The 72,089-nt window shown below is 35.9% G+C and overlaps 1 protein-coding gene across 1 annotated transcript; it reads left to right on the top strand.

Annotated features, from left to right (window-relative positions):
* Positions 1–31,649: 31,649 nt before the first annotated feature.
* LOC131855994 (uncharacterized) lies at positions 31,650–63,015 on the top strand. The gene is made up of 3 exons (XM_059207045.1): positions 31,650–31,794; positions 54,183–54,666; positions 62,652–63,015. The coding sequence occupies exons 1-3, from the start codon at positions 31,650–31,652 to the stop codon at positions 63,013–63,015; spliced, it is 993 nt and encodes a 330-aa protein (XP_059063028.1).
* Positions 63,016–72,089: the final 9,074 nt, after the last annotated feature.

The following is a 72,089-nucleotide window of genomic DNA, read 5'->3' as shown; positions in this document are numbered from 1 at the left end:
TGAATGTTGTTAGTTGGTTCTTCGAGTAGATCTCCTTCTGAAGTTGTTAGCTGATAAGCACCTGATCCATAAACTGATATGATGACATAGTGACCTAACTAGTTAGGTTCAAATTTTCCTTTCTTTTCTCGATCTTGTTGATTTCTAGGATTTTCCTTGAGGACTACGTCACCAACTTTGAAATTTCTAGGAATGACCTTGTGATTGTAGCTTCTGCACATGCGTTGCTGATATGCTTTGAGATGAGTATAAGCATGCTGACGTCTTTCATCTAGAAGCTCAAGCTCTTGTAGTTGGTTGACTCGATACTCTTCATCTGGGATTAAGCCTTTTAGAGAGACACTGAGTGCTTTGAAATTAAGGCTTACAAATAAAATTGTGCTTAATTTGAATTACAGATTTTTCCCAATCGCAAACAGAATTACGTGGTTATGTTTTTTAACCGTTGAAATTACAAAAGCTAAGCTCAATTAATCCTTTGCACAACTTAATAATGTTAAACAATAACATAAAGAAGAAATTGAAAATCAATCGAATAAAAGAGAATTAGTAGATAGAAGAGAGATCACGAGCTTGATAACGGAGTTCACTCAATATGAGCTACGTCTCTGGGTCCGCTTCTCAATGTAGGATCGCTTTATTGATGACGACAAACATAAACCACCTTATTACATCATCCAAGCTTCAAACTTGCATCATCTCTCACATTCTCCACACGCACCTAAAGACACTCACATACTCTTCTTCACAGGCTAGGCTTCAATTGCCTCTTAACCCAATTGCACTGGAGAGTATTACAATTTAAAAAATGTTTTTGTGCTTACAAAAATCAAGAAGACTCTTGTTCTCCAATTTCTTTTCAAGAGAAATTCTAAATTCTTCTCACAATGAAAAATTGATTGCCTTTACAAGACAAACACTCCCAGTTATATACAATTTCATATGCTAAAATGGGGTTAAAACAATAATATTTTACAAATATTCCATACACCCTAATTCGAGCCTTATAATCTTTTAATAATGGCTTAAAATATTATAACATGGGCTCTCCTTAATTTCAGGTTTGTATGGTTTAATTATTGTTTTGATCTTGTGTAAATGAAGGGGCTCGGGCCCTGCCTCCACGGACTGCCTTTGTTTCCAAACAAAATTTGTTTTAAGGCTATGTGGAAGCACCAAGTGTGAGGCATGAATAGTAAGTGGGGGGTTGGTGGTTTGAACTGCCACCTCCTTAATATAGGCTTCATTACTTTCAATAGAAACTTAGCCCCTATCATGTCCAAGGAATCCACTTGCTCTTAGCGATGCAGAGAAAAAGTAGAGAGGGGGAGGTCAAGTCTTCTAGATCCTCCTGGATCATTCCTCCCAATTGAGAAGCTTTTGGACCACCAAAAGGTCTACTTTTACATAGAATTTACGTGAGGGCATTGTTGCCTTACTTGCCCAGTATCATTTGTCCACCCTACTGGAATTCCGAACATCTGACTCATCACAAATAAGATGAAAAATGAGATAACTTTGCTAATACAATCAACTGTAATTTCACCAATATTCATTGTCGCATCCACCATCCACATAGAACTAACTAGCAGAATAGCAAACAAGACTGAATAAAATGATGCCAAAGAAAAGGTATCAACGTGCTGGATCTCTTGAACAGGAACATCATTAGAAAATGAATCATTCAAACCTTCTTTAGCCACCTTCGATTGAAGGCTTAAATGTGCTTGCAACTGATCCTCACACTGTGCTTTCTATGACACCTTATCATGATCAAATAATATTTCATCTTCATGCTTAGTATCACTAGTTGTTACAGACATAAGGGTTAATGTATTCCTTGCATTTACAATCATGTTCAAATGCCCTATGTTTACAATAGATCTATCATTCTTCATGCAATGAGCTTTCACAATGAATTCAATTCTATCTTTAAACAAATGACACCTGTTATGTTCCCTGTAGAAAATGGCCTTTCTATCATACAAATAAGGACTGCCTAGAACCATCCTACAGATGTCAAGCAAAATTACATCTAACTCTACCTCATCTACAAACTTGGATGTGATTGCAAATTGGAGTTTACATTGTTTTGATACATGTAACCGAGCATTATCATGCACCCAACCCAATGGATATGGTTTAGGATGAGGTGTTGTTATTAATCCCAATTTCTTAACAACTTGTTCAGAGATTAAGTTCACTTGTGATCCACTATCTATGAGTGTATCAATTTTAGTTTGTTTTGCAATAGCCCTTATATGAAACAATTCATTCCTTTTACTTTCAACAAAGACCTCATTACACTTCATAGAGGAAGTATGGGAACTAGAATTAGCAACAGGAACAATACCTTTTATACCCACAACTGTTATCTTGGATTCATCACCAGATTCTGAACCAAGGTCTTGCATGACTACTGTGGTCTTTTGCTTACCCTTTTTATTCTTGAATCACTTGGGTTTCTGATCAGGATGCAATTTCTAACATTTTGCATCTTCATGCCCTTCACTTTTATAGTGTGAGCAATAAGGCTTCTCCTCCTCTTTCTTCACAAAAACTGTTCGTTGCATTTTCTCCTTTCCTTTCTTGCTCCCTTTGTGTAAACTGGATTCCATGAAAAGACTATCATGGCTATTCCTTGAGCCTGTATGAAGATGAATGGCTTGCACACTAACTTCATCAAGGTTAGTTGGATTAAACATAAGTATTGTATGTCTCAAATTCTCTTGCAATCCACCTATATACTTTAACAAAGTTTCTTGTGTGTATAAAGGAACGCCCAAAATTAAAGCTCTTTTCCTAAACTCTTGAGTATATTCCTGCACACTTTGTCCTTTCTCTTGCCTTAATGATGGCCAATTCATTACTACTTTTTGCATGTGACCTAATGGATAAAATTGTTTCTTAAGTGTAGCTGTAAACTCAAACTAAGAAGAAATTATTTTACCATATCGGCTAAGATCTTCCTGAGTTCTGCTCTCCCACCAGATTAAGGCTGTGCCTCCCAGGCAAAGAGTGGCTAACTGGATCTTTGAAGCACCATCAGTAAACTTCTGAATCCTGCAATAAACTTCAACTTGTTTTGTCCAATTATCAAGTTTTTCTGCATCCACTTCTCCATTATAGGTTGGTAATTCAAATTTAACATCAAGCTTTACCAAAGGTGAATTAGACTCAGACTGTACAGGTTGTTTTTTCTTGGGGGAAGAAGTAGAAGAAGAAGATGAAGAGGATGAAGAAGAAGATGATGAAGAAGATGGGGATGGAGGTTCAGGAGGGTCACTACCACCTCCTACTCCTTTTTCTTTGACATCTCTCGAAGGGGATTCACCTTCCTTCTTCTTCTTTTTGTCTTTTCTTTCCTTTTTCTTCTGCCTATCCTTGTACAACTCTTCCACCATCATCTTCATGTCTAGGAATGCTTTACGATATTGTTCTTCATTCTCAAAGACTTCAGGATTAACATGTTTTCCTTCTTCTGATTGTGCCATGGTTGATCTTCGAGTAACTCACCTCGATCCGATCTCCGGATTAAATTCTTCAAGTGCACCTTCTCCTTGCTTTAATTTCAACTTGGTTAACATCCACCACTTGCAATTTTTTCTGTTAAACTGCTCTAATACCACTTGATCTGAAATTAAGGCTTACAAATAAAATTGTGCTTAGTTTGAATTACAGATTTTTCCCAATCGCAAACAGAATTACGTGGTTATGTTTTTTAACCATTGAAATTACAAAAGCTAAGCTCAATTAATCCTTTGCACAACTTAATAATGTTAAACAATAACATAAAGAAGAAATTGAAAATCAATCGAATAAAAGAGAATTAGTAGATAGAAGAGAGATCACGAGCTTGATAACGGAGTTCACTCAATATGAGCTATGTCTTCGGGTCCGCTTCTCAATGTAGGACCTCTTTATTGATGATGCCAAGCATAAACCACCTTATTACATCATCCAAGCTTCAAACTTGCAACATCTCTCACAGTCTCCACACGCACCTAAAGACACTCGCATACTCTTCTTCACAGGCTAGGCTTCAATTGCCTCTTAACCCAATTGCACTGGAGAGTATTACAATTTAACAAATATTTTTGTGCTTACAAAAATTAGGAAGACTCTTGTTCTCCAATTTCTTTTCAAGAGAAATTCTAAATTCTTCTCACAATGAAAAATTGATTGCCTTTACAAGACAAACACTCCCAATTATATACAATTTCATATGCTAAAATGGGGTTAAAACAATAATATTTTACAAATATTCCATACACCCTAATTCGAGCCTTATAATCTTTTAATAATGGCTTAAAATATTATAACATGGGCTCTCCTTAATTTCGGGTTTGTATGGTTTAATTATTGTTTTGATCTTGTGTAAATGAAGGGGCTCGGGCCCTGCCTCCACGGACTGCCTTTGTTTCCAAACAAAATTTGTTTTAAGGCTATGCGGAAGCACCAAGTGTGAGGCATGAATAGTAAGTGGGGGGTTGGTGGTTTGAATTGCCACCTCCTTAATATAGGCTTCATTACTTTCAATAGAAACTTAGCCCCTATCATGTCCAAGGAATCTGCTTGCTCTTAGCGATGCAGAGAAAAAGTAGAGAGGGGGAGGTCAAGTCTTCTAGATCCTCCCGGATCATTGAGAGATGGAATTTCTACCTCTAGAGGTAAAATAGCTTCTGATCCATAGACTAATGAGAAAGGTGTTGCTCCTGTAGGTGTATGGATGCTAGTTCTGTATGCCCAAAGTGCTAGATTGAGTTGGACATGCCAATCTTTGCCTACATCATTCACTATTTTCTTTAGGATTTTCAGTATTGTCTTGTTGGATGCTTCTGCTTAACCATTCCCCTGGGGGTAGTAAGGTGTAGAGAATAGAAGTTGGATTTTGAATTTTTCACATAGTTCTCGAACATCTTGGTTTTTGAACGGTCGTCCATTATCGGTGATGATGGAGCTTGGAATACCATATCTACAGATCAGATAATTTAGGATAAAAGAGGCAATTTGTTTTCCAGTCACTGTGGTCATAGAGATTGCTTGTATCCATTTGGTAAAGTATTCTGTTGCGGTTATAATGAACTTGTGTCCATTTGAAGAGGAAGGATGAATTTTGCCAACCAAGTCTAGTCCCCATTGACAAAAGGGCCAGGATGTTGTAAATGGCTACAATTCTCGTGCTGGTGCATGTATCAGATTGCCATGGATCTGACATTTAGGACACTTCTTAGCAAAGTGATAAGAGTCTTTTTCCATTGTCGGCTAGTAATATTCCATTCTCAGTAGCTTTTTAGCAAGAGTAGTACCACTTGAATGTGTGCCACAGATACCTTTGTGAAGCTCGTGTAAAGCAGAGTCAGATTCATTACGATCAAGGCAATGAAGAAGAGTACCATCTAAACCTCGATGGTACAAAGCATCAACAGTGAGGTTATAATGGGTAGCTTGCCGGATAAAGTTACGTTTTTGGTTTTAGGATAATTGAATAGGTAAGATATCGTTCTTGAGATAGTCATATATTGGTCCATACAAAGAAGAATCTGAACCAGTTAAGGCATAGATAACATGGGATTTAGAATGGTCATAGGCGAGGGAGAACAATTGCTCTATGAGAAACTCGTAATGACTCTTTTGGTCTGGAATTTGTAGTAGTGAAGCGATGGTAGCCATTGCATCGACTGCTCTATTATTCAACCTTGGTATTTGCTCGAAGGTGATGTGCACAAAGTACTGTTTGAAGTCATCTACCATTCTTTTGTAGGGTAGCAACTTGTCATCTTTCGTCTGATAGTCATCATTAATTTGATTGATAACTAGTTGTGAATCTCCACAAACTTTGAGTTCTATGATTTTCCATTCCACAGCCATCCTGATGCCTATAACCAATGCCTCATATTCAGCCACATTATTTGTGCATGGAAACATAAGCCTGTATGATCTTGGTATAGTGTGTCCTTCAGGAGTGATGAATAGAATGCCAACACTTGAACCATGTTGTGTGTAGGATCCATCAAAGTAGAGGGTCCATTGTTTGGTAGAAATAGCAAGAACGTCCATGTCTGGAAATTCAATCTCCATAGTTTGCTTTCCTGGTAGCGGTGCTTCAGCCAGTTGATCTACAATTGCTTGTCCTTTGATAGCTCTTCATTCTGTGTAGTGGATATCAAATTCACTGAGAATCATGACCCATTTAGCCAATCGACCTATAAGAGCTGCCTTGTTGAGTAGATATTTGAGAGGATCAATTTTTGCCACTAGCTTTAAGTGTATGTGCTAGCATATAATGTCGGAACTTTTGAGAAGCGAAGACTACTATTAGACAAGCCTTCTCAATGAAATTATAGTTGATTTCATAGTCATTCAATGTCCTGCTGATGTAATATATAGCTCGTTCTTTTCCTTGTTGATCTTCTTGTGCCAATAGTGCCCCCAATAATACATCTGTTGTTGAAATGTATGTGGGAAAACCGAGTCGATAGAACTAAAAATGTGAAAAATAGAGCTCTAGGGAGACTTTTCCACACATCCACAGGACTTCTTGGTGCAAGTTATGCAGTCATGAAGAATGACTCAACTTCCCAAGCATGGTTCCATGGTTGTCTATCTCACAAGGTCCCTCAAACCAATATTTTTGCTCTCAGATCAGTGAGCAAAATGGTTTAGGAATGACAAATGCAAGAACGAGGGATGCTTTGATAGATTTTAGAATGAACTATATCCTAAGCTATGTATGATCTTACAAATGCAATAAACTAGATTATAAGATGACAAGATTAGTAACAAGATTATCCTAACATGATATACTAGTGTATGATTAAGCTAAATGATAAGGAAAATACTCTAAACATGCATATTTAGATTAATTCCTATCTAAAAGAGAGGCTAAATGATGAGCATAAATGATATATGAAAGCTTGGATGTATTTGAGCATAAGTATGATACCAAAGACTTGGATATGAAAATGGAGGAATGAGAGCTCTATTTATAGCAAAAATAGGGCAATGGATGGTCAGGATTGAAAGAGATAATCAAGGGTTGAGTTTGAAAGTTGCTCAATCCATGTTTGCAATTGGCACCAATGAAATGGTGACAAATGTCAACATAAGACTGGTTGAGAGAAGGGGTTGGAGACATTAAATGCCTGAGAAGACCTCATGGTTACCTTAGGGGGTAAGGATTAGGATTAGATTAGGGTTGGCCATTGGATAAAGCTTTTATCCAAAGGATAAACTCTTGTGCAAAAGATTAAGGGATAACCATGGTCAAAGCAATGAATGTTTGATGAGACCCTTGGGTTACATGGAGGTTGAGTTGAGGGAAGTTCTTTAATCATGCTAGAGGGTTGAGTTAACCATTAATGGTCTGGGAGACTTGGAAAATTAAGTGGTTGAAGCCTAGAAGGGGGTTAGAAATAGGTTTTAGGAGGCAAGTGGGGGATGTAGGATTTTGCAAGTGGATGGAGGGATAATAGGATTTAATTGAAATAAAATGAATTTAATTCAATTTGGTTGTAATTGGGGAAATTAAATAAATTAGATTTATTCAATTTAGGATAACTATTTAATTAAATTTGAATTTAATTAAAAGTGGATAGAAAGGATTTAATTGAATAAAATGATTTATTCATTAAATGGTAAAAAGAGGCCTACTGAATTTAATTTAAATAAATTGAGTAATTTACTTAATTAAATAGAGGAATGTGGATTATTCAATTAAATTGGATTTAATTAAATAGAGAAATGAACATAAAATATTTGAGATTTGTGATCAACGGTAAGGCCAAAATTCTAATTGCACAATTAAGGACTAGATCTCACCATTTGAGATGTGAATCTGGTAGATGGAAGGTTCCTAAAGAAGAGTGGGAGGAAAGAGCATGCCTGTTCTGTAGCAAGAGGATAGTAGCAACAGAATGACATTTCATTATGGAGTGTACAACGTATGAAGACATTCGTAGCCAGTTTGGGAATGAATTAAAAGTAGATAGGCTGAACGAGCTTTTTGAAGAGTCAAGACTTCACAAAACACCAAAATTCTTAATCAAGATTCACAAGAGAAGATCCAGATTGGAAAAGAATCTGAAATTGGGATAAGTTGAACCTGTGGGTCCCTTAGGCCATTTGGTCTCATGGATGTCATTAAAAACCATTCATTCATTCATTTTTAAATTTCCTCCTCATTGCTTAGTCCACGTCAACACAGTAATTTATGAAGCAATGTCTCCTTTCTGTACAAAGAATTTCACAACAAATACTAACAATGGAATGCACATATAGTGATATTGATATGCTTTAGGATAAATTTCAAAGATGAATATTACTAACAAGTAGAGAACAACTAAGGATAAGGACAACTAGCAAGTCCTTTCGCCTAGTAGGTTTCACATGAACTCAATGACTTTCAAATTCATCGTCAAGCATTGAAAGATTAAATGAAACGCTGAGATTCATAAAGCATTATTAGGAAGGAGATATGAAAATTTGCATACAGGGAGTTACGTACGATTTGGCATGGGAATCCAAGGAAGGGTGAAGTGACTTTACAAGTAGAGAGAAGCTAAGGACATTAAAGATAGGGTGAAGCGTTTCATTCGCACATTTGAGTGCTTAAACGTAATTAATTTAGAAAGAAAAAGAGTTTACAATAATTACTTTAGATTATATTAACCTGGTATGCAATAGTTAAATAGCATGCATGTATGTTAAAGAGTACTTTTACTTCTCTCAATAACATGGGAGTTAGGGTTTTGGTCAGATTTTTAGATGTATGTTGAGGAGGCATTGGGTTAACACAAGGAGTAACCATTAGGCCAAAAAAAAATGTACAGAGCATATACATGAGCCCATAGTGAAGAAGTGAATAAGTATCTTTTGTAACACATTTTTGTAAAGAAGAAAACAAAAAAAAAACAAAATAGGTTGATTGTGTGTAAGTTGGTTCAAAAGAGGGAAACGATAATCGTGGATCGTAGTGGACCTGCCTTCTAATGTGAAGTACATGATAACACGAAATATAAAAAATTAGCTAGGGTGCAAATAATTCTTCATATCTAAAATCATTTTGATTCCTCTCGAGTTACTCCCCATCTTCTAGAAACTTCTTTATATACTCCTCATAAGCATGTTTATGGCAAAGACAAGGGAATTTCTCTCCTTTATAGATCAAACCCATCACTTGGCTAATTAACCCTTTCGACACTTCAATTTTCAAATCGCCTACTTGAGTTTAGCCATCTCTTTAACTATTCATAAATTGAGAAGAGATCTCATAATGATGAGAAAAAGTAACCTAAGATATTTACACCTAAGCCAAGAACCATGAGGTAGAGAAATTAATCCATGGTATGATTAGTAGGAAATATTTGTTAATATTCAAACATAATTTTCTTGATCTAAAGGAAAATATTGTAATCAAACTTCTAGTGTTCCCATTCTTTAAATTCCATGCCTAAATTAGCAAGAACATAAACTAATTTATTAACCTCTAAAAGTGTGATAAGTCTTACATTGGAACAACAAGGATAACAATAGTCTGTTGTCTTCAATCAATCATTTTTTTTTTCATGAGGGAGGAGAAGAAGACTTCAAAAGATTTACAATCAACTTATAGTTCACTTCAATAATTACTTTCTAAAAGCCTTGAACCATAGCTCTTTTAAACGTCCAACATGCCACCCACACCCAACTTTGATATTGATTGCAATCCCCACCCTTTTAGTATTGCATTTGATAATTATACTCTTCTCATCTTTTAATATACCCCTAGCTAAATTGCTTCTTCTATATTTCCTTTACTCCAATTCTAGTCTTTTCCATTTGATATGCTTTCTTAGGGATTTTTTTTGGGTTCGATTTTGTTCATAAGATGAGTGTCTTTTCTAGGTTGAGCTTGTATTTACTTTAAAGGAAAAGGGGGGCATAAAGGCCTCTTTCAACTTGGTAGAATCCTTTCCATGACAGTAAACCAATAACTATATTTGATGTTTTAGTTGTGAGAGGAAGCCCAAGATAGGTAGTAGGTAGGACATTCTTTTGACAATGAAAGAATATTACAATGTTATGTTGTAGGAACTTTCTATATTAAATATCTATAAGGAAGGCAAGGAGAAACAAAGAGTTTTTTGGAAGTGTCCATGAACGAGCTTACCCTAAGATAGTTTCATTGTGATTGAGAGAGGGTTTAGAGGTTAAAACATAGTAGAATGTGAAGGAGGGCAGACATAGGGTTGTTTTCCTTGGTGTTGTGGCTGCCACAACTATGAAAAAGAACGAGAAAAAGGGAATTTTTTGCAACTTTGGAAGCCCTAAATACTCATTTTCTTGGTATTGTTAATGGAGGAATGAGGCTAAAAGAAGAATCAAGAGGGAGTCATTCAAAGGATAGGACACTTCAAGAAGTTATTGCTGGAGAAACTGGAAATGCGGCCATGATTGAGGTAGAGTATGTTGCAAAGATTGTTGAAGAACCTTGAGATGAAAATGAAGAAATGAATAACTCACAAATGGAGGAGAAAAATGGCAAAAATACAGGTAAAACCCTAGAATTTATCCTCCTGAATGATGTTGTGGGTTCTATTGTCAGATGTCAACATAGATTAGTCATTTTGTTCTTCTTAAGAGGTGTCCCTGCTGAATATAATTTTTATAAGTGGGAAAAACTTAATTGGGAGAATAGGGGTTGGGAGATCGAATCTTTGAAGGGTCTAGGGAAAGGCTATGTATCTCGCAAGTTGAAAAATGCTACCCATGCTCAGGTTGTTCTCTAGGATGGAACATGGATAATATGTGGACAAATTTTCTACCTTCAAGCATGGAAATTGGACTTCCCCCCTAAAGGTCATTCTTGATCTCAATACCCTATGTGGGTAGAGCTCCCCTTTCTAAACCTAGCCTTTAGACCCTTTTTGAGAGAAATAGTTGCTCAATTGGGTAGGGTCATTCGGTACAAAAACTATTCTGATAAATTTTCTAGTTTAAGGGTACACCCAAGGCTGTGTGTTGAGATGGACCTAAACAATCAATTACCTGAAAACATTGAGCTTATTGGTCTTGGATTTGATTTTTTCAACCTCTAGTTTATCTTAACAAACCTAATGCATTCTTTTATGACTGACAAGAAGGTCGTTTGATAAGAGATTTCCTAGCCAAAAGGAATAAAACTAATCAGCCTCAAGTCTTTACTCAGCCCAGGCAACAAATTAACAATTAGCATTTAGTTGCATCTTCTTTCGATAACCCACACATGCCCAAAGCTTAAATAATATCATTGATCATAATAATGAAACTTCTAATAACATGTCCTATTCTTACACAGATGTTGTTATGGAGGGTGTGTGGAGAATAGTAAGGAAAAGAAAAGAAGCATCCGAGCCAATAGTAAAAAAGAGTACAGTTGCACAACAAAGGCTAAATCAGTCTTCATCTCATTCTAATCTAAAATCTATGGATAGCAATGTATCCTCGGTAGAACCTTCTGTGAGGTTAATATCTCTTGGTCCCCTTCTCCTAAGAATATGGATAAGGATTACCTTAAAAGGGCTCATCCAGCAAGACAAAGATCAAGATCTCCACATCCTAATAATGAGGATTTGGGTTTTGTTGATCAGTCTATTGTTGTTGCTAACCATTATGAAGCCTTGCCTCAGGAAGAGGATCCTTCCACTTCCTCTTTGCCATGAATTTTAGAATTTTGTCTTGGAATGTGGTGCAGGAGCACCCTTCCAAACTCTTTCTCTTTCTTTGTCTAGTTGGTGTTATGCTTCTTTAGAAGCCATTGAACAAAAAATAATGAGCCATATGCTCATAGGTCCTAGGTAGGGTCCTAGAGGAGATCTTAGGTGTCATAAGTCAAGATTGTGATTTTCTTGAAAATAGAGGGTATGTGTGTCCTGGAGGTGTTTAGGGGTCCTTCATATCATGGTGGTGTCCTTAGGTTGGCCCATTGTGGGTCTAGGAGTCATGAAGAGCAACATTGGGAAAGTTGCTCAAAAGTTGGATGACAACTTTTAAAAGTTGTCAAACAACTTTTCCACCATGATGTCAAAATCCTTAGGTTGGCATGGACAACCCTGAATGTGGCATGCCGATCGAGGTATGGGTAGTATAAAATGTTAAAAACCCTAAATTCATGGGTTGGATGTCAGACTTTGTACGGCCCTAGCAAAAAGATCAGACTGAGACTGTAAAACTGTTACTAGTCAGTTTGAATGAAGAAAACAAGCAAGTTAATGGATTGAGAGACATCCAAAACTCTATGGAATGTTTTCCATGGTGTAAATACTTTCATTTCAAGAAAATATTTTAGGTTTTTATTTGCAGATTGAGTGTGTTTGTAAATAGTTTGTAAATTGTCTTCTTACTGTCCAGTTTTGGACAATATTGTGAAAATGGCCGCATAACTCCATTCCCTATTGTGGAACCACCATTAAACCATGGGGAATGAGAGTGAAAACCTTGTACCATACTGAAAAACAAGAAGGTCCCTTAAAAATGTAGGAAGACCAAGCAAAGACCCACTCCTAGGCGAGACTGGACAGTGCCCGGTTAGGAGAGGTTAGATTGCAGAGGTCTTGGAGAGAAAGGTTGGATAGAGGAGAGTACATCCTTTTGGGGAGGTGTAGAGGAGTGTTAGAAGCATCATTGGTGTGAAGGAGGAGCCTCCACCAATCCAAAAAAGGTGGCTAAAACACAAAACCTTCGCTGTGACCCAGGCAGACCACAAAACCCTTAGAAACCCCAAAATTCGCCCTAGGCACTTTACGGCCACTTGGAGGCCCAAAACCTAGAAAATCCTTGAGCCCTTGCCAATTGAATGGCAGTCCATTTTGGGAATTAGGGTTTTTTGTGCATCGTTTGTGAGAGGGAGCCCTAGAAGACCGGTTAGGAGGCCTAATTGGTCCTAATCCTTGTAGCCCTATTTTGTAAGCAAAAACACAAAATAGTGAAATTAGTAGAAAGGATGAAGGTAGCAACTTCTTGGGGGCACATGGAGGGATGTAAAACATGGTTTGAGATCTGATTTAACCTTGCTAAGACCTTGAAAAGTGTGGAACAAGCCTTAACCCTTATTAGCCATAGTAAGGGGTTTTGGGTCTCATGAGTAGGTGAGACCTTAGCAGCAACATAGCAACCCTTTGGTGGGTGGATTGAGCAAGGTCAGGGTATTCCTCAAGCAAAGGGAGTCCTAGAGACCCTAGGGTGTGAGGAGAACACCAGGTGATCCAAGGAAAGGATCCAGCTACATAGACTAGGCTAGTCTATCCCATACCCCATCCCATCAGAATGTTAGGGGGATTTCTCTCCCCCATCACAAATATGGACTGAAGGAAACATTAGCCACTTGGAAACTTGATGTTGTGTTTCTCCAATAAGTGAAAATTAATGGTATCCATCTTTCTTCTTCTCTATTCCACGTGTGGAGGGATGTTTCTTTTTCTTCATATGTCACATATAGGCCAAGAAGTTAATCCTATCAAGTCAAAAAATATTATTCCTTAATGTGCCTGAACATGTCAAACATCTAATTTCATTTTAGAACTATAATGTCACAAAATTTCCATGCAAATATTTGGGTATCCCATTCTTTTCTGGAGGGAACAAGCCAAAATTATTGGAAAGCATAGTGACTTCCATTACAAATAGGATCAATTCTTGGAAAGTCAAGTGGCTTTCTCTAGTTGGTTTGATAAAGGCTATCCTCAATGCTATCCCTTTATATATTATGTCCATTTTAAGCTCTTCAAAGTGTATCCTTAAGAAACTCCAAGACATTTCAAAATATTTTTTATGGGATGATAATCTTAAAAGAAAAGGGAAAATTCCTCTTATGGCATGGGATAAGATATGTTCAGCTAAGCAGTGGGGTGGTGTTGGGATATGAAATCTTGAAGCACATAATAGAGCTCCTGGTGCCAAATTCAGTATAAAGGATTTATTCCAACTCTAGTTCCACATTGGGTAGGGTAATGAGAAATAAATACTTGGATTCTCTAGAAAGAGAATAATTTTTCACCCTCAAAACCCTTCCAAAAAGCTCTAAGATTTGGAACTTCATTTGAGCCTCTTGAGAAGTCCTTCTTCCACATTTATCTTGGGTAGTAAATAATGGCAAGAAAGTCATGTTTTGGGAGGAATTTTGGAATAGGCATAGACCCATGGATTGCATTCCTGGCGTAGAGAAAATCAAAGGTTGTTTAAAGGAGTGTTGGGGCTCTACAAAATTTGATTACTTTTATATTTATCCTTTAGCATTTCCTCCTAAGGTGGTTTGGAAATCTATAGCTTCCATATAGTTCCCAATGGAGTTAAAGAAAATTTCCAAGGGGGAATTAGTGAAGAGGATCATTATTTATTCTGATAAGCTTGACGAAATTATGTAGACAAAGATTATTGATTGGTCTTGTTTAGCTGTTTGGTTACATGAATCTTATGTAACATACTCAGAGATTGGATTGGCTTGCTAAGTTGTGTTGGTCTAATCCTTGTATCTCAAAGGATGGTGCATTTTCATGGTTAGCACTACAAGATCACATTTTAACCTTGACGAGGTTGGATAGGCTAGGTATGACAATAATGTTCTCTTGTGTATTATGTGGTATTTGTTATGAAGACATATACCATCTCTTGAATTGTCCTTCTACTTAGGATTATTGGTTGTGGCTCCAAAATAGATTAGGCTGGAGTGGTCCTAGAGCTAAAAAGCTTCTTGAATTGTTCCAATGCTAGTCCTCCCTATTCTCAAAAACTACTTTCTTAAGCATTTGGATTGTTATCCCGTCTATTTTGATTTGAAAAGTGTGGATCGAGAGAAATAACATGATTTTTCATAAGAAGATTTATTATGTTGACAAATTGACTCTTAGGATAGAGTTTTCATTTTCAGAAGTTGTCATGGAACATTTGTTCAAGTATATTCCAGTCAAAAGAGTTTTTAATCATGGGACAATTTTATATTAAAGATAGTCTTTCTCAACCCCCAAATTAGGGGCCTCTTTCTTCACTACCAAAAATGTTAAGAGGATGCATAGCAGTTGGAAACCTCCTTCCCCTTCCTTTGTTAAGATGAATTTTTTATCATGCATCAAGTATAAATTTAGGGGTCTCAAGAGCGTGTGTGGTATTGCATAACAAGGTTGGAGAAGTAGTGATGTCATCTTGCAATAGTTTGCCAATAGAATCTAATAATCTTGCAAAGTTTTCTGCCCTTAAGTTAGGTTTACAATTAGCTCTTCAGAAGGGTGTGAGTAAAATTTAGATAGAAGGAGTTTCCATGGTGGTAATAAATATATTTTCCAAGAGATTCTAAAAATTGGCTACTTAAATATCATTTCGGTGAAGTCAAAATGCTCCTAGACAAATTCGCAGTGTTTGAAATTTTGCATTGTTTTAGGGAAGTTAATGGTATTGTACATCGTTTACCCAGTTGGGCTATTGACAATGGTATTCGATATAAGGAATTTAACCAGTTGGAAAGGAGAAATATTTGCATCACGAAAGGATTTTGTGGCACTAGGACTATGGATAATTATTATACATTGATCTTATAGAACTCTACCTTTTTTTTTGAAGAGTATTCATGCTGATTTATTGAGGTCAAATTTAAGCTTATTTACGTACCTGAATTGTGTTTCCCTGTCGTGGTTCAAGCAATTATCCATTCTCTCAAATGGTCTTGGGCTTCTATAAAGTGAAGTTTCTTTCGTCTTGAAGACCTTTATTATTATCATTTGGTAGATTTTGGGGAGGACATGGGGTTGCGGATTTTTTCTTTATTATTATCATTTGGTGGATTTTGGGGAGGACCTTTATTTTTAGTTGGGCATTTGTAAAGTGAAAAGTGTGCACTCCACAGTTTGGGCTCATGGTGGCATGGTTTGCATTTGGTGGAAGGAATCTTTTTAGTCGAGTTGATGTAAGCTACTACATGTTATAAATGCATATGAGACGAGATTGCTCGCCAGTTTTATAGAATGCAACTTTAGCACGTGAGGATGAAATTGAAAATATCCTGCTTTAAAAATATGCAGTGAGTTCAAAAGTGAAGTAAATATATAATCCTCTTCAAATACCGATGTTGAAGCTATTATGTTGGTGACTTGCAGTTCTTTTCTTAGTTAGTTCATTAATATACTTTATTTTTGCTAGTGTACGAGATATTTTTTTCTTAATGGGTACCTTTAAACAAAGGATATATTTTATAAAGGTGAAAGGTTGATGGATGTGGGGTAATCTAGTTTTCTAATATGGATTATATCTTGGGTATATGTATAGAGAGTTCAATATGTGTCAACGGTGGTCATAAGGTCAAATCTATTGAGGCAGGTTGTATTTTGTCTATGCTTCTATTTTTGGACTTGGTTATCATTTTGGGATAAGATTTTGATAGTGTTGGTCTATTGTATTATATATTTTATATATCTATATTTTAATATCACGGTATGGGGTTTACCTCTTTGCTGAAAAGAAAGAGAAAAACAACAACAGTAAAAAGCAAAATGGGGTACAAGCCTTAATCGACCTACTGAAGATCTTTTAAAATCTTGGCAACCTCCATATCCTCTCATATGATTTAGTCATGCAAGTTCATGGCCTCTTTAATCACTTGGTCCAAATCATCAACAACCCTATAATGACTACAGGTCTTAGAGGAGAGCCCCTATGACTTGGACGAAACCTTGTCCCTAGAACTACCAGCAAGATCAATAGCCTCCACCTTTGTATCATCAACACTGGAAATTTTTTTTTCTTTTTTTTTTCTTTCCCATTTGCAGGGTTTAGGTGGTTTCATATAACATGCGTAGACTGTTAGCATTCCTTTGAACAACCTCATTGCTAAAAATTAACCACAATATTAAGCTTACTGTTTACCTTCACAACCATACCTTCTAGAAAGCTCATTCTTTTGTCCTAATTGAACTTCAAGTGCTTCACATCATTGGCAACAACTTTAATTAGATCCAAAATTTTGTTAGAGTCCATAATACCATATTATCAATACCCATATTCCTTATCAATGGAAGATTCTCTACCTTGTTAGAGAGGGAGAAAAGGTTATTTTTGATATCCATAATCTGAGAGACCATCCAGTTGGCCAACTTGGTCTGACCATCAACAAAATTCGAAAGCAGAATTTCCACATCCTCAAAGGAATTCTAGAGGATATCCCTAGGGATCTCCTCGTTAGCACCCTCATGGGGATCAAGACCAGTGTGTAGGCCATCCTCCTTAAGGTCTACATATCTATCCACCGCCATCCCTTCCCAAAAATTCTTATAAAAAAGGGGAGTCTCGTCATCCACATTGGCACTTCCACCTACATCAACACTCACCGTTATGTGTTTTTTAGCATAAGAGCCCTTCTTACCTTTGCAATGGTCTGATGGATCCCCAATATCAACAAGGATGCTTCACCCAGACCTTTTAATGTTTTGAGAAGTCTCTAAAAAATCTTCAGATGGGCAAGGCCTAATGGGAAACACAAGCTCAACCTCATCCTCCTTAGTTTGAAAACCCTTAGACCAAGAAAGAGAGGGATCTTTCTTAGCTTGCTTCTTGGATGAGGGCTTCTTTTTGTTATCAATGTGATATCGAGCCTCTTCATCGAAGGCCTCATTGTTAGAGTTAGTGGAGATATCTGAGTAAACTATGACATTTTAGGCATAATCCAATTTACACTTCCCCATGGGGGTCTTAAGGAGAACGATCAAACCCTTGATGAGGAGGATTAGACCTTCATGGAGGATTGGGGAAGAGGAATTTTTTCTATGCTCATTAATGCTAGTAGTAAGAGAGGAAACAAGGTAGAATGAAAATGAAACCCTATGCCTAAGGTGAAAGTGATGTAGCAGAATAAAATGATACCCAAATAAACTAGTGAAACAGCCATCCAAGGTGAAGTACCCCATAATAGCTTCATCTATCTCTCCCCAAAAAGGTTTGACGGTGCCACACTTGTAGTCCTCAGACTTGGTTCTTTCCACTTTTTCAAACTCATCCTCCTTGAAAAATTGAGCAATGGCTTCCTTGGATGCCTTCTTGTCTCTATAAATCTTCCTTCCCTCATAGCAAAAGCAAGTAACTTCCACAGTCAAGTCTTTAGAGACCACTAGGTCCACCTTATAATCCAAGAGGGACCAATCTTCCATCCACTAAGAAAAGCCTCGGTTTCCAAAGGATCATGACCATGGAGCCATTCCAAGAAAGAGGTGATCCCACCCACCTCCAATTTACTCCAAATTGAGGGCATTTTCTTCCATATCTCACAAGAATTAGGCTCCATTCAAAATCTATCCCCTCCCATAGAGGTAGTGGGACCAGAATGATATAAATAGGGTAAAATGGCAAGGGAAAGCAACGGAATTATCCAAGAAATTGATGGGACCAAACGAGGTTGGGGTAAAACAAAAAACACCCACAATCCGTGTAGAGTGCAAAGGGAGAGGACAAGTAGTAATCATTAGTTGTAAAGGTAGAGTAAACCATAAAAGCTCATATAAAATGTAATAAAGATCGAGAAGGATCCTATACTTCCAATTCCCAAGAAGAAATAATATGGGAATAAAAAATAAAAATGCTAAAAGGCCATTAAATTAACAAACACAAGATCATTGTAAATCAGAAAAAATATCTCAAGGGGAAGAGGGTCATTCATCCCCCACAGATATCTAGAAACATTAATGACACCAAGGTTATTAAAATGGTCTGCAACATTGTTTCCCTATAAATATGGGATACACGAAAATCATCCAAAATGTTAATTATTTCCAAATAATTCACAATAAGTCTTTGGATGGTCCAAGAGAGATTGTAGATGCCTTTCAAACAATTTATGATGTTGAAAGAGTCACCTTGAATCTAAACTTTATTGTCAGCATAGAGTATAATTATAGTTATGATAAGGGTGATGTTATATTTCAAAGAAACATACTCAATTTTTTGAGAAAAGTAGCAAAAATAATAGTTAATAAATACAATACATCCCTTTCATCTTTTCTTCATAGGTGACTCCATATAAAGTGTAATTTGGTTTTTTCTTTTTTGACATTTTGAGGATTTTCAGCTCTACTTGTTATAGTTTGACTCCGAATAATAAAAGAAGTAAATTGGATCATTAAAGTCATAATACATATTTCTCTACGCTATTCTTCCTATTTAAAATTATACAGAGAGTATGATAAGAAAACCATGAAATTTCTTGATATTTTTACATAGAGGGGTGTTCTACATTCACACAATGAAGGGAAAAGCCTGTGTCAATGAAAAAGTTGTGTGATATATTTTGACGTCTTTGCTGGCAATTTGAAGAATTCCTACTGAATTGCCATGAATTACAGGAAAGAATTCCCAAATCTGACTTCAATTGTCTAGAACAGTCACACGAATAGTTCTCATAAATAATCTAAACGAACATGTTTGATGCATTCAGAGAAAACAATTGATTGATTACATGATATTAAATGATAGATAAGTGTACTCGAAGCTTGGAGAGATCTCGCATGATTCAAAAGGATTTAAAGTGAATCGCGTGGATAGTTTTCCTTTTGAAGAAAACTGGACGAACTTCTTGTGGGTTTCAAATCAAATATGAATCTTCCTATGCCAATCTAAGCTAACCATTATATAACTAAAATTACTTGCAAACTTTGATAAGAAATAAATTAAAACCATATCAATGAAGTAGATCGATATGTCGTCAACCATTAAGGACAAAATTTGCGAGATTTCAAATCATTATATTACGGTTGATAGGACATATATATATCTAATTGTTTAATATCTAATTGCTTAATGATCTATTTCTAATCAGGAACAATAAAAGTTATATTACAATAATGAAAGAAGAAATGAAATAAGGATTTAAAATGACTTATTTGGGATACCTTCATTACTATGTGTCTATAGATATTCTGATTTTGATTATGTAGGTGAATTAGAAGATGGGAAATCTACTTTAGGTTTCTTTATACATCCAGGATCATGATTTTTTGAAAATCTAGAAAGGCATTGTTGGTAAACAAATTTGTCACTACAATTGTTTCTCTGAAGAGCAGTGGCAAACATTCCAAGAGTTGGAGAGATTGCAATGAAACAGAAATCTTCCTCTGCATTTGAGAGGGGCAGCTCCCTCGTATGATGGATTTTTTTTAGGATTTTTGTGCATTTTTATCCAGAAAGTACAAAAAGGAGGTAACACAAAACTGAAGGAAGATAAATAACAGAAACCCTACTGGAAGCCATACAAGGACCAAATAGGAATCCATAACTAATAAGATTTACAAAGGGGTCATAAGCACATATTTTTAGATGCGCAATGACAATGAATGAAGGATGATGGATCTCAACAAATGAAGAGATCAACTACTTCAACACACTTAAACTGAGATACCAAAGTCTGTTTGCATATCATTACATTAATTACACAAATTATCAATAGTTTGCACATATGCATAAAGAGTTCACCAATTTGACATACCAGAAATTAGCGATAATAACTGATGAACACATTTAGAACACACAAACCAAAATGTATTCTTCATTATTTTCTTGAAATGTAGTGAAACCCAAAAAGTTATCATAAATTTATCTAAAAAATCTTTAGAGTTTCTTCTCTGTAAGAGTCCCTTTTACAAATGGGATAGCCATGTATTTATAGACTTGAGAGAATAACTACCTCGCAACTACTTACTCTAACTACCTATCTAATCCACTTAAGATAACTACTTTTTTGAAGATACCTAACTTTTACAAAGATAAAGTCAAAAGACTAACTTTAATTAAAAAAGACAATTTAAAACCCATTACATTGAAGAAAAGACTCGATATCAATTTTTTTTTATCTTTTGTGTTTGTAACCCTTTCATCATCAACTCTCTGCTTACTTACTGCTTACAATGCTAAGTGCAGCTCCATACAGAAATATCTACACCTTTAGAACCATCTGATATCGAGTTTTGAAATTAAAATCTTTCCTCCCATTCTAATCTTCATATAGGGAATCTACTACTTCAAGTTATCATTCGATCCACCCTTATTCTAGAACATGAGTCGATGAAACAAATTGCAATCAAATCGGGTCAACTAGCACACAAATCAAAGAACTCAATCCAAATTACTTCACTAAGGTCTCACATTGTATTTGAATCATTACTTGCATACCATCCAAAATAATTTTCTTTTAATCTAACAAGCTAAAGTTTTAGGATCCACGGTAACAAAACTATTTTGGGATCCAAAATCCCGCAGCATAGCATCGTTATTTGAGTCACTTGCACTAACCAATTGTGCATAACTCTGAACAACTTTCTAAATATGTGTGAACACATCAATTTGAGCTTGTAATCATTGTATTCCATGGGATGATATATCTTTGAGGTTTGGTGTCGAACAACTCTTGAGCCTTCCATTTTGCTTTGATGGACATCCATACACTGTTTGAAAGCTACCATTTTCCACGGGTTAAGATGGCAAATAGTGGCTCAATCAGCTTTATGCGGGTTAATTGCATATTTGACCAACTCATTTCACCATCCATGCTCATCGAAATCGGTTTCGAAGTTATTACAAATCACCGAAGGGAATAAGGATCCATTCAAAGGCCAACTCATTTCACCATCCATGCCTATATGGAACAACCAATAGATATTCTTAGCAAAGCAATTGGAAGAGAGAACTTTGCTCCAACAATGTCAATGCCACTACATTATGATTATGTTTATCTCAACTTGCACTTTATTATCTTATAAAGAAATGAAAAGTGAAATCTATAAAGATAAATGGATATTGATGGATATTTTCACATAAAGTCATGAGAAGTGAGAGAGAGGGAAAAAAAGATATTACTAGAATATGAAGTTCATTAAAAAGCGTTTTTTCTTTTTTCATCAGCATTCTCTTCTTTTTGAATCTAAGTCCTTAAAGACTACTCACTAGAAGTGTGAAAGAAGGAAAAAAAGATATTACTAGAGCATGGAAATGCATTTTTCAGATTAACAAATAATTATAAATAAATATTTCTTTTTGAAACATCCAAACCTTCACACAATCATGAAATAATTAAACACTGGGTTTCAAATAACAAACAATTTGATAATCAACATGAAAATTGATTCTTTAAAAGCTTAAATGGAACTGGGATAACTTTTATAAATTGTAATATCTTCTATGATGAACATGCATGAACTGAGTATGGATTTATTTTGTATGAACATTGTAAGACTGAATTTCTAATTGTAAGTAAATATGAATTTTTGAAAAGATCTAAACCTTACACAATCATGAAATAATTAATCATTGCACTTTAAATATTTGATAATAAGTATGAAGTGTAAAAGTGAGATAAATTTTATAAATTATAATATCTTCTATGAGAAACACGTATGCATAACTATAAATTTATTTTATATAGATATTATAAGACTGAATTTATAATTATAAATAAATATAAATTTTTCAAAAAGACTGAAACACTTTACACATCCTGAAGTAATTAAACATTGTAGAAACGAAGTATGAATTTATTTGATTATAAGCATTGTAAGATTGAAATATTGAGAAGCATATTAACTCTAACTTTCATACTTGTGAGGATTTATTTTGTATGAGCACTATAAGAGTGAAAGATATTGAGAGGCATATTAACCCTTAACCTTCAAACCTCTGAAACTCCCATTCGGTGTCATCTAAAGGACAGGTGTGATGTGCCGCTAACCACTTTGATATGCAGTGAAAGTGGAAGGCGTGGTTGCATGTTCCCCATGCAACTGCACATCCTTCTCTGCTCTGATTCACCTCACACTCAGGACAGAGGTCCCTGATGCGGGTTTTGCAAATGTCACAATTCACAACCACAGCGCCATTCGAAGCCATTCCTTTCCTTTCCTTTCCTTTCCTTTCCCTGCCACCCAGATACCAAGCAATTCACAAACACTTTCTCTTCCATTTTCTTTCCCCCTCTATAAATATCATTACACACTGATCACATTGAAATCAGTGTGATCAAACAAGGAATATCCGAAATTATTAACACTTTCACCGAGACTCCAATGCCCAACAAAACTGATAAGCTCCTGAAAAAGACTCAAAATTTAATTGAAGATGTCAAGGTCATTAAAATGGAGCATGATTCTAGAATTTCCAGTCTGTAAAAAGAGTTGGTTGTCGTTAAAGGAAATCTCAAGAATCTGGCAGAGATAAGGAAAAAAGCTATGAATAACAGTGTGAAAGGTATTAAGAAGCTGAATGAAAAATGAAAATTCATCAGGTTCAGCTGATCAACAACATTCTAGAGGTTCAGGCTTCAACAGGTCTATCTACAAGAACTAGTATCAGGGTTAAAGAGAAGACCACTACCAGGAACATCGTGGAGGAGCTGGAAAATATCAAGAAAAATTTTGTGCAGAAAAATCAGGAGCTTTTAGGAGCTTATGTTTAAGTTTTAGTTCGTTTGCTCGGTGCTTAAGTGTAGTTTTTATTGCAGGGCTTTGTGGGGCTGTGTTTTTTTATTATTTTGCTTTTGGTTTTGGACTGTATCAGTTGTTTTTTGGATTTGGGTTTTGGTTCCCTGTAAAATCCGTTTTATCTTAATCAAAAACCTTTATCTAAATTAAATTTTAATTTGAATCTAAACATAATTAAAATCTAATTGTAATTCTAATTAAGTAGTAACTTTAATTGAATCCTTACCCTAAACCTAAGTATAATTAAAATCTAACCCTAAGCTCAATTAAGCCCTAACCCTAATAATAAAATTCTTATTAGAGTTAGAATTAAGAATAGTGTTAGATTTAAAGATAAATTAGGGTTATGGTTAGGGTTTCAATTATAGGTAGGGTTAATTTTATGAGTAATGTTAGGGATTAGGTTAGAGATAGATTTAAGGTTATGGTTTATGGTTTAGGTTAGTGTTAGAATTAGAGATACAATTTAATTCTGAAGTAGAGTTAGGGTTTGAATTAGAGATATGTTTGAGGTTCAATTTAGTTTAGTGTTAGGGCAAGATTTCAATTCAGTTTAGTGTTAAGGTTCAAATTAGTTGTGTTAAGGTTCAATTTGATTTGAGTTAGGCTTAGGTTTAAGGTTCAATCCGATTTAGCTTTATTTTTATCATTCAATTTAGTATAGGTATAGGGTTAGGGTTTAATTTGGTTTAATACTGAATTAGTTTTAGGTTTAGTGTTAGGTTTAGGGTACACTTTTCTTTAGGGTCATGGTTAGGTACAATGCTTGTGATTTTAAAAATTTATTCAAGATAGGAGTAGATAAAAATAGTTAAAATAGGGTTAAAATAGGGTTAGTATAAGGATTATGGTGAATTTTCAATTAGGGGTAGGGTTAGGTTAAAATTTCTGGTAATTTTTAATAAAGATTAACATTATGGTTATAGTATATTAAGAGTTAAAATTAGACTTCAATTAGCATTATAATTTAATTAAGATAAGGGTTAGCGTTCAAATTCAATCAAGATTATGGATATAATTCAATTTGGTTAAGAGTTTGGGTTTGATTTAGTGTATTGTTAGAGTTAGGTTTAGTGTTCTATTTGGTTTAATATTCAATTAAGATTAGGCTTAGGGTTGAATTTAGTGTGGTATTTGTTGTGATTCTTTCATGCAACACCCCATTGCAAATTGGGACCCCTTTTTGTTTTTGCTTTTAGATTAGGTATTTTTATTTTGTTATCTTCAAGATTGGCAATAGTCTCATAGTAGTTAACTTTTGATTGTGAAAGGAAGTATCTTTTGTAAATGTCAAATTTGAGGGAAGTTGTCAACATTTTCATGTTGCAAAGTTGCTAAGTTGTCAGAGCGTGGGGTGTTGTGTGGAGTGGGTTTCAAGTGAAGAAGTAGTCTAAGTTTGCTTGTAGTTCCATTATGAATTGCAAATACATGACCTTAAGGTTATGAGTTGCAAGGATGAATTTGTGTAGGACCAAGGTGACGAAACATGTGTGAAAATTTGAATAAGTAAAGGATCAATCCCCTCATTTCATGTATACATTTGTGCGAGGTAAAGGGGGGCAAATTGTGCATTAATGACAAACCCAACCTCATGAACAAGTTCTTAAGGGTATAGGTGTTGCATCAAGGTGCCTTAATTCCATCAAAGGGGATCTAGCTTGCACCCATGTTGGTGCAGTCCAAACATTCAAAATATACTCTAAGGAGGCAACTTGTGCATATAACCTTTAGTATACACTCTAAAAACTTTACGTAATCTTACCCCTTATATGTGCTCACCTTATATTCTTATGTATACCAAATCCTCAAAGTCACTATTTCATTTATGCAATGCAAACCGTGAAGTGTGCCCAACCCTGATCTTACGTGTATAGGAATGTCATTATCGCTCAAATAAAGAGGAGGCGAAAAATATTTTAAGGAGAAATCAACCCCACCTAACTTGTACAAATTTTTTCACTCCCCCATCTAGAATATTCCCATATAAACTTTTGTTTTGGTACAAGTGCAATGTATGCTCAATCTGGTGCATGCATTGATCTATAATGTGCTTTACACTCATTTAATTTTATGCAAGCCAAAGGTTAGGATGCACTCATGAGGGAGAGTTATGCAAGCCAACCTATCTAATATGCTCAGCATCTTGTGTAACAAGAGGTCTAATAGGCACTTTAGTTTATTCATAAACAAGTGCCAATGTCACTATTTCTCAATCTTGTGCATACACAAGTGCAATTTTTTCCCGGATTTATGCAAGAAGAGATTAAAAATTTACCCTACCTCTTGCTTTGGTGTATAGCAAGTCCTAATATGTGCTCATGGTTGATTTTATACATGTACATACCTCAATTCCACCAATGCATGCAAGTGTTAGATTTGCACCCAAGGAACAAATAAGAGAGTGATTAGAGATGAAATTGAGACCCTACAAAATTCTAAAAATTAGGCTTTGAAATATGAAAATTGGATCAGATAAGGTTTCAAGGATGTAAAATCAGACTTCAAAAATTAAGTGAGACTTTGTGTTGGAAATTGACACTCAATTGGTTGGTTTCAATATGTTGTCATTGATGGAAACTTGGTTCAGTTGTGTACTGAAAGGCACTTCACAGATATTTCATTAGCATCGACACCGACACCGACAGGTTGGAAGGAATTCTTTGGTTACTGGCAATGCAGGCGGACATGGTTTAAAATCAGGTTATCGGTATTGGAGGCCGACATCTTTTGGATCCGACATCGGCAATTATTTTTGATATTCATGTATTTATGTTATTGAGCCGACATGTATATTCATATTTTAATTATCTTTGTAAGTCGACATAAGGCATGATGAATTGTAAAGGGTATATAGGCTGGTTGGTTAGATCATTTTGAAATAATGGATGGATAGAAGAATATGATAATGTTATATAATGCAAAATATATAAGAGAGATCATGTATGTGAGGATATTTATGTAAGGGTTATTCTGGTATAGGGTTAAGGGTTTCATACCAGAATAGACAGAGGTTAACCATAACTGTATTTAGTCATAGAAGATGCTATCTTTGTAGTTCAATCATTTCTCCAGATTGTAGTCTATATTTGTATGTAGTCAGTGAGGCTCCTTTTATGATTGAGCGATGTGCTCTAGGCTGTAAGCCTTCTTGCAAGCGCAGGCCCCTATATTTTGTAATATCTCTTCATATGGCCAGTGGATTGATATTGTGGTTCACAAATCCCACCTTGGTTTTTCCTCTTTGAGGTTTTTCACATATAATTCTGTGTGTTATGGTATTCATTTGTGTGATTGGCTTATTGGTTGCTTTACTTCTTTTAATTCTATATGTACCTCTATACCAGTTGGTGTATGCATATTTTAATAAGGTTAAAATTGATCATTCTAGTAGAACACTAATTCACCCCCCCTCTCAGTGTTCTTGGATTCCAACAATTGGTATCAAATCCTTGTGCCGTAGAGGAAGTTTAACAACTTGAGGAAGATCCTAAATCAGGAATCCATGGATATGAGTTTGAAGAAGAAACTTGAGGTGGCACTTGAAGATTATGATGCTGAAAGGATGAAGAAATTGAAGCTACATGATGAATTGAATTCTTCTCAAAAATTCATTCTTGTCTTATAGGAGAGACTCTCATCTATTTAGGGTAGGAGGAAGGAACTTTTGCAGAATAAGGATAATGATGAGAAAGATACACTTAATGAGAGATGTTTGAAATTGATTCAGGAAAATATGGTTATGAGAAATGAAATGCAAGCTATAACTATGAGGCTGTTTAAGGAGATTGAGGACCAGAAGAAATATGAAGAAAATCTTATTGTATCTCTGAAGAACAAATTTAAAGAATGTGATAGGTTGATTCATGAAAATGATATGCTGAGAACTGATTTAGGACAATCCCAGAGTAATGAACAAGAGCTTGAGAAACAAATGATAATTCTGATAGATGATCTGACTATTGCAAGTGAGTATAAAGAAAAATTCAAAATTAGTTCAGCACAACTAGATGAGTTATTGAAGAGACAAAGGCAGAGTGGAGATTCTAGTGGACTTGGATTTGAACAAGGATAGAGTTTCGTACTGCAAATGAAGATCAAAATCATAAGGCATGGGTAAGGTAGGTTAATGCTTAGAAATTTAATGGTAGATGATTTGTTTGTAATAAATTTGGTCACATGGCTAGGTAATGTAGAAGTAGAGCAAATCAGAACCCTGATTTTGCTCTCGGTTAATGTTTTAAATGTAACAAGTATGGTCATAAGATAGAAGATTGCAGAATGAATGTTAAGTGTTATGCATGTGGAAAATTTGGACATATGGCTAATCAGTGCAGGTCAAGCAATTACACTGGTTTTAGCAAAGAAATTCAAAAGAACAATGTTACATGTTATGCATGTAATGAGGTTGGACATATTGCTAAGTTCTATAGAAGCAGAAATCCACTGGTTGGTAATGGAGGATCAAATGAGAAAGGAAAAGAGAAGGTTAATGAAATCCAACAAGATCATACCTAGAGATGGTTTAGGAAGACAGAAGAATAATCAACAAATGGAAATGCATCGGTTACTCAACCGATAGAGGAGGTTGCTCCTACATTGACAGGAAGCTCATCTGCTAACTAAGGAAGATACCTTAGGGGTAGGAAAAATTCATGAAGATGCTGGATATGCCCAAGAAAAGGTTTTGGAAGATGTTCTAGACATTGGAGATTCTTATCCGGCATGGAGATGTTTGATCGAGATTCAATTTCTTCCATCAAAAGTCATTGATGTTAATGAAAGATTAGGGTTTCTTGGAGGATAAAAGGTTGAATTCACTTCATTTGCATTCAGAGCAATTTAGAGAGATTCAAAGGAAGTCTAAAGCAATTCAGAGTGATCGATATCATCTTGAGCGATTTCACTAGTGATTGGAAGAGGTCTTTAGGATTTTTCACTGGTAGCTATTTACAGGTATTTATCTTCAATCATGGAAGAACGATCATCATATGTACCTGTAGTCACATAAATCTGTCCACTTAATTAAATGAATACTTAGTATTTATTTGATTATTTAACCATCAATTAATAATTAATTAAATTAATATATTTAATTAATTCATCTTAACCCTCTTCTCCTATTAATTAAATAAATTATTCAATTTATTTGATTTAATTCACTTAACCAAATTCAGACCATTAATTAAATAAATAAATCATATTTATTTAATTAAATCTTCTCTCACATTTAAATAAATTAATATTTATTTAAAACCCCCAAAATCCCACCTCTCACATTTAAATAAATAAATCATTTATTTAAAATCACCTTTATCCTCCACCCACTTGCATTTTCCTACAAATACAAGTTGCACAATTATTTTAAATAAATAATTTATTTAAATCACCTTTATCCTCCACCCACTTGTATTTTCCTACAAAAGCAAGTTGCACAACTATTTTAAATAAATTATTTATTTAAAATCCTATTTATCCTCACCCACTTGAAACCTTTAATGGTTTCCCTTAAAGTATTCAAACTTGATGGCTTTAAAGTCTTCAAACTTGATGGCTTCCTTCTATAGTCTTCTTAAAGACTTTAATGGTTTTCCTTAAAGTCTTCAAGCCTTTAATGGTTTCCCTCAAAGTCTTCAAGCCTTTAATGGTTTATCTTCTTTTTCTCATTTAAATAAATTAATATTTATTTGAATATTTATCCAAATGCAAATTACACCATTTAATTGAAATAAATGATTTTATTTTAATTGAAAATACCAAAATTTCTCCCACTTGCATTTTCCTACAAAATCCACTTGCATGCCTAAACCCCTTCTAGATTCTTCTAAACCCTTCCTAATTAGCCTAATCCATCCCCTAAATATTGTCACATTCCTAAGCAAATTGGAGTCACTTCTCAAAGACTCCAAAGTCTTTGAAAAGCAATTAATGCTTTGTGTGTTCAACAAATTAACCCTCAAAGTCTTGGATAACCTTTGAAAGCTTCCAACCTTCAACCACTTAATCCCCAAAGTCTCCAATAACCATTAATGGTTACCTCAAACCCTCCCACATGGTTAAAACATTTGTTTTGACTCAACCTCTACCCAACCCAAAGGTCTCATCAAGCCTTTAATGCTTTGACCATGATTATCTCTTAAACATTTGCACAAAGGATTATCCTTGGATTAACTCTTAATCCAGTGGGTAATCTTAATTTAGACTTGACCCTTACCTTCTAGATAACCATGAGGTCTTCTCAGGCCTTTAATGCCTCCAACCTCTTCTCTCAACCCAATCCTATGTTGACACTTGTCACCATTTTATTGGTGCCAATTGTGCACATGGATCCCCAACTTTCAATCCTAACCCTTGTTAAGATTGCTCAATCTTAACCCTTCATTTCCCTATTTCTTCTATAAATAGAACCCTTCTCCTCAAGCAAAAGAGAAGCATTTTAGAGTATTGTTGTTATACTGGCATTAGCATAGAGCTTTTTCATAGCATCACTATCTACTCTAGCATAGTATTTAGCTTTTCATTTCATATTTGAAGCTTAGTATTAAATCTCAATCCTCCATAAGCATCCATAGTGCAAAAAGCTGCTGAGAGCTACACTCATTTGGGACTTGGAGAGGAGAGGAACAAGGGAGGAGCAACTATGAGCATCTTGATTAGCTATTTCATTTTATGTTTATATGCTTTCTATTTCATGCTTAATATCTCTCTTGATATGCCTGTTTAGGATAATCTTTTGTTGCTAACACTAACGTTTGTTTCTTGTGCTCTTGTGTGTGTTGCCATCAAACAGATTTTCTAATCCTTTTTGCAGAGCATCAGTACCTATATTATTGCAAATCTGACTGTTGTTGAGGTCACGGACCGTCCTAGGCCTATTTTCAAGCGATATCTGCATGTTGCTACCTTGGACAATTCAGTTTGATCTTTTTCCCATGTCCCAGAAAGAGTTGTGTATGTTGAAGATGTAAGAGATTACATTTAGTTTCATATTGAGGATTTGGGAACAACTGATATTAAGAGCATGTACATGAATGAGCTAATGGGAGATTCTAGAAAGATTAAGCCTGAATACCAACATATTGTGGATTTGCAGTTTACCCGCATTCTGGATTTTTTGGAATTTAAAGATGAGATTGTTAGGTATGTTTTGAGCAGGGTTCATGGAGAGTTTATCTGGTTGGATAGACCATATAAGATTACAAAGGAGGCCATAAGGGCAATCACTAGTTTACCACAGGTTGGACAATGTTCGGAGAAGAAAGTTTGAAATGATCAGGTCAACAAGATTACCTGCACAACATCAGACAAGCGATCAATGAAGATCAATATTATCACTGACACAAACATCAGATTCGAAAGCATGGTCATCGGTTACAAGGTAACACAATCAAACCAACTAAATTCTGTTTCTAGCTCATGCATTTATGCAACTCATAAAATGATGAGGGAGAATGAGAAGTTAGATCTATGTGGTTGGATGTTGGATGAATTATTGATTAACATAGGAAAGATTAAAGGAGAAAAGAAAGGAACATTCTGGTATGGTAACCTAATTGTCTATTTAATGCTATTTTTCATCAATGAGACTCCTAGTTTTAGGAAGAGAAAATGGGCATGCGATATCCCGGTAGGGAGGAAACTAAAACAATAAGTTGCTACATTAGGTAGTCTAAGAGATGACAAAGTGTGGGGTTATTTTAAAGCATTTCAAAAGGCTATGAATTCTAGGATGAGGGTTCCAAATCACATTGTTGAGAAGTACTCAATTGAGATATGCTTCATGGTCAAGAAAGATGAAACTTTGATGGAAGTTGTAAGGCTTCATAAGATTTGGATTGAGGAAATGGGTTATGAAGTTGATGCATAGATTCTTGATGCTTATGCACAAATGCTAATTGATGAGCTGATAGATGGAACTATAAAAACATTTGGCATTGCTAAGCAGCTAAGCAGAAGAAGCAAGAGGTTGAAATCGAGTGCAACCAAAAGAAGAGAGAGAAGCAGGAAGGTAAGGAAAGTAAGTTTATTGAAAAGGTTTCATAGGTCATCAAAGCATTGATTGATGTTGTCCTGGAGAAAGGAAAGAAGAGGAAAGAGCCATAAATATTCATTTAGCCTACTGCAATTGATTCTGGATCTGAGGATGACACACCCTTGTCATTTAAAAGGGTATTGAGGAAGAAAACTAAAGAAACTATGGTAGAAGCTATGAAGCAACCAGTTAGGAAAGCTACTATCAGGGTACTGACACAAAGAAGAGCACCAAAAGAAACACCTTCAGCGCCATCCAATATTGGAGGGATAAAGAAGAAGGATGGCATTGATATTACAACTGAATCTGGTAATGTAACTATCATTCCACCAAAAACTTGTGCAATGTTAGTTGATGAAATTACTAAAGATGGTATGTTAAAGAATGTATAGTTTAATTATGAACATTTAGATAATGATGAGCAAAGAGAAGTAGAGGAATCAATTTTATTGTATTTGGATATATATAAGAAAGCCTTGTTAGAAATTGAAGACCAAATACCAGCATAGTTGTATGACATGTTAGATGCTAGAAGATTATCAACAATGCAAGAGGACATGCATATAAAGATTCAAGAGTTGTTATCTGTTTATGTTTTTGTTGCTCCAGAGGAGATGAACAAGACACTTGAGGTTGCGGATAGGAAAATCTTTAACATCAAGCATAGAATAATCAATCTTATGTTAGGTAGGGTAAATGAGATAATCAAGGAGACCCACAAGGCATGGGTTAAGTTCTTTGAAGAGAACCATGGTTTTTATACTTAACCAGAACCTAAGATAGATACTTCAAACATCCCGATTAAAGGGAAAGGTAAAGGTATTATAGGTAATTCACCCTCAATTTTGAAAAACATTAAGATAGTGGATATTGAGCCCCCAATAGATAGAAGTGTATAAGAAAATGTTGAGATACTGATAGGTATATAGAGTGTAAAGGTTGATAATGTACAAGTTATTAATATTGAGGACAACAGTCCTTTGGATACAAATGTACAGGATGAGGTTACAGTTCTTAGGGAGGAACCGACAGTTACTGAGATTGCACCAAGTGGTGAAGCCATTGGTGCAAGTGAGGAATCTATATAGGTTAAAACATCAAAGGAGAAGAAAGGGGAATCTGATAGGGAACCGATGGTTAGTCCATCATTGTTGTCAATTGACACTTCGTAGGTTGAAAATAAAAGCATAACCAAGATGAGTTCTACTGAACTCATGATGATGGCTGCACATAAAATGTTGAAGGAGGGATCTATGGGTAAAGGTGTTATTGATCAGTCTATCATTGTTTTGCATAGACTAGTCCCAGAGTGCAAGTTTGAAAGAGAATTGAGCCCATCCGACAAGCTTAAGACAATCACAAAGCAGATTTCAAAGGATTTTTAATTCCTACAGCAGATATCAAACCAACAAGAACTAGAGAGGTTCACATAGGCAAAGAGAGCTATATTTGATCAAGTGATTGAGTCTGAGAGGAAGGAGATTAATGAAAATTTGAAATTGATAGAAAATGCATTGAAACAATTTACTAATATCTATAGATTATTTTGTAATACAGGTTTACTCACAACTTAGACATATAAAAATATTAAGGATATTCAGGAGGAGATTGCAGGTATAGCCAATTCTTTTGCTGGATTGAATTCATTAACTACATCTATAGATGGTCAGATTTTGGTTTTGGAAGCCCAAGTTTTTGCTCTTGAGAAAGAAAAAGATAAAATCATAAGGAGAGCCAGAAGTCTTAGAGGATTGGTTAGTCCCTGGTTGTATTCATTAAGTGTACATAAGGAGTGTATAGATCTGGTTGGTTAGCCCACACTGACAGAGCTTAATAAGAAAGAGTCATTTGCCCATATGCTAAATGGAGTTGTATCTATTTCCGACACTTTAAAATCAGGTTGGGATACCTATCTTGAGCTTTTGGATAAGGCCTATCTGGATATTTTCAAATACATCCAGCTTCGGTAAGGTATTTTGGGACATATTCATTATACAATCTTTCATTCTTCGTCTTGATTTTTGGTACTTTTTGATATTTTTGATGGCATTAATGTCAAAGGGGGAGTGATATTGATGTGAAAAAGAAAAAGGGAGTTGTATACATTAGGGGGAGTATAGGGGGAAAATTATGGAGGTATGGAATATTTTGTATTGATGGATATTCAACTTAGGGGGAGCAGGCTTAGGATGAAACAAACAGATGGAAACCATGACCATTTTTCATATGAGTGTTGCCATCAATGCTAAAGGGGGATATTGTTGGCAATTGACTCTCAATTCATTGGTTTCAATATGTTGTCATTGATGGCAAAATGGAAACTTGTTTCGGCTTCATATTTTAGTTCAATTGTGTACCAACAAGCACTTCACAGATACTTCACCGACACTGGTAGGTTGGAAGTAATTCTTTGGTTATTGACAATGCAGGCCGCAATGGTTTAGAATTAGGTTATCGGTTTTGGAGGCCGACATCTTTTGGATCTGGCATCAGCAATTGTTTTTGATATTCATGTATTTATGTTATTGAGATGACATGTATATTCATATTGTAATTATCTTTGTAAGCCAACATAAGGCATGCTGAATTGCAAAGGGTATATAGGTTAGATGGTTAGATCATTTTGAAATAATGGATGGATAGGAGAATATGATAATGTTAAGTAATGTGAAATATATAAGAGAGATCATGTATGTGAGGATATTTATGTAAGGGTTATTCTGGTATAGGGTTAAGAGTTTCAGACTGGAACAGACAGACCTTAACCAGAACTGTATTTAGGCATAGAGGATGCTATCTTTGCAGTTCAATCATTTCTTCGGATTGTAGTCTAGATTTGTATGTAGTCAGTGAGGCTTCTCTTGTGATTGAGCAGTGTGCTCTAGGCTATAAGCCTTCCTTCCAATGCAGGCTTCTATATTTTGTAATCTCTTCATATGGTCAATGGATTGATATTGTGGGTCACAAATCCCACCGTGTTTTTTCCTCTTTGAGGTTTCTACATATAATTCTGTGTGTTATGGTATTCATGTGTGTGATTGGCTTATTGGTTTCTTTACTTCTTTCAATTCTATATTTACCTGCATACCAGTTGGTGTATGCATGTTTTAATAAGGTTAAAATTGATCATTCCCGTAGAACACTGATTCACCCCCCCCTCTAAGTGTTCTTGGATTCCAACACTTTGTGCAAGACTAGGGCTCATCTATGCCTAAGGGAATAAGTAAAATAATGGAAGTCAAACCTTAAAGGTTTAGAATTAGATCTAAAATAAAGAAAGTCAGACCTAATTCACAACCCCAATAATCATAGTACAACATTTTATTTGAAGTGAACTCGGAGATTTTATTTTGAAGAGGGTAATGTGACTTTTATTTATATGTGAAAAGGAAACAACCTTGGCCTTAACCAACTTGATAAGAAAATAATATGAGAAAACACAAGTCAAAGGGCTAAAGGGTTGACTCACTTATAATATGTCCAACTTTAAGTATACATACTCTTCATGTGCACTTTGATTAATGCATAAACATGGTCTAATCCTTCCCAACAATAATTGATGTAATTTAAGTGGACCATGAGATTAATTTAAGACTTTAAATTAAAATAATTTAATAAAGTTAGCCTTCCAAGAATCAAAAGAGAACATTAAAAAGAGAATTGAAGTTCACCTCTTCAATAATAAAGAAAAACAAAATATGAGTTGGCCTTTAAACTTAAAAATCAATTAACATCAAGTTGACTAAGTGAAAGGTAGGCAAACCCAAAGGGTGTGACGACTTGTGGATCCTATAAAGGAAGCATCAAATCCTATACTTCTCCATTTAATTCAGTCAAATAAAGAAAAAAGGAGTAGAACATAAATAGAGTTATAGATCATCATTAAGACAAATTTTGATTAGACTTTCAAGAGATTTTTGACAATTTTTAAGGCAAGTCTAATTTGATCACCATTGAGAGTGAATTTCATCAATTGATGAAAGGAGGAATTCTTCAGAATTAAGGTGAATTAATCAGCCATGAGGATCAAGTTCATCAGTATATATGGTAAAAACCCTAACCAAACACTTAAGGAAAACTATTTTAACTCACCAAGAGAAGGTTTAGCTAAGTATTGAAGAAAATTTGTAGACCTAATCCGAGTCAAACACTTGCAATCATAAGCTGATTTGAACATATTCAAGTTCTTATTTTTAGAAGTATAGTCCAAAAAGAAGTTTGTTGTAGATATGATTTAAAGCCAATTTCACTTAATCACCTTTCAACATCTAATTATAAATTAGACCTATTTGCAAATAATTCTTAAATTTGTAGGTCATTTTGGACTTAAAAATATAATTAATGTTGTCTTGAAGGTGAAAGGTTTAGTATTGTTTTATTATTTACATGATTCTCAATTAATTTCATTTTCCTTTTAGGTTTGAGCTTAGCAATGAAATGCACGAATCAAATAATTGAGGAGAATTTAGATCACTAACACCTCAATCAATTGGGGTTATACAAGGCTAACATTAGGGTCTTCAAGATGATGGAGGAGATGCGCTTCATTACATCAAGATCCATGAGCTTAATAATGCAACATCAAAGGGATTAACATCAAGACAAGGACTGAGGTGTCACCTCAAGGATATAGCCACCACATGGAGATAGTTATACAATTTTAAGAGATTCAAATCATCACAAAAAAATGAAGGAAAATTTGCAATTATCTTAAAGTTTTTTCAAAATTCCAAGGTTACAATTGATACATGGGGAGATCAATGGGGACTACTTCATAGTTTAAGTTTTTATATCAAGATGGGATATGTGATAGAGAATAATTTAGGTGATCGAAAATAAATAATATGAAAGAATTCAAGTTAAGAGTGGGCATCATGGAAGTCAGGAACAAGATTCATCAAGATGAAGTACATCACAAGGGTGTGGATTACCAAACATCAATAGGATAGGAAATCTAAGTGTGATCAAGAAGAGATAGTTTCAAAAGAGTTAAGAAAAGTTAGAAAGTCAAATTGATCACTAAGATGATGCAATTTGAGAATATGTTCCATCATCATCACATCAAGAAATTGGATAATGTTGAGTATTAAGAGATATTGCCCCAATATAGGAGAACCTCTTTGTTACAATGTACAAGACAAATAAGTTGAGTTGACATCCAATAATCATCAAAATAATCAAGTTGTGCCAGATGAACTTGTCCAAGTTCATTGAACCTGGCCCATCTAGTGAATGAGAAAGTGATACTTGGTAGTACATCAAAGATTGTTCATTGTACCTAACATCAATTCCTATTGGTTTTAATTTAAAGGACAAGTGTCCTAAATATTACAATTATTTCATTGGTTGAAAGGAAGTTAGTTGTAAATAACCCTCATTATAGTTTTATCTTGTAATCTCAGTTCTTGATCTTGAATCAATTTGAGCCATTGAATCATATTGAGATCTCTATATAAGGGTTGATGCTCTTATTTATAAAGGTTAATAGTTAACATTTGATCAATAAATAGTGAGTAGCCAATTAGATAATAGTCAATAGCAGTAGAGTAGGAGGAAAATAGATTATTGGCAAGGCTTGTTGTAATAAACACACTATTTTCATTGAAGAGATGGTGGACTTTGTGTGTTATTCAAACTTGTTGCATGTTTTCTACTTCTCATAGTTTAGATGTGTTAGATGAATAGAAGATTTTATTTTTTATTAATGGTGATTCCTAATGTTCATACCACTTGGAATTTTTTTGATTGCAAGTCATTGTGGGTGGTTAGACTAAACTTATATAAAATATTAACTTCAATTGCTATGTTCTCATTATTCATGATGTTGGTGTGCATAATTGACATGAAAATTATTTGCTTATTCTTAGGAGATTGCACCATCTTTGTGTAGTTGTTTCCTCATGTTAAAGAAAATCTTGGTTTGGTTACACTGAGTCAACAACCATTTCATGCATTATTGGGATTAGATTAGATCTGCTATCCACTGTCTCCTTTTTCCATTTATTTTTCCAAGTGAATTAGTAAGATTCCACTTTCTAGTTTGTAATTATCATCAAGATCACAACAAATACAGTGAGTCTATCCTGAAATTAAAGTCAATTGTTCACATTATAAACCTTGGAGTTGTCTTATTTAATCATGTTCTTAGAAATTAGGTTTCTTTTTTCAAGAGAGGATATAATATTTAGTATTTAATTATTTTTTCGACGTGTCTTAAAACACACCAATAGTAGTGAGGTTCAATAATATTTAATGTTATGGTTTGTTTTGGTTTAGTGTAAGGTTTAAAGTTTAATTTAAAATATTATTTAATTAGGTTTAGAGCTAGGGTTCAATTTGGTTTAGTATTAGGGTTCAATTAGGTTTATTAGTATGCTTAGGGTTTAATTTGGTTTAATGTTTTCCTTGAATGTGGTATGGAGTTAGGGTTTAATTAGGTTTATAGTTAGCATTCAATTTGGTTTAGTGTTTAAGTTCAATATGGTGAAGATAAAGGTTTATTTTGGTTTGATATTTAATTAGCTGTAGAGTTAAGGTTCAATTTTTTTACAGTTAGGATTTGATTCAATTTGGGATTTGGGGTCAATTTGGTATAGGATTAAGTTTAAATTTGGTTCAGGGTTCAAGGTTTTGGTTCAATTTAGTATAAGGTTAGGTTTCAATTTGGTTTAAGAATTTTAAAAAATATATGATTATTAAAATATTTAATTAATTTTCTATAATGTTAAGCTTATATAATGTGTAGAAAAAATAAATATCCTCCAACATAAAAAAAAAAACCTACAACCATAATTTTTCTAGCTTCTCTTCTTCTCCATACTCCATCATCTATTCTTTCTATGATATTATATCACATCATTCTCTTTTTCTTGCAACACTTCTTAATGAGAAACTTGATTTGATACCAATTGATGTAGAAAATGATGGCAGCCCTCAACAAAGTATCAACAAATAGTTAGAAATTAAAGTAGACAGCTTATAATGTCATAAAGTTCAGGAACAAATTCAGAAATAAGATTTCATTATAAAGTTCACATAACATTGGGCGACAGTCCCTAGTCTAGGTACCACATAAAAATAAAACAGTCATCAATTGGACCACATGGAGATTATAAAACTGCTTGAATTCATATAGGATCTCGCTTCCTTGTTGACAAGCTCACTATATCCTCATTACAAACGTTTCCCAAATGATATACTCTGGTTTTTTTCATAGCCGTCGAACCCCCTTTGTTGTCACCTTTATTTCTTGGGATCGACTTTGATTTTCCTTATCAATTACAAAACAAATCCTTTCGTCTCAACCAGCCGTGCTTGTTGCCCCCCACTTTTCAAGGCCCTTTGCAACTATCTGATTTCAACTGTCAATTTCCTTGCTGGAAAACCAAGGAACTCTTTCAATTGTCTTCTGTCACATGGCAATAGGAGGTATGTTCTATCCTCTAACACTACGATTAATTCATTATTTGAAGTTAAATGGAACCAAAAGAAAAAATGCTTAACAAAACTAAACAAAGTCTAAAACTGCTTAACAAAACTAATCAAAGACTAAACAAATCAAAATTGAAAGAGAATCGATACCCCTGCATTAGGCTCCCTCGGGGACGAAAAATTTCATGAACTACTGTTCCTGAGATCGTCAATGGACTGTCCATAATGAGATATCTCAGGTTCAGTTATCCTTGAACCATCCTCCATGGGATGGTTGTACCATTTCACCAAGTACTCGAAATATTCTTTGCCTCAAGTCTTCTTCAACGACTCTTTGTCAAGAATGCATTCAATTTCCAGCGGAGTTTCCCTTGTTGGTCTGCATCGTCTTTCATCTCCAATTCTGCTATTTCCTTATCTGTTGCATCTTTGTATATAGGTGAAATACCCATTCCTAAAGGGAGGCTAATTTCGTAAGCATTTGTTGAAAACTTACGAAGAATCTTACAAGGACCAATCTTTTTCATTTTCAGTTTACTATATGCACCTATAGGAAATCTTTCTTTCCTAAGATGAGCCAACACAAGATCACCCACTTGAAAATGCACTTCTCTCTGCTTTTTATCAGCATACTATTTGTATTATTGATTGCTCCCTTCAATGTTCATCTTTACCTCCTCCTGAAGGTCATGAATGACCTTAGCAAGGTCTTCGCCATCTGCATTGCATTTCTCCATATCACCAATATTTCAAAGTTCAAATACACCCCTAGGATGCATGTCATACACAACATGGAATGGGCTGAAACCTGTACTTCTATTTGGGGAATCATTATAAGAAAACTCAGCTTGGTCCAATGCCATATCCCAATTCCCCAGTGTGTTCCCAACAAGACATCTCAACATGTTACCACATGTTATGAAGACTTCTATTAACAACCTCTGTTTGGCCATCCGTTTGGGGGTGATAGGTTGAATTGAAACGAAAATATGTTCCCAATTTCTTCTAAAGAGTCCTCCAAAAATGCCCCACAAATTTTGTGTCTCTATTATATATGATAATTTTTGGAATACCATGCAATCTTACCACTTCCTTGAAAAACAATTTATCAATATTGGTAGCATCGCTAGTTTTCTTACATGGATTAAAATTTACTATTTTAGAGAACTTATCCACAAGAAAAAATATAAAATCATTGTCCCTTTGAGTTCAAGGCAAACACAAAACAAAATCCATACTTATAGAGTCCCAAGATCTAGATGGAACTGGTAATGGTTGATGCAAATCAACATTTGGGCTTCTACCTTTTGCATGTTGGCAAACTCTACATTTCTCCACATATTTCTTGACATATGTTTGCATCCTTGGCCAATAATAATGCATGCTTAACTGCAAATATGTTTTATCCTTTCCAAACTATCCTGCTAGGCTGCCACAATGCTTCTCTTTCAATAGATTGTCTCTCATTGATCTTCTTGGCATGCCCAAGTTGGTTCCTTTGAACAACAAACCCTCCTATAGGATAAAATCAATCCAAGGGCCTCTATCTTTTGCTGATAGGATTACTGCAAACATCATAAGAATATTTAAAATATGCATCATCTACATACAATTCCTTCAAACTATCAAAACCAACACTATCACCCTGAATTTCACGCAACAAAAAATTCCTCCTACCTGATGCATCAACAACGTTATTTGTTTGTCCACTTTTATGCTTTAGTACAAAGCTAAAGCTTTGAAGATATTGTACCCACTTAGCATGCCTTTTGTTTAATTTATGTTGGCTGTTTATAAATTGTGAAGCAAGATTATTTTTAAAAACAATAAACTCCTAAGGGAGTAAGTAATGCCTCCACTTTGTCAGTGACTAAACCAATGCATAAAACTCAAGATCATAAGAAAAATATTTCTTCTTAGCATCATTGAATTTCTCACTAAAATAAACCACTAGTTTACCTTCTTGACTAAGAACAACCCCTATTGCCAATCCACTAACATCACACTCAACTTGAAATACCTTTTTAAATTCAAGCAATGTAAGAATAGGCTACTCACTCACCCTTTGTTTAAGAAATTTAAAACTTCTATTAGCCTCTTGTGTCCATACAAACTGTCTTTTAGACCCCTTAATTGTTTCAAGTATGGGAGCAACTACATGACTGTAATGACCCCCCACCCTTTTTTTTGAATTTTAAACACAATAAATGCTACAATGCACCCGTTAAGGTTAGGAAAGATAATCTCAATACTGTTGAAAGTAACCCTCCACTTTCTAATCACCGAGAGCCCAACTTGGGAGGGTGAGAGCATATAGTGCTGAGGGGATCGTTAGGAGCTTGAAAACTGAAATTGATTACAAGATGGGCGACAAGTCAACCCCTTCCAGTTTTCAGCGAGATAGAGAAACAAAAGACTTGGCAGTAAACCAGTCAAGGAGAAACACTAACACACAAAACAAATCAACTCTATCACAATATTTCAGCGGGAGGACTTATTCCAAACAAAATCAACTCAACCGCAATATTTCAACAAGAGGACTTAATACAACAAAATCAACTCAATCGCAGTATTTCAACGGGAGGACTTATTAGAACAAATCAACTCTACCACAGTATTTTAGAGGGAGGACTTACATAATTTCCCGATTAAAAACATTGAAGCCGGCCAAGCCATCCTCTTCCACTTGGACAATCAGAATTACAAATAAGATGCAACAAGAATGATTGATCACTACTACTAAAACAATCTTACAAAATAGAGATATGAAAACACTCGGCAACACCAAAAAGCTCACCACTCACTCAAATCCACACTGAAACACACCAAATCTGAAACAAATGAAATATATAACATAGGCGATCAATCCCAAACATCAAACCAACAACATGGAAGTTCAAAAGTGATGCTTGCAAACCGAGGTACCTCCCAAATGGTATGAACCTGTTGTAAACTTCAATTTGCAGCTAAAAATTAGAATCACCACATCCCAATTTGCGAATTGGTGAGTTTTATCGTCCAAGGAGTATGGTTGGATAGAGCCAATACCCAGAATGATATGATCAATAGGCAAGGAGATATGAATAGAAGATTTCTTTAGCCACCATGTCTAGCAACACCAAAATCATAGCAACAAACAAGACACTCCAAAACCACACTGAAATTGAATCAAACACTACAAAAAACTTCATCCAAAAATCATCTATCTAGCTAGGTATTGTGTCTCAAGTACGAAACTGAAGCAACCAAGAAGCTATTCCAACTTCGAAGTTCAGTCACTAACCATTTTGACAGCATAACAGTGTAAATTCTTCAGATGCCCAAAATGAGAGCCCAAGGCTCTTATTTATAATATTTTCTCCACCAAATTCAAATTCAACTGCACCCCAAATAATTAAATATTAACATGAGAATGCAATGTTAATATTTAATAAATCATTGTGCAAGCCAAATACTGATCAATACTGAGTGGATTGAGGATTGAAGTGTTGAACCAATAGCTGGACTGAACTAGAGTTCTGAACTGCCCTGCTAAAAATAGAATTGCCTAGAATGGCACTTACTAAAAATAGTAAGTCCAGAAAATAACTCCAAACAACTTGATTTTTGAATCGTGAGAGGAAGCTCAAAGAACTTAGAATAATCTCAAAACCTGAACTGCTACCACCAACTTACTAAAAATAGTAAGCTCTGCAAACTCCCCTAAATTGATTGCATGTCATACCACTGCAAAGTTCTCGAAAAACCCAGAAGGAATCCATGAACAAAAATGTAGAATTCCCAGCAGACAATCCTCAAATGGCTCATGCAAATCTTCACAAAAATAGGAAACCCTAATTCTCCATTCCAATCAGCCTACGAATCTTTGAAATAGGGCAATGGACTACTGCTTACTCCTCACTGAGAAGGGGACATTACAATGACTGACATTTTTGATGAATTTTTTTGTAAAAACTAGCAAGACCATGAAAAATTCTTACCTCTATTGCACTCCTTGGTGTTGGCCTATCAATAATGGCTTGAACCTTCTCTTTGTCCATCTTCAATCCATCCTTGGACACTACAAAGCCCAAATAAATCAACTTAGTCTACATAAAGACACACTTATTCAAACTAATTAGCAACTTTTCTTCATGTAACCTTATCATCACCATCCTCAAATGCTCTAAATGCTCTCCCTTTGACCCGCTAAACACCAAAATATCATCAAGATATACATTAGCAAACTTCTCTAGGAATGGTTTGAAGACTTCATTCATAAGTCTCATGAATGTACTAGGTGAATTAGAAAGTACAAATGGCATAACTAGCCACCCATAAAATCCATCATTAGTTTTGAATACTATTTTCCACTCACCTCTTGGTCTAATCCTAATTTGATGATAACCAATTTTCAGATCTATCTTTGAAAAATACATTGAACCACTCAAACAATCCATCAAATCTGCAATCCTAGGAATTGGAAATCTATATCTAATAGTTATCTTATAAATGGCCCTAGAATTAGTGCACATTCTCCATTCACCTCCTTTCTTAGGAACTAAGATGGTTGGAACAACACAAGGCCTAAGCATTTCTCTTATCAAACCTTTCTTTAGTAGTTCTTCAACTTGTTTTCTAATCTCCTCATTCTCCTTTGGAGTCAATCTATATGCAACCTTATTTGGAAGGCTGGCTTTTGGTATCAAATACACGTGATGGCAAATGCTCCTCATAGGAGGCAATTCATCAGACAACTCTATTGCAATAATGTCTTTATACTCCTTTTGGATTCCTTGTATCTCTTTAGGCAATTCCTCCAACGTTGTTGATGTAAGGACAAACATGGATTTGAGTACCAAAGAATATCCCATTTCTTCATCCTTCATAGTGTGCAAATACTCCTTCCCACTCACCAACATTATCTTGTTGCTTCTGCTACTACTGTTGTTTGCTTCTTGTTCTTGCATAGGCAACAAGTTATGCATAATACCATCCTTCTCAAAGATGTAGATGTTATCTCTTCCATTGTGTACCACCCTCTTGTCAAATTTTCAAGGTCTACTAAGCAAAAAATATCACACATCCATGAGCATAACATCACATAGTACACTATCCTTGTACCTACCAATATGAAATTCAACATGAGTTTGTTCATCTACCAATAACTGATGCCCTTTTTATAGCCAATAAACTTAATAAGGAGAAGGGTTCTTAGTTTTTTTAAGGCCTAGTTTGTCTATCATTTCAGTTGCCACAAGATTATCCATACTACCACTATCAATAATTAATTTGCAATACTTATCTTTTGCCTTACACTTCATTTTAAATAGAGCTCTTATTTGGACTGGTTGTTGAGTTTCCTTTGGTGGCTTCAATAATACTCTCTTGAACAATAGGGAATCTCTTGATTTCAGTTCTTCCTTATAATGAGAAGGTGACCCAACACTCTCTTGGTCTACTTGAACAATTTGATTGCTCCTAGGATATTCCCAATTTTTGTGTTCAACATATTGATTACACTTGAAACATTTATTGGCAAAACCTCTACCTCTTCCTTGAAAACCATCTCTTCCATAAGATCTGCTTCCCTTGTTTTGATAGCTTCCTCTTTCATTATTGGTTGTCCCACTAAAACTACTTGCTCCTTCTTCTTGATTATATTGTTGTCCTCTTCCCACCTATTGCCCTCTTCCTCTAAATCTTCTTCCTCTCTTCCTCTCTTCCTTTCTTGCTGAATTTTCTTTCTTAATAGCTTCTCTGCTGCCTTAAGGGCCAATTGATAAGCCTCTTCAAGGGTTCTACGGGAGAGAAGACTCAACTCATCCTACAAACTTTACTTCAACCCATTGAAATACCTTTCTATTTGATGTCAATTGTCAACTTCCTTGTTGGAAACCAACAAACTCTTTCAATTGTCTTTTGTCACATGGTGGCAAGAGTTATGTTTTGTCCTCTAACACTACAATTAATTCATCATTTGAAATTAACAAAACTAAACAAAAACTAAACAAATCAAAATTGAAAGAGAACTAATGCCCTTGCATCAAAAAATCCGGAGTATAAGCCCGAACAAGCAACAAACACAATTTATACACAACCTTTGAGTAATCAAACTAGTCATTATGCTTAAGCCTCTGCAACTTTGAACACTTTGATTATAGAAAATAATCTTAATCATGATAATCTATGGTTGGAGGGAGACTAACTTAACATTATTAAATGCCTTAAGGGAAAAATTGAGCCTTCGTGGACTATATAAAATATTATTTTTAAAGGTAGAGAAATTATTGCTATCTTTAAATCTATTACTATTGAACATGCCTTCAGAGAAAAAAATATGGTTGTGGATGGTCTAGCGAACCTTGGCGTAATTTCCGAAGCTCAACTTATATGGAATGGGGAAGTTAATATTGATTTAAATATTAAAGAACTCATTAGAAAGGACAGATTTATGGGGAAAGATGGATCACAGGATTAATCATGAAAGTTTTAATGAGTAATCTTCAAATTTTTAGAAAGGTAATGATGACACGTCAGAAGGGAAGAGTCCTAATCAAGAATATTAATTTTCTACACACTTTGTGGGTGTGCATTTTCAAAAAATCGAGTGTCATTTGGAAGAAAGCTCTGAAGTTCCAGAAGAAGAGATTGTAAAACAAAATCTAAAATAGGGGGGGATCTAAGAAGAGAGGAACCTGATAATATTTCCAGATGGAAGGAGATGCCTAAGTTTTGGACAAAGTTGGAGAAAGGATTCATGACAAATTTCATGGAAAAGTTGGTTGACTATGATAAAGGTAGAGTTAACCTAGCAGTCACCAAAGTTACTAAAAACTAGATAAATGGATCCCTCAAAATTCATGGTGTTAGGTTTAAGCTGGATGCGGACCTCATTGCGACGATCACAGGTATGCCCCATTCTGGTCTTAACTTTTTTAGAGACCTGAAAGTGTCTAATAATTCCGTTAAGCTTTTTCCGCGTAAAGAGAAGGAGAGGGTGAAAATAGGAAAAGCTATGGGTGGTATTATGATGCTTCCAATATTAAGAAAATCTAGGGCTGTGTGCTTAATGCAATTATGGAATATATTATTGTGGAGGGTCATTTTACCAGGCTCCACACATACCATTTTGTGCTTTTAAATCATTTTAGACATGAGAAAATGATTTCTCTTCCCTATTACCTCTTTAGGTCTCTGTCGTGGTCTCTAAATAAGAATAGCAAGAACCCTTCTACGCTTGTGCTTCATTGAGGCCTTATTTTGCTCATTTATAAGCATTGCAAGATTCTGGCTATCCAGGAAAACAAGAGATTGTCGGTGTCATCGGGGAAAGGAAAGAGGAAGATGGAGGAAGGTGGGCCTAGCAAGGGTGAGTCGACATAGAGCAAAAAGGGCAAAAAAGCCACTGTGGAGAAAATTCAAGAGGTCAAGGGTAATCAAAAGGATATGAAGATTGATTCAAAGGACATTGGAAAAGATGGAAGCGAGATGGAGACCGATGAGTCTGAAGGAGAGGAGAGTTGGAAAGAAGAGGAAGTGGGGGAAGAGGAAGGAGGAGTTGAGGATTTTTCTGATCAGAATAGTCCTACCCATAGTGTGAGTATAGGTAATGTTAACAACCAGCCAATGGAGGAGTAGGACAATAAGATTAATGAGGAAAGGGAAATGAAAATTGAGTAGGAGAAGGGAAAGGAAATTGAGAAGCAGAAGGACAAGGAGAATTCGAGTAGGGATCGAGGTAAAGTTGGAGAGGGGATAAGTCTGGATAAACTTAAAAACTAGTCCGAGGCTCGAATGAGTTTTGATAGGTGGGTTTATGAAGGAATCAAGAATCTGGAAAAAACTAATAAGTAGCAGGAAGAGAAAGGGAATAAAGATGAAATGAACTAGAAGCAGTGGAATAAGGGTATGGAAGAAAAAGTGGAGAAGATGGAAGCTCAGATTAATAATCTGGAGGAAGGAAAAACAACTATGAAAAACTTTTTGGTAATGATTCCGGATATCCTTACCTCTATGACTAAGAATTTAGAGAAAATTACCAAGTTCCTTGATGGTTCTAGCACCTCCAAACCTGTCACGGACTTAGATATTGATGGGATGTTATTAAGGCATAGACAGTGGAAAGTGCTCCTAGTGGTGCGGCAAAAAGAACAAGGGCGAGCATGAAAAAAGATGTTGTGGCCTCTTCCAAGGATATCCCTAAGCTTAGGGATAATATTAAAGATTTGCAAGAGATTAGCTGAAATTTGGCTAATGCCATAAAAAACTAAGTAATTTATCCTCTGTCTTTTTTTTGTTATGGTTGGATGTTGCTAGTTTTGTTGGGCTTTTTTGCTGATTTTTGCCCAGAACTGTGCTGGTTTTTTGGCAGTTTGTCTTTTCATGTTTCTTAATGCTATTATCTTTTAAGGATCTTTTGTAAAGGGTTTTGGGATCCCTTCAAAACCTCCTTTTTCCATAATAAAAAACATCACACAAACCAACTCGTTTTATTAATGCTTCAAGTCATTAAAGAGATTACATATTATAGATTTAACCTTGATTTCATGGCCTTTCTCTTGATTCTAAAACTCTTCCCTCTTCCATGACATTGTCTTTCACATTTATAACTCAACATTAATACAAAGACTTGCACCATACAAATGTTCTCTATATCCAACAAATTGAGTTTTTTAATTTTAGCAAACAATTCTTGGCTTCAAATACCCCTCTTATCAGTATCAAGAATTTGAAGAAAACTGTTAATAAAATCTATAACTCCTTAGCTGATCCAAATATTTCAGTTTAGTTTAAAGCCACCATTTACTTAAATGTTTTGCTTTAGATTCAGTGTAGGACAACAAGATGGCCCCGACGAATCAACTTTAGGAGCTACTTGATCATTGGGGTGATGCCCCATGCACTCTTTTATGGGTTCTTCCAGACCCTTCCACCTCTTGTGACCATTCTCCTTCTTATGGTTGATGTAGAGGTTAGATTTTCTCAGCCCATTACTCTGGGTCTCCTAGCTTCTAGGCTCCTTTCTGTCAATCTAGTGGTAAAAAATGGTAGTGTCTCATCCTAATTGACTATGCTCTATCTCTCCCCCAAGAGTGTCACTTTTACATGGCCTTCTACGGGTGCAGGGCAATCAACAGGTGGTGGTTCTGGTTAGTTGGCTCTTGATGCTTTGTAGTGGCTCCCCCATTTGGATTTGACAATTTCTCCTACCCATACTAAATACAAGGACAATGATAAAGAAGATGAGGGGTGGTTTATTCTTGATGTCACCTCAGACTTCATTGACGTATGGGGAAAGTCAGATGATTGAGATCCTTCATCTCTTGCGATTGGTCTTATTCTCTCGACTTAAGCAACTTTATTTTATATTATTTTAAGCTTTTGGACTCTACTCGTTTGACTTTGAGAGTGTTACCTTGTATCCACCCAAACCTTTTTTTGAATATACATGTTATTAATTCATATTTAATAAAATTTGACACACTATTCATCAAAACAAATTTGAAGTCCTCTCCTAATTAGACAACCACATTCTCCTCTATTTAAATCTGCAATTTGGCTATCATATTATTCTATGTTGAATACTACCTAATTTATATATAATTTGAAATTTTTATTCTTCATAAAACTTGCATTTTGTTCTAACATGGGGCATCTCTTTTTCTTTCCCAAATATTAAGGAAAAAAATTACTATAATTTTTTTAAATATTTCCATGTTTGGGCACTGGAAAATGCTATCTAGTTCTAGCTTAGGCATCCCTTCCTCTCTTGATCTATAAATATTTTATATTTCAAAATCTATGTGTTGATGTGGCTAAAGCCGAATTTCTATGACTCTCTCCCGTCAATGTAGAATAGAATGATGAGTATCATATCCTCTCTTGTATAAGGAATCTCTAATGTTGTTTTAGTTGATCAAAGGGGACAACCTCAAGGTTCCAAATGCCAGGTTATGACAACAGGATAACTCAACAGTTTGATGTGTTTTGTTGGTAACACAAGGGGCTTATGTTTACAACAAGCTGGTCTGCATCCAACGATTCTACAATTCTCAAACTGCGAAAAAATAAAAGCAAAAGGGTTTAGGAGACCTAAGGACATTGATGATAATAACTGATGCAATGGGTAGACAAATTTTGATAAACCAATTCTTGTTTCGCCAGAGACACCCTCACAATTCGACAAGAACAATACAATCTCCAAAGGATAAATGAATTTTTAGACCATGGGGATTCATCCAAGCACCTAATTCTAGCGCAACCTGAGGCAAATACTCACAGTTGAACTAGGCACAGTTTTAGGTTCAGACTAACCAAACACAATGACCTACAATCAACAGGTCCCTAATGGTATGAACCTGAAATACATCAAATACCCCCCACATTTTACCATTGAAATTATTGAACTCTACTTCTAACTAGTTGGAAGGAAACCATGCAAACAGAATAAAACCAAAATAACAAACACCAAATCAATGTTCATATATTGATTTTAGCTGCTATTACAACAATTTCTGCAGTAGTTCTATTCTACTCCTAATAAGCTAACTACTAAAATCTAACTCTCTAACCTCTAAGAGTTTAAAAATCTAACTAGTTCTAACCCTTTACAAGAGAAAAGCCCTGCCTTTTATAGATTTTACAATCTGATTCAAAGTTCATGATTGACTGCATCCAAGGGCCCTGACTTGCCTTGTAGAAACCTGACAACTTTAACTTATGCCTTGTAAATTTCAGTTGTCCTCCCAACCACTTTTCTAGCTATCGACCACTAAATGTCATCAATTTGGTCAATCAAGTAGTTGAGGCATAACTGATATGTGTCCCTTTGCTTTAAATGCATTGAATGGGACCCACAAGTAGTTATTTACATTAAAACAGTCCAGTTCTACAACTGATTTTCTGGAATCAATTCCAGTTGTGTATTTCTGGGTTTGCATATTTTGTAGCACTTTGAGTGCTCTTCTATTTTTAATTTTGCTGGTGGACTTCAACTTGCTATTCAATGGTGGCACATTTCCCGGTGCTTCGTTGTTTTGATCTTGCACTCCTGCATTTTCGCTTCCTGGCTTTGATCGTGATCATGTCTCCAATTTGCGTTTCAGGTTGCCACCTCAGCCCTTCCAGACGATGTTGATCTGCAAACAATCGATTTCAACTTGGATTAATCACTTTGAAGAATTAAATGATTTAAATAAATTTAACTTTTAAATGCCCCTTGTTGAAGAAAACTTGGCTTCAGAGAGACAACGTTAGCCATGCTTTAAATCGCCAAAGGCCAAAACTTGGGTCTTTTAAGCAAAAATGTGAGACTTAACCAAACTTGGTCTTTTAATTCAAAATGCAAACTTTTGATTTTGCCTTTCTAAGGGAATTTGGCTTTTAAGACTAACATGCGTGATCTTTGGTTCCTTTTCTCAAAACATAAACAAAGGCCGAATTTTGTTTTAAATGTCCCCTTGCTTCATTATAAAATTCGGCCATGTTTTAAGAAATACGCCACTTTCATTTGACTTTAAATCTTGCAAAGTATGAAAAAGGGGCGAGCTTTTGTTTAATCGCCAAAATCACATGTTAGGAAGTTTGCATGGTTTGAGGGAAATGAGCGAGCTCCTTTTGTTTTGTAATTTTCTTAAACAAAAATGCCGAATTTTATATCATGCCTTTTGCCTTAGTAAAACTCGGCTATTTTTATTAAAATGCTTGAATTTAGTTTTTTGCTTCACTAAAAAACGGGGGCAAACTTAGGTACAAACTCGGGTTTCTGAGCTGCAATGCGTGAATTTGAGCCTTTCACCTTGCAACTCCAACAAATATGCCAAACTTCATATCGTGCAAATTCGGGAATCTTCCCGCGAATTTGTGTTGCTCGACCTAGCAAACTCGGCCCTTGAGAAATTCGTGATTTTTAATGAGAAAGCGCGAAATCTTCCTTTCATTTTAAATGCCCCTTAATACAACTCGGACATTTTGATAAAAATGTGCAACTTTCTTTTCTATATCGCTTGCAAAACTTGGGGCCTCTTGAAGAAATGTGAGTCTGGTTTTACTTGGCATTTTTTTGCTTCTCTCTTTATCTTGGTGAGTTTCCATTTTTTGGTTAAGAATGTGCGATTTTGCCTTAGCTTTCGAGCGACTTCCTCTTGCGCTATGAATAATCGCGCTATTTCAGATGACTGTGACGTCGGGCTTTCTCAGGTTTTAGAAGGCTCGAGACACACTTCATTTTGGCTTTGAACCACAAAATCCCTTTCACCTCTCTCGAGCCAACTAAAAAAACGAACGGGGTACCCTGTTCGAGACAAGAGTGTGTACAACAAGCACAACACTATGCCATATTATTCAACCAATGGCATTGGAAAGAAACTTCTTTTCTTTCCAATAAAGTATTTATTCTTCTCTCTATCAAATGCTAGTCCAAAAATTGTTTTAAATCTACCTTGGTAATATCCAAATTGAGCGCTAGAATGTGAATAATTTACCACCAAGAAAGACATATAAAATGTTGATTATAATTCTAGCTCTTTGAAATTTTAATCTAGCAATTATTATCTTTGTTCAAGGTGCCACATACCAAAGATGAAGCTGTATTTTACATGCTACGCATCCATTTTGAATTCTTAGACTAATGACTTTTCTTGTGATTACACCTAGATACACCAAATTGCTGAAAATTTGAAAAGTTGCTCAATATTTATGGAATGACCTCTCAAGACTCCAACATGGGCATTTTTGGGAAAATCCGTGTCATTTCTATCCTTTACAAAAATAATAGGTTTCATTAAAATAACCTTTAGATATTAATTGTAAAAACATATTTCACTAATTATCTCAACTTGCATTTTGTTATCCATATGAAAAATGAGAGCCATATAAACTCTAGTGTCCATATCGTTGAAATTACCAATCAGTCATATCTAAAGGACCAAAGGTCCTTCTCTTTAACCACCCGCTTATGCAGTGAAAGTGGAAGGTGTGGTTGCATGCTCCCCATGCAACACTACTCTCTTTGCTGGTGAGGTTGGCTAACACTTGATGCAATTATCCATGATATTGTTTTTACATATAGCACAACTCTTAGAGATGATATCCCAAGCCCAAAAGACAATGACATTCCATTTCTTCATTACAAAGCACTTTGAGCTAGAGTTGGAGCTCTCCGCAGCTATAGAAGCCATTGCCAAAACTACAACCTCCTTCCACTTCCTGCGCCAAAACCACCCTCTCTTCTACTTCCTTTCCCTCTTTCTAAATATCACATGACAAGAAGCATTCAGTTTTATTAAAGAATAACCCTTACCCTCTCCTTTAAAGGCCCAAGTGTTTGATAAAAGCCCTAACCCCTTTGAGACACGAAAATGCTCAAGCTCTCATTTGACTTCTTTTGATCTCAATGGTCCTCCTAAAAAGATAGAGCCATTTCTCATATCTTTGTATATAAATGGGTACATATTGAAAAATTGTGTGATAGACTCAGGGGCTTCCGATAATGTCATGCCCACTCAAGTAGCCAAGGTGATGCAGAGGATAAGCAAGCAATTGAAAACCTAATGGGATTCAAACATTACAACCCTACCTTTACAAGATTTCTTACAAAAAAATTAGTCTAAGTTTAGTACCCTAGGAAGGGCTAATTGAACATTCACTCACTCTTATACCTTCTCAAGGTTCTTCAAACCCTCATTTCTTATGACAACTCAAAAAAAAAGTCAAATTTTCTTAGGAAACCCTCAGCTCACTAGGTTTTATGTTGAATAAAGACTTTTCCTTTGGTGGACACCTAAGAAGCAATCTAATGAAGGATTCTACCAAGTTTCATAATTTATTAACAATGCAAACAAAAGTTATGAATTTTTCAAGCTCACTAGAAACCCTAGCTTTGTGACAGGGCAGCCCATGGTATTTTTTTCCATAAGATATAGCAACAACTTTTCCGACCATTTCTAGGCCTGCCACTGTCCCCACAAGACCAGACAAAGCAAAATTCAGACTGTTATAGTTGGAAAATTTTCAAGAAACAAAGAATTTTCATCTTCAGTTTTTTGGAGCAAACTTGCCAGACGGAAGCCCTAATTAGACGGAACAAATGCAAAAAAACCCTCAATTGTTTCTCATTGTTTCGGACGGGACATTTCTAATTTCAGACGCGATTTTCCCAATAAAAACCCTCGCGCGATGCAAAACTAAAACACGGCGAGTGTACTTCAAAACAAAAATAAATTTTTGTGGGGACTACAGTGGTAGATTGTTTTTCATTTCTATTAGGTTTATATATATGAATGTTTATTTTTATTAAGTTTGTATTTATTATTATTTTTTTTTAATTTTGCACATGATAATAGTTTTCGAGATTTCTTTTTATTTTTTAATTTTTAGTTTTAAACGTTAAAAGTTATAACTATTATGATATATTTATAATTAAATAAATATATTTTAATTAATATATGAGTATATCTTAATTTAAGATATGCTCATATATTAATTAAAATATATTTAGTTTTTGATAATATAGATGAATTAAAATATATTTATTTTTAAATAATATAAATTTATTAAAATTTATTTATATTAATTATTAAAAAATTACATATTCAAAATTCAAATATATTTTTGTTTTTTATTATTGAAAGTTTTAAATTTTATAGTCTAAAAATTTATATTAAATAATAAATGAAAATTGTTTATTATATTTACAATTTTTTCATAATCATAATAAATGTAGTGAAAGATTGTAAATTTAGTTACAATTTTACAACTTTAACTCATTGCATAATGCTTATGTTTTTTATTTCTTATGTGTTGTAGGTTGATTTTTAATCACAATGGCATCTAGCTCCGCTCTCGCTTCCAACTTTGCAAGTGCAAGTCAGCCTGTTGGAAGGAAACCCCCTAGTAGCCATGACCCCACTTGGAAGCATGACATAATGGGACCGGTATCGGGGTTTGTTATTTGTACCTGGTGCACAAAGAAGCTTAGTGGAGGCATCAATCGCCTCAAATACCATCTGGCAGACATTCCTTGTTGTGATGCCAAGCCATGTAAAAAAGCTCTCGAAGAGGTCAAATGAGAGATGATAGCCCTCCTTGCAACACTAGATGAAAAGAAATTGAGAGGGCAAGGCAACAAGCAACAATACAAGAGGCCATTTCTCCTAATTTGTCAACAGGAGATGAAGTGGGTGTGCAACACATTGTTGGTTCTAGTCGCGGTCCACGTGTACATGGCTAGTCTTCCTCTTCCATTACAAGAAATTTTATTTTTTTTGTGCCTAGAAATGAAACAGGATCACAACCTTCTTTGGAAGCTGCTGGGTGGAATAGGGAGGTACATAAGGAAGCAGAGAAGGCTTGTGCAAATTTTTGGTATTATAATAACATTCCCTTCAATGTGGCATGGAGTCCATATTGGGAGAGTTTGGTGTCTTCATTGACAGTTGTAGGGAAAGGGTTCAAAGCCCCTAGTCCAAGAGATTTAAGTGGCACGTTGCTCCAAGATGCTATTGTAGATGCAAAAGGAATTGTGGAAGTTGAAAAACAACAATGGCAAAAATATGGATGCTCAATTCTTTCAGATGGTTGGACAGATGGAAGAAATCGTACTCTTATCAATTCTATAGTGGTTTCAAATGGTGTGATGGTTTTTCTAAAGTCAATTGATGCCTCTAACATAGTAAAGAATGCTGAAAATTTGAGATTGATGTTGGAGGAGGTTGTTTTAGAGGTGGGCATAGAAAATGTTGTCCAAGTTGTCACTGACAATGCAATGACGCATGTGGCAGCTGACCTAAATTGCTTGAAGATAGGCATCCAACACTTTTTTGGACCCCTTGTGCAACTCATTGCCTTGACCTTCTTTTGGAGGACATAGGCAAAATAGAGTGGGTGAAACCAATTGTAGAAGAAGCAAGAGATGTTGTTGGTGTAAATAAATATTCATTATGGATATTATTACACTTTACTTGAGTTAACTTAGGATAATGCATCTCTTTGTAGTTTGGATTTGAGACACTTAGGGAAGTGTGCACATAGGGATAGAGCTTGTAGGAGAAATTTCACCTTTTGTGGTCTTATTTTGCTATTACACTCCACATTCGGTGGGTCATCCACTTCTTGTGGAATATTATATCATTTCTCCTACCTACCCCTAGTATTTCTTACCTACCCTTGTTTCTCATTGAGCCACATGTCATGATTCTGTGCTTGTACATCCATATGGCCTTGCCTATATAAGTAGGCCTATATTCATTGTATTGGTTAATCCAGTTGATCATTTGCATATTGATGGGAATACAGTTTGTTCTCATCATTCTTTTTTCTCTATTTTATAGTTTTCATTGTTCCTTTGATCTTGGCAAAATCTCACATGGTATCAGAGCCATTGGGGCTTCACTAATTGGTTTTTTGAGACATTTTGGAATGCTTCTATTTTTGAATCTGAGGAACAAGCATTTTTTGGGGGCATCTTAGAGTGTTTTAGACCTCACCATTGTGTCTAGGAGTCCGTTTCCATTAAAATCAAGTATAAACTTGACCATTTTTGGTGAAAATTGACTTTTGGGTGTGGAGGAATTTTTTGCCCAATTTGGGCGATACAGTATGAAATTTTTCGGATTTATAAAAAAATAAAAATTCTGTGGTTTTTTTTTTCTAGTTCTTTGAAAAGAATTTTTTTTTGAAAAAAAAAAAAAAAAAAGAAAAAAAAATACATTTTTTTTTGGGGTCAGTAGACCCCCCTGCCGCACCGTACCTCCTGCAGGGTTCGTAGGTTTCAGCGGTCCTTCTTTCCGGTAGCACTGCCAGTACCCTTGCCCAGGCACCTCCGCGTGGCACCTCCGCTACCCACGCCACCCACCTAGGCCTCTGCGCAGCTCCCCGCCAAGCGCCTCCTCTGCCCACGCTGCCACTCGCACAGGCCGCTCCGCCCTAGCCACCGTCGCCTGCGCTGACCTTGCACACTGTCGGCCTCACCATGTTGACCACCGCCACCGACGCCTCCCACTGGCCCTCTGCTTGGTAGCCACCGCCGACCCTTCGATGGACTTCCAACAACTTTCTGACCGTCATTGACAGGTTTTCCGGCTGCCGACTGTCCGTTTTTTGGCAACTGCCAACAGAAGACATCCTACCTACCACGTCAGCCACCTCTGCCTAGTCAGTGCCACCTGGCATTTTTTTGCACAGTCAGCATTTTTTGGAAATTTTCAGACCCCTCTCTATTGAGCTGTTTAGTTTTTTGGGCCAATTGTGGACGCTCATAACTTGCTCAATTTTGTTCATTTTTCAATGCAATTTTTTTTTATTTGGGCTAATTTTTCATTCTCTTTGCAGTGGTGTGGTTATTTTTTGATTTTGGTGCACAATTTTTTTTGAATTTTCGGATTCTCTCAATTGTACCTGTCCAATCCTCAATTATGCAACTTCAAAGGCCTCGTTTGAGCTCATACAACCTCCTTTTTAGGTGCCATTTTTTTGAAAGTGTATTTATTTTGTCTACTTTCATAATCTATGATCAGATTTCATAGAGTTTGAATGGAAATTATACTTTTAGATATTGGTCTTATTTGGCCTATTTGGTACTTGTAAATTGCTTGGATCTTAGTTTAGATCTCTTGCACTATTAGTTTGAGTCTCTTTTGGCCTTATTGAGGTAGTTGTAAAATTTAAATGAGAAGGCCACTTTTCCATTTTTTGCAAGTGGCCCATTGTACACGCACTAAGTATAAAGTGCCAAATCATCACTTTTGGGGGGGTTCTTTGATTGAGTGAATTGGGGGGGGGGGGGTATCTTGTGTGATTGTGCCTCTCTTTCCTTGTGCTTTCATTTTTGTTATAATGAGTCCTCATAAATTTCCGCCTTTAACTCCACATAACTATGCATCATGGAAAATTAAAGTATGGAGCAAATTAATAGAAAAAGGTCTCACGCATTACATAGATGGAACAATAGAAGCACCACCTGATCCTAAGGCTGATCCTAATACTCAGTTAGAATGGCTCACTAAGAATTGCATGGCTCTTGGAACTTTGCGAAAGTATGTATCATATGACCTCATCTTTCATATTGAGAAGTGTACTACAATCAAAGATGCTTAGGATATGTTTCAGAAATTGTATGGACAAGTTGATGAAATCAGAGGTTACAAGATTGAAAATGAGCTCACCAAATTGGATCCCAAGAGCTTTGATACAATCCAAGATTATGTCACCAAAGCAAATGAGCTAAGAGCAAAGCTTAAGGATTGTGGAATTGACATAAAGGATGCTCAGTTGATATTCAACTTGTTGGACAAGCTTGCACCAGAATATGCAGCATTTGTGTTTAGCTTCCAAACTCATCGTTTGACAGTGGGGAGTTCCTATGTTATGCCTTCATTTGATGCTTTCACAAAAATGTTGATATTGGAACAATCTAAGTTGTTGAACATGGGGCTTCTCAAGTCTTCAAAGTCCAAGGCTTTGGTGGCTAATCAAGGGAATCAAAGAGGTTAAGGAAAAGATTCCAACAAGAAGAAGAAGCACTCTAAGTTAAAGCCACAATAGGAAAAAGGACAATCATCCTCTCCATCACAAGGCAATTTTTCATCCTCTTCCAAGAAGGGGACTCCACCTAAGAAGGATAAACCAACTTGTGCATATTGCAAGAAGTATGGTCATGATGAGCATCGATGCCACACCAAGGAAGTTGATGAGTTAACTAATCTTCTTAAGAAAAACAACATTAACTTGTCATCTACCTACACAAAGAAGGATTCATCTCCTTCCTCTTCCTCACATTCTAAGGGAAAAGGGCAAGCATTTGTGGCTACAATAGGTTCTTCACAATAGTGGATACTTGACTCGGGTGCCTCATATCACATGGGTTCTACAAAGGAGCAGTTTTCTTCATTAGAGCCACCTAAGGTACCTCACATTTACATAGGTGATGATACAAAGTAGAAGTTGAAGGGAAAGGTTCAGTTGACATGGATGATGGAACATTTGAGAATGTTCTTTATGTTCCTAACTTGTCTATCAACCTTCTCTCTATCTACCAAATCACTCGCTATGGGTATGGGAAAAAGGTTGAGTTTACGCCAGATTCAGTTGTGGTAAAGGAACTTGATGATGATGCCTTGGTAGAAGTGGGACAAGTCAATGACAACTCAAGGCTTTATTCATTCTCCCACTTTGTGCCAAGTTCACCTTCTAGGGCCTTGCTTACTCATTTAAATTTTGAAAGTAAGCTATGGCATGAGCGGTTTGGTCACCTCAACTACTGCTACCTTTAGCAGCTCAGAACTAAAGACATGGTCACATGTCTACCTCTAATCAGTTTTTCAGAGGGTGTATGTTTAGGTTGTTCCATGGGCAAGCATCCCGAGGAGAAGTTTGATAAGGGGAAAGCTTGGAGAGCTTTGGAAGTTCTTCAACTTGTTCACAATGATGTAGCAGGTCCATTTCCAACACCTTCATTTAGCAAGGCCCGCTATGTCCTCACCTTCATTGATGACTACTCCCGCTTCACTTGGGTCTACTTTATCATTCATAAGAGTGAAGTATTTGACAGATTTCAGGACTTCAAGACTCGCGTGGAGAAGCAATCTGGGAAAGTGGTCAAGATTCTTCGTACAGATAATGGAAGGGAATATGTGAAGAGACTTGAGGATTTTTGTACATTTGAGGGGTTTGATCTTTAGAATTCTGTTGCATACAATCCACATCAGAACTGAGTTGTAGAATGCAAGAATAGAACTCTCAAAGAAATGGCTAGATGTATGATACATGCACGTTCTCTTGATTCCGCCTATTGGGCAGAGGCTATGAGTTGTGCCACACACATCCAAAATCAGTTTCCTCACAAAGCTTTGCAAGGTATTACTCCTTTTGAGGTTTGGGCTAGTAGGAAACCGATTGTCATACATTTCAGAGTCTTTGGGTGTCTAGCATGGGCTCGCATACCTCCATAGAAAGGTAAGGCATTGGAACCTCAGAGTCGACCTTTCATATTTGTTGGATATCCTAAGGGTGTTAAGGCATAAAGATTGATGGATCCTAAGACACATGAGGTGTTTATTGAGAGGAGTGTTCACTTTGAGGAAAGCTCTCCTAGCTTAGTCTCTCTACCTCCTCCACCTTCCTCCATTGTGGATAGTGATGCTAGTGATTCATATGATGAAACTCCTTTAACTCCGACTCGCAGGGTTACACCTTTGTAGGGTCCACTTGCAGTTGAGAAGCCTCGTTCTCCACCTCCATCGAGACCTTGTTGGGCTCGACAGACACTTGAGTCTATGGGTTCTCTTGTTGGGGATCCTTCAGATACACGGAGGACATGATCACAACATCAGGATCTTCCACATGCATTCATTGCTACCGCTTCCGATCCACAGACATTTTGGGAAGCATTAGAGGTTCCTAAGTGGGACCAAGCTATGGAGGAAGAGTATAGTTCCTTGATGAGGAACAACACATGGGATTTAGTCCATCTCCCTAAGGGGAGAAAGATTGTTCGATGTAAGTAGATCTATCGGATCAAGTTTGCAGTAGATGGTAGTGTGGATAAGTATAAGGCTCGGCTTGTTGCGAAAGGTTTCTCATAGGTAGCAAGTGTTGACTATACTGAGACCTTTGCGCCCGTAGCCAAGATGAACTTCATCGCTTGACACTTGCTATTGCTGCAACTCATGGTTGGGTTGTACATCAGATGGATGTGAAGAGTGCTTTTCTTCATGGTGATCTTGATGAGGAGATTTATATGGAGCAGCCATAGGGTTTCATCCAGGATACTTCCTTGGTTTGCAGACTAAGGAAATCTCTCTATGGCCTTAAGCAGACCCCCAAGGCTTGGTATGCCAAGATGGATTCCTTTCTTCTCTCAGCAGGGTTCACCAGGTGTCATTCCGATCTGAATGTCTACATTTTGTGACAGGATGATTCTCACTTGATACTTGTGCTCTATGTTGATGATTTGATCATTACAGGGAGTACCACATCCATCATTAGCAGGGTCAAATCTCCTTTGCATGACAGATTTGCTATGATTGACTTGGATCTTTTGCACTACTTTCTTGGGATAGAGATTTCACAGTCACCTTTCGGGATTACACTATCGCAGCCCAAGTATGCTTTGGATCTACTTGCACTCTTTCATATGGCTGATTGTAAGCCTGCACCGACTCCCTTTCTTTCAGGAGTCAAGCTTGAGTCTCAGTGTTCTTCTCCACTAGTAGATGCCACATTGTATCGTCAAGTTGTGTGTCGTCTCATCTACTTGACTCATACACACCCTGATATTTCATTTGCAGTTGGCATGGTTTCCCGCTTCATGCAGGAACCACATGAGCTTCATTGGAAAGCCGCCAAATACATCCTTCATTACATCTAGGGTACACGTCACTATGGGATTCATTATGTAGCAGGCATAGGAATTCGCTTGGTTGGTTACACAGACTTCGATTGGGCTAGCAATCTTGATGATCGTAAGTCTACTTCAGGTTACAGTTTTCCCCTTGGTTCGGGCCCCATTTGTTGGCAAAGAAAGAAGTAGCACGTTATTGCTCTCTCTTCGACTGAGGCTGAGTATCAAGGAGCTGTTAGCACAGTGACTGAGACCATTTGGCTTCAGTAGATTCTCACAGATTTTGGGTTCACCACTCCATGGCCGACAGTTCTACATTGCAACAATCAAAGTGCTACTGCAATCTCGAAGAACCCAGTCTAGCACCAGCAGACCAAACACATCAAGATTCATATGCACTATATCTGAGAGCTGATTCAGGAGAAGGTCATTGATTTGCAGTATTGTTCGACAGCAGAGCAGGTTGCAAACATATTCACCAAACCTTTTACTGAGAGTAAGTTCCAACATTTGCGAGCTCTCTTGGGTGTGTGGCATGTGTCATTAGGGGGGGTCAACTGACTTCTCCTTCCTCTCTTATGAGGGGACTTTTTCCACTTTGAGGTTTTGTCCTTCTTCTTTAAGAGTCTTTTGTACATTCATCTCTCTTTTTGGGGGGAGTTTTTTGCCACTGGGTTTTCTCCCTTTCTCTGTTTGTGAGAGATTGAATTGCATAGTTTTTGCTTGCATTTTCATTTTGTACATGGGTACCTATCATGGCCTAGTAGCCGGGACCCATCTTGCATTGTTGACTTGAGTCTTCATTCCCCTAAGTTGCACTTGGGGGGGTGTTGGTGTAAATAAATATTCATTATGGATATTATTACACTTTACTTAAGTTAACTTAGGATAATGCATCTCTTCATAGTTTGGATTTGAGATACTTAGGGAAGTGTGCACATAGGGATAGAGCTTGTAGGAGAAATTCCACCTTTTGTGGTCTTATTTTGCTATTATACTCCACATTTGGTGGGTCATCCACCTCTTGTGGAATATTATATTATTTCTCCTACCTACCCCTAGTATTTCTTACCTACCCTTATTTCTCATTGAGCCATATGTCATGATTGTGTGCTCATACATCCATATGGCCTTGCCTATATTCATTGTATTGGTTAATCCAGTTGATCATTTGCATATTAAAGCTATGAGATTTCCACAATCCATTTTGCATTTCTAGTGTATTTTTTTCTGGATTCGATTGTGTGTATATTTTTCCATCAACGTTTCGAATCACACTCCGTGATTCATCATCAGGATGAAAAGAATTCCCAAGACATGAAAGATATTGATGAGAATTCCCATTATCATATTGATGAGAATACAGTTTGTTCTTGTCATTCTTTTGTCTCTATTTTATACTTTTCATTGTGCCCTTGATCTTGGCAAAATCTCACAGATATAACAAAATATATATAAAATCACCCATGGGTTCTTCAATTGATGAGAGAGAACACCAAGGGAAAAGAACTTGTGCGATCATGAGTACCAGGATTGCAATAAATTTCCTAATGTTGAAAAGCATTACTAGTTTATTAACTCCCTTAAAGCAGATGTTTGTGAGTCAACCATGGGTAGACTCAACTTACTCAAAGAAAGCTGATAGAGAAAAGATTGTAAAAATAATTTTTGATGATGAATTTGAAACAAGAGCATTAGAGATTGTCAAGGTAACTTCAACTTAATTTAATTTTCAAATTGAATCCTTTATTTTGAATTTTAAACTTTAGAAGTATTTTGTTTCATTGTAAGTTGTAATTTAAAATTGTTTCTACTTTGTACTTTGTAGGTGATTGAGCTATTGATGAGGGTCTTGCGCTAGGTGGATGGCGAGAAACATGTGATGGGATATATTTATGAGGAAATCGATAGGGCCAAGGAGGCCATCCAACACTATTGCAAGGGGGATGCAAATGGATTTGCCCCTATTTGGGACATCTTTGATCGGAGGTGGAACAATCAACTCCACCAACCCATTCATGAAATGGGGTACTTTCTCAACCTCAAGTTCTACTTCTCTAGTAGCTTCACAGATGTTAATGGGGAGGTTATGGAGGGCCTATAAACATGTATTGAGAGGATGACACCTATAAGTGCAACAAGAGACCTCATCCTTTTAGAGTTACAAAATTATAAGGCAGCGAGGGGGCAATTATTTTCTTCCAAAATATGTATACGAGGAAGAGAAATCCAAACACCAAGTAAGAAAAAGTGAAGCCTTCTATTTTGAAAGTTATAAATTACAAGTATTAACAAAAAAATGTTTATTTACAAAAAAAATGAATATCTTATTTGTAGGTTCTTGGTGGGAAGATTTTGGTGGAAATACCCCAAATTTGCAAAGGCTAGCTCTCTAAATTTTTTCTCAACCTTGTAGTGCTTCTGGTCATGAGCGCAACTGGAGTTTGTTTTATGCCATTCACACAAAGAAGCGTAATAAGTTGACTCAAAAATGCCTCAATGATCTTGTATTTGTGCAATATAACCTTCGACTTCGCACAAGAAAGGTGCAGGACCAACCAGACAAACTCATTGATTTGGATGACATTGATCCCTATAGTGATTGGACCGTGCAAGATGATGATCATGAGGCCTCCTTATTTACAGAGGATGAGATTGTTGATTTTGAGAGGCAAGCTATGGAGGATTTGGCTGCAACAGAAGCAGGGGAGATTGGATTGAATGCTTTTGATATGGTAGAGGAGGAGCCACTACCACATGCCAGCATGGTGGAGCAATAGGCACAATCTTCTACACCAAGCAGGGAGCCAGATTTGAGTGTGAGGACCATACCCTCTACCTCCCATTATTTCTATAGGGCGCGGAAGAGGAAGATGTAAAAAATTATAATGTCTAAGTTATCTAGATATGAAATTTTTGATGATGATTTTCCAATACAATCATCATAAATTCATAATAGTTATTAGTTAGTATCTAGCTATTGTATCTAATTCTACTATCCAACTCCATATGATGATGCCATTTTGTAATCCATATGTATTAAATGATCAAATTTGATAGAAAACTCTTCCTCACTATTTTTAGACTCCTTTGATACATTTTTTAATTGAATTTTGCAGAAAAAAAAGTGTTTCTATAATAAATTTTAGTACTTTTTAATTCTCCAAGTTTTTGCCAAGTTTTTTTCAAGTACTCTCGGATTCCGAGTATGCGATCTATGCCAAGAACAATTACGATTTGAATATGATTGTATTTTTTGCATTTAAAAACCTAAAAATCTAATGTCTTGTTTTTTTAACAAAAATGCAAAAATATGCCTTTTTTCGAGACTTCAAAATTAACTAACCTAAGTTGGTACTCACTTACAACCCCACTTGGGTGGTTTAAGAGGTTCATTAGAATATTATTTTTCCGTTTTACAATATTTGCAACCTCCTTAAATATCGTTTCTAACTTTTTGCCTCCACAAATTTTAATATTTAAACATAGTCTTTTGGAGGGAAACTCCTCTAGACCTTATTACATACTTAAAAGGATCCCATTAAGTGGACATCCATGTTAAAACACCGAAATGGACCTCAACATGAACTTGCTCATCAAAATCCAAAACTTACATTTTTAGTTTGCTATATGCTCCTCCATCATAGGGCCCTTTGTCTGACAATCACTTCTTCTCATAGAAAACGCTACTCCATGGACTCTTCCGAAGTACCCATTTTAGGCCAAATTAAAGATGCTCAAGCCGCCTTAGCCCTGTTTCCTAAAAGGAGATTGAAGCTCGCAATCCTAGTGGCTAATGTTCCTGCAAGCTATGAGATGCTGCTAAGTAGTAGTTTTTGCAAAGACATAGGAGGAGCTATGCAAATGGACTGGGCTTATGGTACCATACCCATGGACGAAAAGAAGGTTTGCCTAGAGTTAGAACTCAAAGCAAAATTTACGGTAGTAAAATCTGGAGACCCAAGGTCTGAGATTTTGTATGTTGACACGGGGCTTGGTGCTTATATGTTCACTTCCACTACCGAAAAGAGTATCGACACAATCAATTCTGGTTTGTTAGATAAGTTGTGGACCTCAGAGTTTGGTGGGAACTATCCCTATTCTAGATCTGGTGCTGTGTTTATGCCTTTATTTCTTTCTGAATCAAAAACTTTTACTTTTGATGGCTACAAAAGGGTTTTTAAATCATAGTTTGACTCTTGAGTCTTTTGACTTTTTTGATAGTGATTCAACGATTGATAAAGTTGATGTAAAGGAAATGAAGCAATCGAATATTCTTACTTCACTCTAATATTCATCATTTAAGTTTCTTAATGAAGAAGATAGAGGAAAAGAGTCACAAGAGGAGGTCATGTACCCTCCTACTTCCAGGAATTCTCTTCATGAAGGAGACGACGTGAAAAATCAAATGGTTTCATTTCAATTCTATGTTACTGGTGATTTTAATTCAATTAAAAAAATATATGCAAGTGAAGATAAAACTGAAGAATCTAATGATTAGATAATGGGGCCCGATGAAAGTAAGGATGAATTAACTTTTCAATTTACTTGTGTCACCAATAATGATATCCTCGGTGCGAGGGATGAAGAAATCATTGCATTTAGACTAGATCTTGTTCTTTTAGAATGTTGTATCGGAGCATAATCCTGCCAACTTGTGAAAGAATTAACACTCTAAAGATCAACCATGAGACCTAACCAAAAGCCTCAACATCCAAAGAGAAAGATCATTGAAATTATGGCCAATAAAGAATCAGATTATTTCACTAATGTTGCATATGGGGTCATTAAAGAAATGAAGTATGATGAAAAATGATCGTTTGGGTTTAGATATGTTTTAGAAAGATTTCTACATTTCATCAGTCTAAAATTGGGTATTGAAGTGACTGCATTATGGTAGCTATGTTCAAATTCAGTTATTAGCCATAGTCCATTGTTTCGAAAAGGATCATACTTTTCTCTGCTTGTGGATGGTTTCATTAGGTAGTTTTGGATGCCTATCGAGGTGGGATCTGCTTGCCATGTTCTTTTGTTTTCCTATTTTGGCTTGTTCATTTTGATGTTATAATTGGTTTCCCCATCCTTCTGCTTCTATTTTGACTTATCGCCCCATGGATAAGGCCTCTAGCCAAGTGTTCTAGATTCTCTGTGCCCTATCCAGTCCTTGTCCTCCTTCAGAGCCTATTGCCTCAATTTTTGAAATTTTTACTTTTCTCGCATTAAGCCTAAAATCTGAGTTCATATGTCATTCTTTGTCTTGACACGTTCACTTAGTGTTGGCATGCTATTTTTATAGTTGGGCTTTTGTCAGACGTTTGTACTTAGTTGATAGGCTAATATGTCCCCAAACCTTTCCTTTGGATTCACAAGTTCAAGGAATCCTCGACTGGCCAACCCTTCTTAGAACATTGTCAGTCTTCGAGATGTATGAATTCTCATAGTTTGTCAATTAGGAAATCTTGGAACCTATGTATTCTTCACTAGGCTAGTTTGAACAACAATTAAATATATTGCCGATTGACCAAATCAAAGCATTTTTGGCTCTTGAGACAATGTCTTTTTGTGATGTAAGACAGTTCAGTGCATTCAAGTCTAGTAGATGATAAAAGACATAAGAAGCGTGAACACACAATTTTCAAGAGAAGTTGTAGTACCTTAGCCACCAAAATTAAATTCTTTCAATTTCTTAATCCTTGAAAATAGTTGTCATCTTTCTAACTTCTTTTCATCCTGAACACACAACAACAAGAGTTCTAAGTTTTTCGCATCACAAAGGAGGTTGCAGAGAAGCAAAGAGACAGGTTAGAATCAATCTGTCCCATTTCTTAACTCTCACCTCTTTAGAGTCCTTTTAGGCAGTTATCTTGAAGGCCTTGAATGTTCTTCGTGTGGTCCTCAGCCTTTGCAGACTCACTTATTGAGTTTTAGTATTGTAGAATTCTTCAAGGTGACTGATTGTTATACTTGAAATTTGGTCCTTTTAATACCACCAAGAGTAGAATATGATCTTGATAATATGAAGAACGTAAATGAGGAAGACACATGTTCCCTCTTGGATATTCAAAGAAGAATGTGGCATGGCTATGCAAAAGTCATTTTTCTTGAAGTCTTGTCTATCTATCTTTGTAACGATTGCCCTCAAGAAGTCGTTACTATTGATGATAGTTATTATGACCTAGATATAAATAAGAATAAGGAGAAGAGGATGTAATACAATTATGGGGGAGAAATTAATGAAAATTATCTGAGTTGATTCCTGAGAGAAAAGATGAGAAATTATTAATTAGCAATAAATCATTTGGCCCAAAATTTTTGAAAAATTGGGACTCAGCAAAAAATAGAGAAAAAATCGGCAAATTTATTGAACATTTGAAAACATATAGTTTCGTAAAATATTCTTTTAAAAACACACATATACACTAAATTTCTAGAACATAGTAGTGTTCATATTACTGGTTTCCATCATATATAAATCATAGTTCGAGTCAAATACATATCATATACCAAAAAACAAGTGCAACTTCTAAATAAGTTTGAGTCAAATACATATTGTAGAGTCTAGAACACAAAACAAATACAATCTTTGAAGTCTGAATACATATTACATTCAAACTTTTGTATCAATGAAAAATAGAAATCATAGATTTTGTCTATGACTAAAGCTCAAAAAACTCTATTGCCATTGAGTGGGTGCTAAAGTAGATGGTGTTGTTGCTGCAATATCCTCAACAGGTGAGGCAACTGGCTCTTCTGGATCACCAAATTCATCTCTTGCCTCCTCACGTTCTGCCACCCATTTAGCTACCTCCCTCTCCATCTCAGCTAAGTGATTGTCAGTGAAAAATGGTTCCACATCAACATCACTAGTAGCACCATTAGGTTCAACAATCCAATCCGCTAAATATGAATCAATCTCATCATATGGACTATTCCCTTGTACCCTCTTTTCATGCAATCGAAGGTTGTACCACACATACACAAGGTCATTCAAGCACTTTTGAGTCAACCTATTGTGCTTTTTTGTGTGAATGGCATTAAAGACACTCCAATTGCACTCACAACTAGAAGCACTACAAGGCTGAGATAATATACGGATTGCAAGCCTTTGAAGATTAGGCATTGTGGCACCATAATCTTCCCACCATAGATCTACAAGGATACAAATTGACATTTATAACCTGGTAGAGATTTTTATAAACTGAAAGATTGAAATAAATGGCAAAATATTTTTTAAGAGCACATTTTTTTTACCTAGCAGTAGGGTGTCTCTCTTATGAACATAAATAGGTGAAGAAAACAATAGCCCATCTTTCTTCATATAACTTTGTAACTCATCACGAATGAGGTCTTGAATATTTTCATCAACAACTAACCTCTGAATACATATGTTGAGACCAATTTGAACCTCTGCATTTGCTTTGAAAGTACAAGAGTAAAATAACTTGGGTTTCAAATAGTAGGCATGAATATGTTGGTGGAGTTGCCAGTTCCACCTTCGATCAATTATGTGCCATATGGGTTCATAATTGGTCCTGCCCGACCCATACAAGTGGTGAATTGACTTTTTGGCCTTATCCATGGCCTCATATAGATACCCTATGGAGTTTTTATCCCCATCCACTATCCACAAAACCCTCACCAATGAATGAAAATTTTAACATAAAATCAGTAAAGTGTAATATTAAAAAATTAAAAAATAAATCATCAATCGAAGTTTGAAAACTTATATTGATGATCTCTTCAATGACTTTTACAAATCTATCATAAAAAATGGTCTTCACAAGCTTCTCTGCTTCAAACTTTTTAGAATAAGGACTCTCCAACCATCTTTCACTCACAAACATTCGCTTCAGGTTGGTGCATGTAATATGCTCTATATTTTGAGGAAATTAGTGGCAAAACGTTTGACTCCTGAACGCACAAGATCCTTACCATCAATGTGTTGTCTCATAAGCTCCAGGACCCATGTGTGGTTGTAGATGTACTTTGTGATTTCCCTTCGATCTTCAACCATATTCTTTACTGGACTTGCTTTCCCTATGTCCTCAAGGAGCAAATCAAGGCAATGAGCAGCACAAGGGCTCCAAAATAATGTCGGGTTTGTCGGCTGCCACATATGCAACTGCTTCATCAGTCACAATCTGAACAACATTTTGCACTCCCACTTCTATCACCACCTTATCCAACATGTTGCACAAGGTTTCTGCATTCTTCACTTCATTTAAGACATCAACCGATTTTGAAAATACCACTTGTCCTCGTAAAGCAACTAGAAAGTTGATGATCGTCCTATTCCTGCCATCTGTCCACCCATCAAATAAAATGGTGCATCCATTCCTTTCCCTATAATGTCCCCTTTTGGCTTAAGTTCTAATTAAATAATTAAAAGCATGTTAAACTATTTAATAAGCCACAAGTGTAATTATTTAATATTATTCCTTTCAAAAAGTATGTCATAAGGATGATATTATATAATTACTTAAGTGACTTCATAAAGTGGGAAATCAAATAAGTCACCTTTAATTCAAAAAGTGAAACAAAAGAAAAGAAAATGAAAAAAAACAAGAGAAAATGGAAGGCCAAGGGACATTCATAAAGTTATAAAAGAGGATTGAGAGGATTGTTTGATAATGTTGGGTTTATTCATTTATTGGTTGTAACCCTGTGAGGTGGACATGTGGACTTGGTCCATATCAACCTTCTAGAGGATGAAATCCCTCTTGAAGAAGACTAGCTATGGTGGTGAAATATCTACTTTGACTGGTGTTTGCTGAAGATATCAGTCAATTTTGCTGCTGGTATGAAGATTTCCAATTCTATTGTACATGCTGTAACTATGATTGGGAGATTTTCTCTGCATCCAATCATTCTGTAAATTTTGTGGCTACGATTGGAAAGATAATTTTGTTGTTTTTCTATTGAAGGTTGTAATGATTTTTCATATGGATGATAAAAATTTAGATCTTTGTTTCAATCTGATGTTATGTGTTTTCAATATACTTTGTTGAATGAATAGAAATCAGTCTTTATGCAAACTGCTGTTTATAAATTTTTTTGGAGCATTTGGTTAAGTCTGGAGTAAATATCTATAGGGGATAATTTCAGTGGTATCAAAGTTGATTTTCCTGCTAGCCTGTAAGGTGTTTCATGTATGACAGAGAAATGCACGCTTTTGGTCTGATAAATGTTATATGTTTTTTTGGAGAATCATTATTACCAGTCAAATAAATAAACTGAGAATTGTTGTTCGCTAAATACTGGTTAATTTTTGTGTTGGGCCCAATTCTTATTGGATTTGTTTTCCTAAGTGAACACCTGAAATCCTTCAATTTCTATTGCTAAGCGAATGACGAAAATATTTTTCGAAGGATTATAGAGTTTTGATAACATTTATTTCGAGATGTAAATATTTTTGGAGTCACCTGAAGCTATTGATACCTAAAACAGGAGGACCGTCTGCAAATTTTGTTTTACCAGGGTCAAAGTTACAACATTCAAGTTACATGTTAACCCAATATATATTCAAGGCAAAGTAGGGAATAATTGTCATTTCAAGTATTCATGTTCATTGTTTAGAGAAGAGTTCGAGGTGATGGTATTTGATATAATAGTGTTTTTCCAAAGGTTTTTTGATACTTTCTTTTTTGGCAGGAAGGTTTTTGGCTCATGGGATTTGGCATAGGGCTTTGGAAAATTTTGTCTTCTTCCATTGATAGCAGCTATGGAGTCTACATTTGAAAATTATCCGATGGGTTTTTTTGGCAAATTGTCATATGGGCTCTATGCAAAATTGATATTATGTGTTGTGACCGCACTTTGTATGTGGTTTTGGGCGGGGTGTATAAATTGATCCGTTAGATACTATAGGTTTATTTTATGAGCTGTGACCAGAGGTTTTCTTCCCAGGGTTCTTTCCTCTGGTATGCTCTTTGAATCCTGTGTAAAAAATAAAAAATATTAATAAAAAAGTTTAGTGGAATAATCCACTTTTATTGAAAAAAAGAAAAAGAAAAAGTAGGGAATAATTGACACATGCCATTTCAGTTCACTTCGTGAGTGGGTAGCTGGAGGAGAGTTTTTCTCGGATTGATAATAGTTCGACACCAAAAACCCTCACAAGGAATCCAATTTTTTATATTTCTGTGAGTTATTACGACATCATGAGTTTAATTTAGCTTCCGTTGAAGGACAAAGAAAAACAGAGACTAAAATTTGGCATCGAAGGTTCAACATTTCTATCGACACTTTGGAGAATATCGATGCAATCCTTAGTATTATCGGTCAGCTAGCCTGGAGGAGTCGTGGGACTTGGCGCAAGGAAATTCTGCACTTGTTTGTATCGACATTCTACCTCCCTGGCACAAGAAGACTGTTCATCTTGTTTTGGCTGTCAAAGTTATGACTCCTGCAACTGTATTAATCAATTAATGTTCTATTGAAGCCGACTATACTCTGAAAGTTTAATTCATCTCCTTTGATTATATTGAAATCGGGTTATTTGTGTACGATAGCTTCATGTTTGGCCATAAATTTTGTCGGGTGACATTGGCAAAATCGTTGAAGTCTCTTTGTTTGATGTGATTATTCCGGTGGCAAAATCGTTGAAGCTTCTTTTGATTTTCTCTAGTCGCAGAGATTAGGGAAATTCTTCAGCCCGACATCGTGATTAGAGGAGCCGACAGACAAAGTCACGACACAACTAGGAATGCGGTGTGACAGTTCTTCAGGCGTTGCATAGAATTCGGAGGACAAGGCCATGTGTGTGGTAGCGATCCCAAACCAGAAGGAGAGAACAAAGGATACGAACATATAACCTATCTGTCGATGGTGGAAGAATCTAATTTGTTGTGTGACTCTTGGGAGTCGTTCAGGCTATTGGCTATTTTTTCTTTGGTATAGTATCGGGAGTCTGAATGTTGCCAGATTAATTCCTTAGCGACAAAACTCTTGCCATCATTGACGAGGGCCCTTCCCATCTTCCCTGATAGTTGGAACATTTATTTTTCAGGACATTACCGGTTGTCTTCAATTGCCACCGGCGGTCCATTTCATCTTCCTGTCGATGCTATTTCATCTTCTTTCAGGAAGTTTGAACTTGTTTTGAAAAAAAAGCTATATATATAAATAAACACAGAATGGTATGAGTCTTTTTCCTCCGCAATTTGGATTAGAAGTATTTCTAGTGTCATCGAAGTGCTTTTGTGGGACGTAGGAGCATCAAACTTAAATCGCGGTAAGGATAATTCTGAGCAATACCAATTCCTGGAACGGGCTGATTCCTTCGAAGACTTGGAGGGAGTCGTTTATTATCTTGTCATTGAAGTTTTTCTATTTCTGCAAAATTGCGCGAATCACTCTCGAAGTATATCTTCTCTTCTTGGATAGAGAAGTCTTATCTGAGGATTATATGGATTCACATTAGCACGGGTCTGACCATGAAGTGATCGTGTTATGCGGAATTAGGAGATGTGGAATTGAAGTATGTGGTATGCCCCTTATTGGGCTGGCAACATGAGTATAATGAGATGTTAGGAGACAACATTACTGGAGTTTTGAGAAGTTCTGAAATTAAGGTTCTGGATAGTGCATTTTCGACTGCATTCTGTCATGAGTCTAACTTGGAGCGTGGTGTTACACATTCCATCTAGCCGAGAATTGGTGTATCGTTATGAATGGTGATTTCTCATTCGCGTAATGCTTGCACATGAAGATTGACGGAACATATATTACTGGTTAATCATATTGTTCTCAGAAAACTTTATAAACAGAAGTGGCTTTTTATTGTAAGCTAGTATTATTTGGTTGGTCAGGAGTTTCCTACATGCAATGGCGGAAGTTTTGACAATTGGCAGTA

This window comes from Cryptomeria japonica, chromosome 6, assembly GCF_030272615.1.
Source record: "Cryptomeria japonica chromosome 6, Sugi_1.0, whole genome shotgun sequence".
In the NCBI taxonomy this organism is placed as follows: domain Eukaryota; kingdom Viridiplantae; phylum Streptophyta; class Pinopsida; order Cupressales; family Cupressaceae; genus Cryptomeria; species Cryptomeria japonica.
The sequence above is the reverse complement of the archived record's forward strand: the minus strand, read 5'-3'. Positions and strand labels throughout refer to the sequence as shown.

Coding starts and splice junctions, on each gene's coding strand:
- LOC131855994 (XM_059207045.1), top strand. CDS start 31,650: ATGGTAGAAGCTATGAAGCAACCAGTTAGGAAAGCTACTATCAGGGTA. Junction 31,795..54,182: donor TGATATTACAACTGAATCTG/GTAATGTAACTA, acceptor GAAATGAAACAG/GATCACAACCTTCTTTGGAA. Junction 54,667..62,651: donor GTCACTGACAATGCAATGAC/GCATGTGGCAGC, acceptor TCAACCTTGTAG/TGCTTCTGGTCATGAGCGCA.